Below are 72089 nucleotides of genomic sequence, written 5' to 3'. Positions count from 1 at the left end.
AAGCATTTAGAAGATGCTCTAGTCATTACTCTGAGCCCAGAAGTAATCCCACGGAGCCCAAACAGAATTAAAACAATCCACTCTTGCACTCTTGCAAAAGAGCTGTCATATATTCCATTTTTCTGATGTCATTAATTCTATCTAAGTGCTGTTATGAGGTTGGGGAGATTTGTTTCCAGTTAAGAGCAATCAAGCACCTAGCTGCTGTGAGAATGTGTAATAACATCTTGGCTGAATTTTTTCCCATCCCATTGGGAGTAATATTTAACAGATACACACAGTCAAAATTGTTGGTACCCCTTTAATGACAGAAAACCCCATAATGGTGACAGAAATAACTTGAATCTGACAAAAGTAATAATAGATAAAAAAAATCTATGAAAATTAACAAATGAAAGTCAGACATTGCTTTTCAACCATGCTTCCACAGAATTTAAAAAAAAAATAAAACTCATGAAATAGGCCTGGACAGAAATGATGGTACCCTTAACTTAATATTTTGTTGCACAACTTTTTGAGGCAAACATTGTAATCAAACAATTCCTGTAACTGTCAATGAGACTTCTGCATCTCACGATAGGTATTATGGCCCACTGCTCAAGAGCAAACTGCTCCAGTTGTCTCGTGTTTGAAGGTTGCCTTTTGCAGACTGCATGTTTCAGCTCTATCCAAAGATGCTCAATAGGATTTAGGTCAGGCTCATAGAAAGCCACTTCAGAATAGTCCAATGTTTTCCTCTTAGCCATTCATGGGTGTCTTTAGCTGTGTGTTTTGGATCATTATCCTGTTGCAAGACCCATGACCTGCAACTGAGACCAAGCTTTCTGACACTGGCCAGCACATTTCTCTCTAGAATCCCTTGATAGTCTTGAAATTTCATTGTACTCTGCACAGATTCTAGACACCCTGTTCCAGATGCAGCAAAGCAGCCCCAGAACATAACAGAGCCTCCTACATGTTTCACAGTAGGGACAGTGTTCTTTTCTTGATATACTTCATTTTTCCATCTGTGAACATAGAGCTGATGTGCCTTGCCAAAAAGTTCCATTTTTGCATCATCTGTCCATAGGATATTCTCCCGGAAGCTTTGTGGCTTGTCAACACGTAGTTTGGCAAATTCCAGTCTGTCTTTTTTATGATTTTTTTTCAACAATGGCATACTCCCTGGTCATCTCCCATGAAGTCAACTTTGGCTCATGCAACGACGGTTCGTGCGATCTGACACTGAGGTTCCTTGAGCTTGAAGTTCACCTTTAATCTGTTTAGAAGTTTTTCTGGGCACTTTTGTTACCATTCGTATTATCCATCTCTTTGATTTGTCATCAATTTTCCTCCTGCGGCCACGTCCAGGGAGTTTGGCTACAGTCCCATGGATCTTAAATTTCTGAATAATATGTGCAACTGTAGTCACAAGAACAGCAAGCTGCTTGGTGATGGTCTTATAACTTTTACCTTTAACCTGTTTGTCTATAATTTTCTTTCTATTCTCCTGAGACAACACTTTCCTTCACTTCCACTGGTCCATGTTGAGTATGATACACACCATGTCACCAAACAGCACAGTGAGTATCTGTAGCCCTCTATACAGGACCACTCACTGATTCCAAGATTGTAGATACTTGTTATGCTAATTAGTGGGCACACCTTTATTTAACATGTCCCTTTTGTCACATTATTTTAAGGGGTACCATCATTTTTTTAAAAAATTCTGTGGAAGCATGGTTGAAAAGCAATGTCTGACTTTTATTTGTTCATTTTCATAGATTTTTTTTTATTTATTATTACTTTAGAAATATTCAAGTTATTTCTGTGACCATTGTGGGGTTTTCTGTCATTAAACAAGACTCACCAACAATTTTGACCACGTGTGTATATAGTCGACTACAGTCCCACTTCCACATAAAGAACCCCGGAAATTAATAGTCTTACTTCCGCCCAGAAACCCCTGATCCCAGAACAAGCCCAAAAAATATTATACTGTGTGCCCACATCAGAGCCACAACGCCAACATATATTTGAAATCGAGGGATTCAATCTGTGGAGAAGGTGAGGAGTATGATACCAGAACATTAGAATTTTATACTGATTTTCCTTGTAAAGAGTGCAAATAGAGGACTTGGCTGCTTTATACCAAATAATATTCCAGCTTTGAGGCAATAGTCCCTTTCCACTCAAGATATTTTTGAAGAAATTATAATTTTATTGCAAACTTTTTCCTATTTTTTTTGCTGCATTTTTATGTAGGAGGAAGAGTTAGTAGAGAAATATTAAAATAATTCAAAACTGTTAATGTTTTTGTGACATTTTAACTCATTTTTGTTGCATTTTTCGGGTTAGTGAAGTTTTTTTAAAACACAGCATGTTTTGGGTAGGACATATTTTTTATACTTTTAACAATAGGCTTCTCCAGTCACGTAACTAGAGTCCGGTGGGCCCCAGTGCAAAATTTGGACCTTGACTTTTGTAGCGTTCTAGATCCTATAAAGACATATATGTTCAACGTCCATTAAACAATGTCATCTATCGTAGCTCCATCCTGTAATAATGTCCCTGATCCTGGCCCCTTTTTGTAATAACGCTACCATCCTCGCCCCTTCCAATAATGCCCATCATTCTGCCGCTCTTTTCAAACACATTTGAAAAAAAATAAACTATTCTTCTTACCTTCCCATGGTCACACAATGTGCAGCATCTTCTTCCATTGCAGAGGCCGGCTGCTGACTTTGGCACGCCCGCCATGGGCAGCACATGACGGCACTGCCATAAAGTGCCTGTGGTGGGCACACTGATGTCAGTTGCTTGCCTCTGATTGGCCAGTGGCATGTATTACAGTGCAGGAAATCCGCCCAGCACTGCATCGCAATACATTTCAGCTGATTGTGCCTTGGACACACATTCAACTGAAATACGTGCAGGTGTCGGTGAGCCCCCCCCTCTGACATGGGCCCAGTTGCGGTTGCACCCTCTGTGACTGCGGTTGTTACACCCTTGGGCTTCGCTATAAAACTGGAAAAACTATTGACAGAAAACACATTAAAAATGTATGCATATAGTGATGCCACAACAACACAAAGTGTATTGTGTCGCACAGACACACCAGGTCCACGCGCCACAATACACGCTGCTGGTCAATCAGAGGCCAGCGACTGATGTCGACGTGCATGTGACTAGCACATGGCAGTGAAGTCACAAGCTCCTGTCAGCTGCTGGCTTCACAAAAGGATGAGTGTGGCAGGGGAGCTAAGGAAAGGGGAGTATTTATTTATTTAAAAAAAAAATCAGTGGTTATACTAGTACATGGATGGCTATGGGGGTGCATTATACTTTACGGATGACTATGGGGTGAGTATAATGGCGTATTTTCTTCTATACATTAAAGAATAGCGGCAGACCAGGGGACATTTACCAAGAAGGGGGATATGCACCGGGATGGGACCCAGATTAGGGACATGCAGCAGAATTGGTGATATACAGTGGGGAAAATAACTATTTCATACAATGCCAGTTTTCCCACCTACACTTCAACTGTGAAAGACATAATCTAAAAATAAAGAACAGAAAATTACATTGTATGATTTTTAGATAATTAAATATATTTTATTTCATGCAATAAGTGTTTGATCACCTACCAACCAGCAAGAATTCTGTCCTTCACAGACCTGTTAGTTTTTCTCTAAGAAGTCCTCCTACTCTGCACTCATTACCTGTATTAACTGCACCTGTTTGAACTCATTACCTGTATAAAAGACACCTGTCCACACACAGTCATTCACATTCCAAGCTTTCCAGAATGGCCAAGACCAAAGAGCTGTCTAAGGACACCAGCGACAAAATTGTAGACATGCACAAGGCTGGGATGGGCTACAGGACAATCGATAAGCAGCTTGTTGAGAAGACAACAAATATTGGCACAGTTATTAGAAAATGGAAGAAACACAAGATGACTGTCACACTTCCTCGGTCTGGGGCTCCATGCAGGATTTAGCTTCGTGGGGTAAATGTAATTTTTGGAAAGTTCAGGAATCAGCCCAGAACTACACGGGGGACCTGGTCAATGACCTGAAGAGAGCTGGGTCCACAGTCTCAAACATTACCGTTAGTAACACGCTACGCCATCATGGTTTCCCCTGCTCACGCCATCACATGTCAAGGCAAAGTTTGCCAATGTCCATCTGGATGATCCAGAGGAGGCATGGGAGAAGGTCATGTGGTTAGATGAGCCCAAAATAGAACCAACTCCACTTTCTGTGTTTGGAGGAAGAAGGATGAGTACAACCCAAAGAACACCATCCCAACTGTGAAGCATGGTTGGGGAAACATCATACTTTGGGCGGTGCTTTTCAGCGGACAGGACAACTTCACCGTATTGAAGGGAAGATGGATGGGGTTATGTATTGAGATATTTACCAATTACCAATAGTTTGTAATGGGGTGAATATACCATTGGTGACACTTGTGCTGCTTCACAGGGGCCCAAAAGCAAGGGGTCCTATGTCCACATCTAAAGCAGATAAAATTGTACATTATGATGAGCTATTGAGCTTCAAAGGGCCCATATGTTCTTGCACAGGGACCCTGTTCTATTTGTGTTTGCCTCTAGTTTGTATTGGTGCATTATGATGTGTAAATTTGGAAGGAATGTGAATTAGAAAAGTTTATGCTGCATTTATGCTGTAGTCTACAAAATAATGTCAAGCCATACCAAATTGTAAACATAATTTCTTTATTTAATTTAAAGTACATCACTGCATTTTAGATATTCTACTAGTATAAAATATTAACATATTAACATTCACTAGAATTGTTGATATACATGCAATCAGAACAAATATAGAAATAACTCTAGAGGCATACAAAATTAATAATGATATGTATCTAAAAATTGTTACACTTGAAATTGAAGAAAATAGTGTTATTTACCACTTTTGGGCCTTTTTGTAAGATTTTTCTAATAAAACAGAAAACAAATATTATATAAACCAGCAAAAACCTAATATCCCATTTATAGGGATACATACAATTTTTACAAAGTTCTAAATTGTTAAATAAAGCCATACCAAAATTGCTAAGTCTGCTTTGGTCATTAAAGAGAACCTGTCACCTTGAAAAACACTATTTACCTGCAGATATAATGGTAATCTGCATGTAAATAGCGTTTAAATCATAGGCTGTCTTACTGGAAAAGCGACTACAGGGAGAAAATTAAGTTACAGCTCTGGCAAAAATTAAGAGACCACCACATCAAAACCCTGTCATGGCCAGCCCAATCTCCAGACCTAGTGTACAACTTTGGTCACTAGATGGGGTTTTATAGGTGTGCTTAGTGGAGGACAAGAATTCATACATGTAAAGGGTTAACTATAGGAGGGGTTAGCTGGGTTTAAGGCAGGAATAGTTTCGGTTGGATTCAGTCAGGGCCTAAGTCACCCGAAGCGCTCGGGTGGGCTAAATGCCCGAGCTACTCAGTGCCCCGCAATGTTCAAGGAGGAACCCAACCATCCAGAGTCAGTGTGACAGCATAGCCTCAGTAAGGGCAACAACAGCATCTACAGGATCTTGGAACACAAAAGTAGTCACCGCAGCACCACAGGGCAGATTGCTCGCCATGTGGCAGGTCATTGCTTGGGCTGATGCCCTCAGAACTGGGACAAAATGGCTGAGGGAAAACCCGTATGCAGTGAGGCTGGCCAGGGTTGATGCTGAGGAGCTGTTGGAAACAGTCCGACCCAGGAACGTCCAGTGTGACAGGGAGAAGAATGCATGGAAAGATGAAGTAACATGTAACGTACAAGCTGCTGAAAATGTTGTAATGGATCTGGATGTGCTGCGAAGTCATGAAAGTAAAGTCTTACGTTTTGAGTTGTACCTGGACTGTGCTTCTATTTATTCAGAAGAGGCCGGAGGTGACCATAAAGAATGCAGAACAGCCCCTTACGACCCATGGGACCGAGAGGCAAGTAAGCTGACAGTGAAGCATGATTTTTATGTATTGGAAGGCCAGGGCACACAAGGTCAGATGAACTCAGCCACGACTACAGCCCTGGCTGACCTCTACACCTGAACCCCATTGAAAACCTCTGGAATGTAATCACGATGATGATGGATAGTCACTAGCCTTCAAACAAAGAAGAACTGCTTTAATTTTTGCGCCAGGAGCAGTGTGAAAGACTGGTGGAAAGCATGCCAAGACGCATGAAAGCTGTGATTAAAAATCATGGTTATTCCACAAAATATTGATTTCTGAACTCTTCCTGAGTTAAATCATTAGTATTGTTGTTTCTAAAATGATTATGAACTTGTTTCCTTTGCAATATTTAAGGTCTGAAAGCACTGGTTCTTTTAGATAATTTTGACTATTTCTCATTTTTAGAAAAAAAAAATACAAAATTTAGTGCTTGGAAATTCAGAGACATGTTGTCAGTAGTTTATAGAATAAAGGAACAATTTACATTTTCTTCAAAAATATACCTATAAAGAGAAAAAACAGACAAACTGAAAATTTTGCAGTGGTGTCTTAATTTTTGCCAGAGCTTTATATTGTCCCTGCAGCTGCTCACTTCGGGTCATTGGGGTGGTGCAGGGGTATGTTACTGTCATGTTCTCTGTACAGTGAGTGCGACTGTAATAATTCTCAGCATTTAGTGCTGCACAGGCTGTCAATCAGCACATAAATAGCATTTCCCTTTAAGAACCAAAATGCATACATGATGAAGAAGTTAAAAGCATATATTCCCTATTAACACTGGTTTATTGTTTACAGTACATATAAATATAATGAATATAAAAACTGAGAAACTTTTCAATGCTGTACTTCCAGTTCTCTCGGCATCCCCCGCTGTGCCAACAGAGTTTGCTAGGGTGAATTACATTCAGGGAAATGTAATCTGTACACCAGGCTCTGGGCAGTAATCTGATGTTGGAAGAACTAAAACTGGCCACACAGTACATATTAGATAACTGTCAAGATACCCAATCTGAGTTTAGCTGCTAGAGGTGTGTCTGTCAATGCTCCTTACAACTCCAGCATAAATTTAGACATCCATTTGCTCCAGTCTATGCACACAGAATTTTGTAGATTAACAGTGCCAATTTACAATCAGTATGCAGCTAGCATGCAAATGTTTAATCTCATATCTTTCTTAAGCCTTGTTTGCCTTATAGTAGTGCATAGTATAGCTATTAGCTGCAACGCCTGCCAACTCAAGAAGGACAAGCACACAAGCTCCTTATCTTTATGCTGGACTGGCCTACCTGGGAACAAGTAAATTCCTTGGTAGGACCAAGTGTAGGAGTGGACTACCCCCGCTGAGGTCATCACACTGCTGTCAGCCCAGGAGAGGCATCATAAATATCATAGGATCTCAGAATATTAGAGTTTGAAGGGATCTGCAGGGTCATCGTGTCCAACCCTCTGCTAAATACAAGATTCACTAAACCATCTCAGACAGATGTCTGTCCAGCCTCTGTTTGAAGACTTCCATTGAAGGAGAACTCACTACCTCTCATAGTAACATAGTTAGCAAGGCCAAAAAAAGACATTTGTCGATCCAGTTCAGCCTATATTCTGTCAGAATAAATCCCCAGATCTACGTCCTTCTAAAGAACCTAATCACTGTAAGATACAATATTGTTACGCTCCAGGAAGACATCCAGGCCTCTCTTGAACCCCTCGACTGAGTTCGTCATCACCACCTCTTCAGGCAAGGAATTCCAGATTCTCACTACCCTAACAGTAAAGAATCCTCTTCTATGTTGGTGGAAAAACCTTCTCTCCTCCAGACGCAGAGAATGCCCCCTTGTGATTGTCACATTCCTTGGTATAAACAGATCCTCGGAGAGATATTTGCATTGTCCTCTTATATACTTATACATGGTTACTAGATCGCCCCTCAGTCGTCATTTTTCTAGACTAAATAATTCTAATTTTGCTTATCTCTCTGGGTATTGTAGTTCCCCCATCCCCTTTATTAATTTTGTTGCCCTCCTTTTGTACTCGCTCTAGTTCCATTATATGCTTCCTGAGCACCGGTGCCAAAAACTGTACACAGTACTCCATGTGCGGTCTAACCAGGGATTTGTACAGAAGCAGTATAATGCTCTCATCATGTGTATCCAGACCTCTTTTAATGCACCCCATGATCCTGTTTGCCTTGGCAGCCACTGCCTGGCACTGGCTGCTCCTGGTAAGTTTATCATTAACTAGGATCCCTAAGTCCTTCCCAATGTCTGATTTACCCTGTGGTTTACCGTTCAGTGTGTAATGGTGATATTGATTCCTTCTTCCCGTGTATAACCTTACATTTATCATTGTTAAACCGCATCTGCCACCTTTCGGCCCAAGTTTTCAACTTATCCATCAGTAGAAGAATACTACTATCTTCTCTTGTAGTAACTGCTTTACATAGTTTTGTATCATCTGAAAATATCAACCTTCTACCAGATCATTAATAAATATGTTGAAGAGAATAGGTCCCAACACCGAACCCTGCGGTACCCCACTGGTCACAGCAAACCAGTTAGAGAATATACCATTTATAACGACCCTCTGCTTTTTATCACTAAGCCAGTTACTTACCCATTTACACACATTTTCCCCCAGACCCAGCATTCTCATTTTGCGTACCACTACCAACCTCTTGTGTGGCACGGTATCAAACGCTTTGGAAAAATCAAGATATACCACATCCAATGACTCACCTTGGTCCAGTCTATAGCTTACCTCTTCATAAAAGCTGATTAGATTGGTTTGACAGGAGCGATTCCTCATAAACCCTGCTGATATGGAGTTAAACAGTTCTTCTCATTGAGATAATTCAGAATAACATCCCTCAGAAACCCTTCAAATATTTTACCAACAATAGAGGTTAGACTTACTGGCCTATAATTTCCAGGTTCACTTTTAGAGCCCTTTTTGAATATTGGTATCATACTTGCTATGCGCCAGTCCTGTGGAACAGACCCCGATTCTATAGAGTCCCTAAATATGAGAAATAATGGTTTGTCTACAGTATTACATTAATTAGTTCTCGTAGTACTCGTGGGTGTATGCCATCTGGACCCGGAGATTTATCTATTTTAATCTTATTTAGCCGGTTTCGCACCTCTTCTTGGGTTAGATTGGTTACCCTTAAGATAGGGTTTTCTTTGTCTCTCGGCATTTCACCTAGCATTTCATTTTTCACCGTGAATACCATGGAGAAGAAGGTGTTTAATATATTAGCTTTTTCATCGTCATCTACAACCATACTTTCCTCACAATTTTTTAAGGGGCCTGCACTTTCACTTATGATTGTTTTACTATTGATATATTTGAAGAACAGATTAGTTTTGCTCTCCTTAGCAATGTGCTTCTCTGTTTCCTTTTTGGCAGCTTTAATTAGTTTTTTAGATAAAGTATTTTTTTCCCTATAGTTTTTTAGAGCATCAGCGGTGCCATCCTGCGTTTAGTAGATTAATTGCTTTCTTTTTACTGTTAATTGCCCCTCTTACTTCTTTGTTTAGCCACATTGGGTTTTTCCTATTTCTTGTCCTTTTATTCCCACATGGTATAAACCGCTTACAGTGTCTATTTAGGATGTTCTTAAACATTTCCCATTTATTTTCATTGTCCCAGTCAACCAGATTAAGGGCATTTTTAAGCTGGTCAAACTTTGCCTTCCTAAAGTTCAGTGTTTTTGTGACTCCCTGACAAGTCCCCTTAGCGAAAGACAAGTGAAACTGTACAATATTGTGGTCGCTCTTTCCTAGATGCCCGACGACCTGCAGATTTGTTATTCTGTCAGGTCTATTACATAGTATTAGGCTATGGCCGGAGTCACACTGGCGAGGAATACGGGAGAGTGAGAGGCGCAAAAAGCCCGCATTAGACACGGACCAATGATTCTCTATGGGGTCCCTCGCACCAGCCGTATATTTCTCCTCAGTATCCTACGCTCCGTGCCACTCGCAGCATGCTGCGATTGTCAGCGTACTACGCCCGTAGTACGCCAATGCAAGTCTATGGGTGCGCAAAAAATACGGATTACACACGGACCACACATGTGACTTGCGAGAAATACGCACCAGGTGTCTTTTAGCAAAGCCGGCAATTCAGTGCGCTATACAGTAAACTCACACTGACAGTTTTAATAAAGAAATGAAAGAATAGATATAGACACATAGAATACATATATATATATATAAATATATATATATATATGCATTCTATGTGTCTATATCTATTCTTTCATTTCTTTATTAAAACTGTCATAGGGCTCCATTATATGTCCATTTTGCAAGCCTGCGAGAAAATCTCTCCATACGGATGCCATACGGATTGCATACGGATGCTTACATGTGCAAAATACGCGACCACACCTTGATTACGGATGACATACGGAGCACTATTTAGGGGTCTGTCATCCGTATTACGCATGTAAAATACTGACCGTATTTTGCGCAGGTTAGTGTGACTCCAGCCTATGGCTAAGGCTATGTGCACATGTTGCGGAATTGCCGTGGAAATTTCGATCGATTTGCAAGCGTAATTAGCTTGCAGAACGCTAGCGTTTTCCAAGCGATCTGTAGCATCGCTTGGAAAACTGATTGACAGGTTGGTCACACTCATCAAACATAGTGTTTGACGAGTGTGACCAACTTTTTACTATTGAGGCTGCCCATGCAGCATCAGTAGTAAAAAGATCTAATGTTAAAAATAATAAAAAAATAAAAAATGTTTTGTTCGCCTTCCGGCGTCCCACACAGTGTTCCCGATCATTGCGATGCTCCCGGCAGGTCCCGTTATCAGTGATGCATTGCGACAATGACCTTTGATGACGTCGCGGTCTCATGAGACTGCTACAGTATCGCGAGACCGCGAAGGGGTTGTGTGGTTCTGCCAACATACAATTTAGGACAAGGACAAAGGATGACATAGATGACAAAGGAAGACACACAGGACAGGTGGTTAGTGATAGTGAATTTTTCTGAGGTGAATGGATGTGAAAAGATGAATGTATTATGAGCAATATTACTGCATAGGCTGCACCTGGGTTTCATGCATCTGAAAATGCCTGGTGTCAAGCCAGTGCAGTTATCAGGAGTACACTGGGTCAATCTGCTAGTGGCCAGATGGTTTTTTAGTGATCTGGCCTTCCTAAAAGTGACAGTAGGTCTATCAGGCAGAACTTTAATTGAGAATGACATAACAAAGGGATTGCCCACACCTGTCCATGAAATAGCCTTGGAGTCAATTGTCCAATTACTTTTGGTCCATTTAAAAACAGGGTGGCACATGTTAAGGAGCTGAAACTCCTAAACCCTTCATCCAATTTTAATGTGGATACCCTCAAATGAAAGCTGAAAGTCTGAACTTCAACTGCATCTGAATTGTTTTGTTTAAAATTCATTGTGGTAATGTCTAGAACCAAAATTAGAAAAATGTTGTCTCTGTCCAAATATATATGGACCTAACTGTATCTGCCTTAGTGGTAGACTTTCCATGATTTCTGTTATATTTGGGGATTTGTAACAGACCCCAATGAGAATTTTGTTACTATTTTTCACTCCATGTATTTCGACACATATGGACTCGACATCCTCATTCCCTTCACTAATATCCTCCCTTAAAGTGGACTTTAGACAAGACTTTACATAAAGACAACGCACACCTCCTCTCCAATTTTTACAATCCTTTATAAACCGATTATAACCCTGTAAGTTAACTGCTCAGTCATAGCTTTCATAGCTTTCATCTAACCATGTCTCGGTTATTGCCACAGTGTCATAGTTACCTGTAGATATTTCTGCTTCTAGTTTTTCCATCTTGTTTGTCAGGCTTCTGGCTTTTGCGAGCATGCAGTTTAGAGGATTTTGTTTTGTTCCAATATCCTCCCTGTGGATTGTTTTAGAAATTGTCTTACATCCTTTCTGAGTATGTGGTCTTGGGTCTTCTTTGCCGCACTTCATATCCTTCGTCAGTATATTTTCTGGCTTCATGTTCATGTCTAAGATTTTTCATCCTGTCCCCTCTTCTTCTAGTTTAATGCCCTCCTGATGAGTGTAGCGAGTCTTCTGGTGAATGTTTGTTTATCAGATTTGTTGAGGTGTAGTCCGTCTCTGTGTGGGGAAGGTGACTTGACGGACAGACGTGACTGGAAGTAGGAGGGGACGGTTTGTGCACTATAGACGGAGATTGGCAATGACAGAAGGGTAACAGCTGGGAAAGATAGAAAAGGGAGAGCAGTACCTAGAATTGACCACAAGATGGCAGGGGGAGTGTAGTTCAGGACTTGACATCAGCTTAGGGCTTAAGAAACCGCTTAGTCATGGGGGGGGGAGATAGGAACCCAGGAAGGAAATTTCCAGTGAGAGAGGGGATAAATAGGACAGGTTAGGGTTCCAGGCTAGGCTAGTCCCGGGAGGAGCTCAGAAGGAGAAGACTCAGGACAGAAGACTGAGACCGGTGGAAGAGTTCGACCAGGGGACTGACAGGAAAAGACAGTCAGGGAGGTGGCCCTGACACGACGGACCGCAGGACAGATGAGGCCCCGGGGGTACCGATTGGACGACAACCTCGGGCAGGTGAAGCGCTGGCGGTAGATGGGTCTAGGACAGCCCCAGCGAAAGATCCGCGAGGGACGTCACTTCGACAGAAGGAAAGGTGAAGGTACCCGGGCCTGGAAATGGAGAACTGTAAATGAACTGCGCTGCATGGCTATGGTCGTCAGGAGGACTGCCAATAAACCCGGATCTGTTACAACTGAGATCTGCCTCCGTCTCGTCTTTGCATCGCCTGGTGTCTGTGTCGTCTGGACGTGGTAAGCAGTGGACCCCCCCCAATCTGGGCCCCTACCACATCTGGCTAGGAGTCCGTCATACAGGTAATTCACACCGTGGTCCAGGAATCCGAATCCTTGATGTCTGCACCATCGTCTTAGCCAGTTATTCGCATCAAGGATCCTGTTCCATTTCCTGTTGCCATGCTCGTCTACTGGAAGGATAGAAGAAAAACCTACCTGTGCATCCAGTTCCATTACTTTCTTCCCCAACTCTTCAAAGTCCTTGCAGATTGTCGGTTGGCCCTGCCTTGCCGTGTCATTGGTGCCAACATGTATCAGAAGAAATGGGTGGACGTCCTTGGACCTGATGAGTTTTGGTATCCTATCGGTCACATCCTTGTTCTTTGCACCTGGGAGGCAGCATACTTCTCTTGCGGTTATGTCCGTGGCAGCCTGTTCCACTCATTGATCACATTCACTATCAAAAAGTTTTTTTCTATTATCTCATCTGTATCTTCTCCCTTTCAATTGCTTCTCGTGTTTCCATGTGCAAATGAAAATAAGGATGATCCCTCTACATTGCGACAGACCTTTAGCCCTTCTCCACTTAGCGTTCTTTTTTACAAACTAAACATTCCCAGATCCTTAAACCATTCCTCGTAGGACATACTTTGCAATCCGCTCACCATCCTGGTAGCTCTTCTCTGAACTTGCTTCAGTTTTTCAATGTATTTTTTTTAAAATGTGATGCCCAGAACTGGACACAGTATTCGAGATGAGGTCTGACCAAGGAGGAGTAGAGAGGGATGACTTCACATGATGTAGACCCTATGCTTCTCTAATATCAGGCTCTTGTAGTCCATAGAGGATCCAAAGATTTAATGTGTAATAATTTTAGATGAGGGGGCGGTAGTGGGTAGGATTGGGGTTAATGCTAAGGTACATTATGGGGGAGGATTGTGAAATGGGGCACAATATAGTTGTCACGTTGCAGCCAGACTCAGGGCCTGCTGTTCCGGCGTTGGCCACTAGGAGGCGCCGGACGTCACTGCCAGACTCAGAGCCTGCAGTTCCGGTCTCGGCCACTCGGGGGCGCCGGACCGTCACGTCGCCGTCGGACTCAGGGACGGCTATTCCTGCCTCAGCCACTGGGAGGCGCCGTGGTTCGCTCCAGGGTGAGGGTGGTGGCAGAGAGGGGGCTCCTGCGCAGGCATCTGGTGGGCGCAGGCTCCGCCCCTCTGTCAGTCATGTAGGGCTTACTGCATGTCCATCTGGCCTGGTCCGGGGGCGGTCCTGGTTACATCATCGGGCCGGGAACCTGTGAGGGAGGACCTGATCCCTCAAATACCTGGGGACTGGTCTTGCAAGCCGCCGGATATATTCTTGGTTCCCCTGCGTGTTACTTGTGAATTGCTATAGTGTATACTCTGACCTCAGCCTGGATTATTGACCATTCTATTGCCTGCCGTTTTTGTACCTCCGCCTCTCTTCCGACTTTTTGACGCTGACCTTTGCTTGGATTCCTGACTCTCCTTCTGCCTGCTGATTCTGTACCTCGCTGCCCTCCTGGTTTTACTGACCCTGGCCTGGACTTTTGACTCTCCTTCTGTCTGCTGATTTCGTGCCTCTGCGGCGCCCTGGTCTCAGACTCCTGCATCGTGACCTTGATTACGGGTTTTAGTTTTGATCCCTTGGTGGCCGTCCTGCTCTGGTCCACTGCTAATCTAGACAGCTACCTCCTGGGCCTTGCTACAATTCCAGATCCCTGTATAGGGGTTAAGGGTCTCGGGGTTACTCGGGGTGCTGTCCCTACTGCAGCCCAGATTCGCAGACGGCCGTCACAATAGTGAGGAGCAGTGGAGTGGAGGGATTTTCTGCAGTGGGGCAGTATGGGGAGAATATAATTTTGGAAAGAGGCAGTTTAGGAGGATATTTTAAAGATGAGAAGTGTGTGAAGTACATTATTCAATAGGGTACTTGGGGGGATATTACGGCACTGCATTTGTATACTAACAGTGGTTCTTGGGCTGCATTCAGACACTGATGATGCTTCTGATGCTGGATCCATATACTGTACTACCGGGGTTGTGCATTCATGTACCGATAGTGGTTCTAGTGCTGCTTTTGCCCCCAAACTGTGGTTCTGGACCTGCAATTATATACCAATGAATGTTCTTGCACTGTATTCATGTACTGACAATGGTTCTGGCACTGCATTCATGTACTGATAATGGTTCTTATGCTGCATTCATGTATTGACGATGGGTGCACTGCATTCTCGTACTGACGGTGGTTCTGGACCTGCATTCAGGTACAGATGGTGGTTCTGATTCTGCATCCATGTACTCATGATGGTTCTGGTGTTGTATTCATGTACTGATTAGTGTTGAGCGATAGCTTCCGATATCGGGAAATATCGGATCAGATTGGATCGGACCAATACCCAAAAAGTATCGGATATCGCCGATTCCGATACCGAAAACCAATGCAAGTCAATGGGACAGAAATATCGAAATTAAAATAAACCCTTTCTTTCCTTGTAGGTTAATACTACATGAAGGAAAACAACTAAGAATAATGTAGAATGTATTGGGGGAGGTGGAGGAGACATTAAAGGCATAGAGGTTTAGCCCAATCAAATGGAATAGCAGGAATTCATTTTTTTTTTTAAGACGTTCGGAGTTACAAAGATATTGACTATGTTAAAGGGGTTGTGTAGCAATAGAGGGAGACGTTCAGAAAAGGCACATGTTGGCGGAGTGTTGAAACGGAGTGCTTCATCTAGCTTGGAGGTTGACTGAGCCCCTGACCCGGAGGACACGACATGGATGCGGGCACCTATATGCACAACAGACTGTGAGTAAAGCTTTGGAACTACACACTCAGCACTGCTACATCTCTGTGCTTGGCACTGCACCATCTACGTCTCTTCACTACCTCTCCATCTACACTGCCCTGGGACTACAGCCCTACCTGTGGAGGGCCACAACATCATTGCTGCACCACACCATCTGTCCCAGAGGATCTGTCTGCAGCGTTGGCTTAACATCTTCATTGCCGAACACCACAGGTGGCGTCACGAATAGTGTTGAGCATTCCGATACCGCAAGTATCGGGTATCGGCCGATATTAGCGGTATCGGAATTCCGATACTTAATTCCGATACTTTTTTCATATCGGATTCCGGGATCGGAATCGGAATAGGAAGTTCCCATCATGCTATGAGCCTGCTTGCTTTGATTAAGCCAATGGGAATCCTCCGAAGTGTGGGCACATCCTGTTAGGCATGTAGGCATGTTAACTATTGGCATGGCTGTGATTGGCTGCCGAAATGATGTCATGATGCACTATAAAAGCCACCGCAGCCGCCATTTCTGGTCACTCTGCTGTGAATTCAGTTAGGGACAGGCTGCTGTAGAAGACTGTGAGGGACAGTTAGAAATAGCGATTCCACCAAACATCTAGTGCTTTACCCAGGCTACATAAACCACCACTGTAGCCTTCTTTGCCCTAGCAGCAGTGTTCACAGCTGTCTGCAAGGGCTGTGTGAGTGCAGCTCACGCTGTGGAGTGGGTCCTGCAGCCACGTCAGGCTGTAGGCCACCCAGTGTGATCACTGCTGCCTCATACATCTTTTATTTTTTGAGCTGCATTTTTTAAATAATTTCAATCTAGTGTGCTTCCATCCGTATCCATATACGTTGGTTGCAAACACTAGTAGTAGACAGCGGAGCCTTTCTGCAGCCTTTCAGTGCTAGTGTCCACTTTGCTGCACTGTTCACGGCTGTCTGAGAGGTCTCTGACTGTGTGTGAGTGCAGCTCACGCTGAGTAGTGTGTCCTGCAGCTACGTCTGGCTGTAGGACGCTCAGCGTGCGTCACTGCCTCACACATATTTTTATTTGAGTGCAGCTCATTTTTTCTTCTATTAGTGTGCATCCATCCGTCTCCATCTACGGTGGTTGCAAACACTATATAGGAGTACACAGCGGAGCCTTTCTGCAGCCTGTCAGTGCCAGTGCCCACTTAGCTGCACTGTTGACGGCTGTCTGAGAGGTCTCTGACTGTGTGTGAGTGCAGCTCACGCTGAGTAGAGTGTCCTGCAGCTACGTCTGGTTGTAGGACGCTCAACGTGCGTCACTGCCTCACACATATTTGTCTCTGAGTGCAGCTCATTTTTTCTTCTCCTATTAGTGTGCATCCATCCGTATCCATCAACATTGGTTGGTTGCAAACACTATATAGGAGTAGATAGAGGAGCCTTTTTTTCTGGCTTGTGCCCTGCCGGCGCAGCCAGATTAGTATTACCCAATTTTTTTGGAGCCTCATCTTTTGCATTGTAGGTTACCTGCCTGCATTGTAATAGCTCCAAAAAGTTGGTGATACTATCAGTTTCAATTCTTTGTTCTCATACTTTGAGTTTGTTTCAAACAAAGAAACCACATAAAAAGTTCACCAAACACTACATTTTGAACTTGTGTAGGCCACATCAGCTCCTATTAAAGTCTAGTCCACACACACACACTTCATAAAATTAGTGTTTCTTGTACCTGTAACCAGCTGTTCAGGAATACGCACACTAAGGCCCCCCTTTGTACTTTTTTGCCTATCTTAAGCAGTCTTGCAAGATGAAGAAGGCAGGGAGTAAGGCGCGGGGGCGTGGGCGTGGGCGTGGAGTTTCAGCAGGGAGAGGACGTGGGGATTCTGCAGGGAGAGGACGTGGGGATTCTACAGGTAGAGGACGTGGGGATTCTGGGCCTGCTGCGGGCACCAGTGGATCAGCATCCCCCAGTTTTAGCAGGCAACAGTCCTTTATGCGCAGCTTTGTAGGACCTCAACGTACCCCACTGCTGCGGGAGGAACAAATTGAAGCCGTTGTCGGATGGATGGCAGCTAACGCATCGACTTCAATTACTTCCGCATCCTCTCAGGGTCAGAGCACCGAAGAGCAACCATCTGTCTCTTCACCACCTGCCAAAGTGCCCAGGCAGTCAGAGAGACATGGACAGGAGCCATCACAGTCTCTACTTCTGTTCTCGGAATCTGTTGGCTTGGAAAGAGGGGGCCAGCCAAGCAGCATTCCTGAATGTGAAGAAGAGGGAGTATGCAGTGATGCGCAACTTCTTTGTCCCTCTGAATCTGAAGAGGCGAGTGGGCCAGTGCCTATGGTCAGCACACCTCAGTACGCATCAGATGATGACGAGACTCAGTTGCCACTTTCTGGTGCGTACGGTGCTGGCGAGACAACCCCGGAGAAGCAGCTGTTTGAAGAGGGGAGGGAAGATGATGAGGTCCTTGACCCATCATGGCGTGAGCAACAGGAAGGTGGTGGGAGCAGCTCGGAGGAAGAGATTCCCCTACCGGCCAAAACAGGAGGCAGAGGGAGGGGGAAGACTTGGTTGCCTGTACCCTCCACTTCGGCACCCGTTAGGAGCATTCCTCCTTCCAAAGGCAAACCGGGCGCTCACAAGAGTTGCAGTGCGTGGTCCTTTTTTGACACAGTTGCAGATGACATTTGCTTTGTCAAATGCAAGCTGTGTCATCAGAGAGTCAAAAGAGGGAGAAATGTCAGCAACCTCAATACCACAAATATGTGGAAACATGTGCGCACCAAGCACGAGTTGGAGTTGCAGAGACACCCTGAAGACGTAGGCCAACGTACAGCACCACCTACCACCTCTTCAGTTCGTGTTGGGCCCTCTTCCTCCAGCTCACACACTGCTGGTTCGGCTTCCTCACAGGATCGCCAAGGAAGAACCTCTGCCACTGTTGTCCGGAGACCCTGTCAGATTCCACCCATAACAGCACGTTCCCATCCATCACAGCCATCGGTAGCACAGGCATGGGATAAAAGGCGCCCTTACTCGGCAAACCATCCCCGAGCACAGTCTCTGAATGCTGGCATTGCCAAACTTCTGGCAGTTGAAATGCTGTCATTCAGGCTGGTGGACACTGACACCTTCCGGGACTTAATGGCATTGGCAGTCCCCCAATACAACGTGCCCAGCCGCTTTTATTTCAGCAGGCGAGCCGTCCCTGCCCTGCAGAAACATGTTGAGGGCAAAATAAAACATGCGCTACTAAACGCCGTTAGTAGCAAGGTCCACCTGACCACCGATGCGTGGACCAGTAACCATGGACAGGGACGATACCTTTCCCTCACTGCCCACTGGGTCAATGTTGTGGAGCCGGGTACGGATCTGGAGAGTGGCGCTGTACGTGTTCTTCCAACGCCACGGATTGCAGGACTCCAGTCTGTACACATAGACTCCTCCTCCTACTCAAGTTCCTCAGAAACAGCAGAGCAGGAGCCTGTTACGACCGATATGAGCACAGCCGTGGCCAAACGTCAACAGGCTGTACTCAAATTAATTTCTTTGGGGAATCGAAGCCACACAGCGCAGGAGCTCTGGAATGCTATCAAGCTGGAGAGCGATGTGTGGTTTGGGCCAGCGAATCTCCAGCCGGGCTTGGTAGTGTGTGACAATGGCCGAAATCTGGTGGCAGCTCTTGGCCTAGGCAACCTCACACACATCCCATGTCTGGCACATGTTCTTAACTTGGTCGTGCAGAGCTTTCTGAGGGACTATCCGGATCTTGCTGCACTGTTGCACAAGGTCCGCATAGAGTGCGCTCACTTGCGACGTTCCAGCACGGCAAGATCGCGCCTCGCTGCTCTGCAGCGACGATTTGGCCTTCCGGAACATCGCATCATATGTGACCTACCCACCCGGTGGAATTCAACGTTACATATGTTGGAGCGGTTGTGTGAGCAGCAGGCAGCAGTCATGGAGTACCAGCTGCATCAGGCGCAAACAAGTCGCACTGTGCGCCGTTCACACTTCAGCACCATTGAGTGGGCCTCTATGAAGGACATCTGCCTCGTTTTGCGTGCCTTCGATGAATCCACGCGGATGGCGAGTGCAGACGATGCACTAGTCAGCATGACTGTCCCCCTTATCTGCCTGCTTCAACAAACACTGCAAGCACTAAGGGATGAGGTTTCAGAAGAGGTGGAGGATGAGGAGTCCCAAATGCCATCTGCTTCTGGACAGTCTGCGCTACGTGTTTCCTCACAAAGGCCTAGGCAGGGGACACTTTGTGAGGAGGATGAGGAGGAGTCGATGGAGGAGGAAGACATCTCTCCAGAGGAGGGAGGTACACAAACCTCTACTCAGTATGTACAGCGAGGGTGGGGTGATGCAGAGCAGGTCGAGGTCACGCCTCAAACAGGGGACAGCGGTTCTTTGGCAGTTGGGAGTCTGCAGCACATGGTTGATTTCATGCTGCAGTGCCTGAGAAACGACCGCCGCATCGCCCACATTCTCGTCTCGGCTGATTATTGGGTGTACACCCTCCTAGATCCTCGCTACCGGGACAGCGTACAAAGGCTCATACCAACGTTGAACCGGGAGCGTAAAATGCGGGAGTACGAAGAGTCACTGGTGCAGTCCATAATGTTTTCCATTCCACCCGACAGCATTGTTGCTAGTGCTTTACAAAGCAGCTCTGTGCGTCGAGGCAGTGGAGGAAACTCTGCACAAAGAGGGAGCAGAGGCAGTGCCGCAGCACAAGGCAAGACCACTATGGCCCAAATGTGGCAAAGTTTTGTGTGTCAACCACAATTGTCTACACCATCAGCGACGCCTCGAGTCAGCAGGAGGCAACGCTTCCGTCAGATGGTGTCAGACTACATGTCTTGCCCTGTCGCTGTACTCCCAGATGGCTCTTCCCCCTTCAAGTTTTGGGTCTCTAAGCTGGATACATGGCCAGAGCTTAGCCAGTATGCATTGGAGGTGCTGGCTTGCCCTGCTGCCAGTGTATTATCGGAACGTGTCTTTAGTGCCGCAGGTGGTGTACTAACAGACCGTCGCACGCGACTATCTTCCGATAATGTTGACCGGCTGACTTTTCTGAAAATGAACAAGGCCTGGATCTCCAAAGACTTTGCCATTCCTCTTACAGACTAAATTAGTGGTTGGCAACTGTATCCAGGTCTGCTGGTGTGTTCATTTTTCTACCACCTGAACTATAATCCCTGTGCTTCAACACAGCCAGTTGTCGCTCAGATGTGTCGTCTGCACAGAGAAACACACTAGCTCCTGTGTTACTGGGGTTCAGTAATGCCAGCTGATCCCCTGCTGTGTGGACGGCAGAGTCACCAGCTCCATCAACATTCAAACCACTACTGATTTTTAAACGTGCCCAACTTAGGTCTCTGGCTCCACTGTCTCTACTATTTCCCCTGACCTCCAACCCCGCCATCTACATCTCTGAAGTGGCGTCAGCACAATCTACACTTGTTCCTGTGTTCCTGTGGCTCAGTCCCATCAGTTTATCCCCTGATGTGTGTCCGGCAAGGTCTCCTGCTCTGTCCACATTCCCATAACCAGTAGTGGGAATGAGGACAGAGCTGGCGAACTTGCCGGACAAACATCAGGGGATCAACTGATGGGACTGAGCACCAGTAACACAGGAACAAGTGTAGATTGTGCTGACGCCACTTCAGAGATGTAGCTGGCGGGGTTGGAGGCCAGGGTAAATAGTAGAGACAGTGGAGCCAGAGGCCTAAGTGGAGCATGGTTAGAATCAGTAGTAGTCCACAACCTCCATAAAAACCGATGCCCATTGGCCTCTGCATGCGGCATGCGTAATCCTGGGCTCCAACAGCGTCAGTTGGTGTTCAGAAGTGTCGTCTCCACAGAGCCAAACACATTCGTTCAAGTGTTAGTGGGGTTCAGCACTGCCAGCTGTTCCCCTGCTGTGGAGATGGCAAGTCTCCTGCTGCATTCACCTGCCAAAATCCAGTAGGCCCCAGCCTGCTCCTCGCCTAATCCTGGGCTCCAACAGCGTCAGTTGGTGTTCAGAAGTGTCGTCTCCACAGAGCCAAACACATTCGTTCAAGTGTTAGTGGGGTTCAGCACTGCCAGCTGTTCCCCTGCTGTGGAGATGGCAAGTCTCCTGCTGCATTCACCTGCCAAAATCCAGTAGGCCCCAGCCTGCTCCTCGCCTAATCCTGGGCTCCAACAGCGTCAGTTGGTGTTCAGAAGTGTCGTCTCCACAGAGCCAAACACATTCGTTCAAGTGTTAGTGGGGTTCAGCACTGCCAGCTGTTCCCCTGCTGTGGAGATGGCAAGTCTCCTGCTGCATTCACCTGCCAAAATCCAGTAGGCCCCAGCCTGCTCCTCGCCTAATCCTGGGCTCCAACAGCGTCAGTTGGTGTTCAGAAGTGTCGTCTCCACAGAGCCAAACACATTCGTTCAAGTGTTAGTGGGGTTCAGCACTGCCAGCTGTTCCCCTGCTGTGGAGATGGCAAGTCTCCTGCTGCATTCACCTGCCAAAATCCAGTAGGCCCCAGCCTGCTCCTCGCCTAATCCTGGGCTCCAACAGTGTCAGTTGGTGTTCAGTAGTGTCGTCTCCACAGAGCCAAACACATTCGTTCAAGTGTTAGTGGGGTTCAGCACTGCCAGCTGTTCCCCTGCTGTGGAGATGGCAAGTCTCCTGCTGCATTCACCTGCCAAAATCCAGTAGGCCCCAGCCTGCTCCTCGCCTAATCCTGGGCTCCAACAGCGTCAGTTGGTGTTCAGAAGTGTCGTCTCCACAGAGCCAAACACATTCGTTCAAGTGTTAGTGGGGTTCAGCACTGCCAGCTGTTCCCCTGCTGTGGAGATGGCAAGTCTCCTGCTGCATTCACCTGCCAAAATCCAGTAGGCCCCAGCCTGCTCCTCGCCTAATCCTGGGCTCCAACAGCGTCAGTTGGTGTTCAGAAGTGTCGTCTCCACAGAGCCAAACACATTCGTTCAAGTGTTAGTGGGGTTCAGCACTGCCAGCTGTTCCCCTGCTGTGGAGATGGCAAGTCTCCTGCTGCATTCACCTGCCAAAATCCAGTAGGCCCCAGCCTGCTCCTCGCCTAATCCTGGGCTCCAACAGTGTCAGTTGGTGTTCAGAAGTGTCGTCTCCACAGAGCCAAACACATTCGTTCAAGTGTTAGTGGGGTTCAGCACTGCCAGCTGTTCCCCTGCTGTGGAGATGGCAAGTCTCCTGCTGCATTCACCTGCCAAAATCCAGTAGGCCCCAGCCTGCTCCTCGCCTAATCCTGGGCTCCAACAGCGTCAGTTGGTGTTCAGAAGTGTCGTCTCCACAGAGCCAAACACATTCGTTCAAGTGTTAGTGGGGTTCAGCACTGCCAGCTGTTCCCCTGCTGTGGAGATGGCAAGTCTCCTGCTGCATTCACCTGCCAAAATCCAGTAGGCCCCAGCCTGCTCCTCGCCTAATCCTGGGCTCCAACAGCGTCAGTTGGTGTTCAGAAGTGTCGTCTCCACAGAGCCAAACACATTCGTTCAAGTGTTAGTGGGGTTCAGCACTGCCAGCTGTTCCCCTGCTGTGGAGATGGCAAGTCTCCTGCTGCATTCACCTGCCAAAATCCAGTAGGCCCCAGCCTGCTCCTCGCCTAATCCTGGGCTCCAACAGCGTCAGTTGGTGTTCAGAAGTGTCGTCTCCACAGAGCCAAACACATTCGTTCAAGTGTTAGTGGGGTTCAGCACTGCCAGCTGTTCCCCTGCTGTGGAGATGGCAAGTCTCCTGCTGCATTCACCTGCCAAAATCCAGTAGGCCCCAGCCTGCTCCTCGCCTAATCCTGGGCTCCAACAACGTCAGTTGGTGTTCAGAAGTGTCGTCTCCACAGAGCCAAACACATTCGTTCAAGTGTTAGTGGGGTTCAGCACTGCCAGCTGTTCCCCTGCTGTGGAGATGGCAAGTCTCCTGCTGCATTCACCTGCCAAAATCCAGTAGGCCCCAGCCTGCTCCTCGCCTAATCCTGGGCTCCAACAACGTCAGTTGGTGTTCAGAAGTGTCGTCTCCACAGAGCCAAACACATTCGTTCAAGTGTTAGTGGGGTTCAGCACTGCCAGCTGTTCCCCTGCTGTGGAGATGGCAAGTCTCCTGCTGCATTCACCTGCCAAAATCCAGTAGGCCCCAGCCTGCTCCTCGCCTAATCCTGGGCTCCAACAACGTCAGTTGGTGTTCAGAAGTGTCGTCTCCACAGAGCCAAACACATTCGTTCAAGTGTTAGTGGGGTTCAGCACTGCCAGCTGTTCCCCTGCTGTGGAGATGGCAAGTCTCCTGCTGCATTCACCTGCCAAAATCCAGTAGGCCCCAGCCTGCTCCTCGCCTAATCCTGGGCTCCAACAACGTCAGTTGGTGTTCAGAAGTGTCGTCTCCACAGAGCCAAACACATTCGTTCAAGTGTTAGTGGGGTTCAGCACTGCCAGCTGTTCCCCTGCTGTGGAGATGGCAAGTCTCCTGCTGCATTCACCTGCCAAAATCCAGTAGGCCCCAGCCTGCTCCTCGCCTAATCCTGGGCTCCAACAACGTCAGTTGGTGTTCAGAAGTATCGTCTCCACAGAGCCAAACACATTCGTTCAAGTGTTAGTGGGGTTCAGCACTGCCAGCTGTTCCCCTGCTGTGGAGATGGCAGTCTCTCCTGCTGTCTCCGCATTACAAAGACAGTAGGCCTCTGCCTACACCCTCCTATTTCCTGGGCTTCAACACAGCCAGTTGTAGTTCGGAAGTGCCGTCCACACGGAAAGAGATACTTGCTCCCGTGTCTCAGTGGGGTTCAGTAACGTCAGCTGATCCCCTGCTGTGTGGATGGCAGTCTCTCCTGCTGTAAACTCATTCAAAATACAGTAGGCCTCTGCCTACACCCTCCTATTTCCTGGGCTTCAACACAGCCAGTTGTAGTTCGGAAGTGCCGTCCACACGGAAAGAGACACTTGCTCCCGTGTCTCAGTGGGGTTCAGTAACGTCAGCTGATCCCCTGCTGTGTGGATGGCAGTCTCTCCTGCTGTAAACTCATTCAAAATACAGTAGGCCTCTGCCTACACCCTCCTATTTCCTGGGCTTCAACACAGCCAGTTGTAGTTCGGAAGTGCCGTCCACACGGAAAGAGACACTTGCTCCCGTGTCTCAGTGGGGTTCAGTAACGTCAGCTGATCCCCTGCTGTGTGGATGGCAGTCTCTCCTGCTGTCACCTCATTCAAAATACAGTAGGCCTCTGCCTACACCCTCCTATTTCCTGGGCTTCAACACAGCCAGTTGTAGTTCGGAAGTGCCGTCCACACGGAAAGAGACACTTGCTCCCGTGTCTCAGTGGGGTTCAGTAACGTCAGCTGATCCCCTGCTGTGTGGATGGCAGTCTCTCCTGCTGTAAACTCATTCAAAATACAGTAGGCCTCTGCCTACACCCTCCTATTTCCTGGGCTTCAACACAGCCAGTTGTAGTTCGGAAGTGCCGTCCACACGGAAAGAGATACTTGCTCCCGTGTCTCAGTGGGGTTCAGTAACGTCAGCTGATCCCCTGCTGTGTGGATGGCAGTCTCTCCTGCTGTCACCTCATTCAAAATACAGTAGGCCTCTGCCTACACCCTCCTATTTCCTGGGCTTCAACACAGCCAGTTGTAGTTCGGAAGTGCCGTCCACACGGAAAGAGACACTTGCTCCCGTGTCTCAGTGGGGTTCAGTAACGTCAGCTGATCCCCTGCTGTGTGGATGGCAGTCTCTCCTGCTGTAAACTCATTCAAAATACAGTAGGCCTCTGCCTACACCCTCCTATTTCCTGGGCTTCAACACAGCCAGTTGTAGTTCGGAAGTGCCGTCCACACGGAAAGAGATACTTGCTCCCGTGTCTCAGTGGGGTTCAGTAACGTCAGCTGATCCCCTGCTGTGTGGATGGCAGTCTCTCCTGCTGTCACCTCATTCAAAATTCAGTAGGCCTCTGCCTACACCCTCCTATTTCCTGGGCTTCAACACAGCCAGTTGTAGTTCGGAAGTGCCGTCCACACGGAAAGAGATACTTGCTCCCGTGTCTCAGTGGGGTTCAGTAACGTCAGCTGATCCCCTGCTGTGTGGATGGCAGTCTCTCCTGCTGTCACCTCATTCAAAATTCAGTAGGCCTCTGCCTACACCCTCCTATTTCCTGGGCTTCAACACAGCCAGTTGTAGTTCGGAAGTGCCGTCCACACGGAAAGAGACACTTGCTCCCGTGTCTCAGTGGGGTTCAGTAACGTCAGCTGATCCCCTGCTGTGTGGATGGCAGTCTCTCCTGCTGTAAACTCATTCAAAATTCAGTAGGCCTCTGCCTACACCCTCCTATTTCCTGGGCTTCAACACAGCCAGTTGTAGTTCGGAAGTGCCGTCCACACGGAAAGAGATACTTGCTCCCGTGTCTCAGTGGGGTTCAGTAACGTCAGCTGATCCCCTGCTGTGTGGATGGCAGTCTCTCCTGCTGTCACCTCATTCAAAATACAGTAGGCCTCTGCCTACACCCTCCTATTTCCTGGGCTTCAACACAGCCAGTTGTAGTTCGGAAGTGCCGTCCACACGGAAAGAGACACTTGCTCCCGTGTCTCAGTGGGGTTCAGTAACGTCAGCTGATCCCCTGCTGTGTGGATGGCAGTCTCTCCTGCTGTAAACTCATTCAAAATACAGTAGGCCTCTGCCTACACCCTCCTATTTCCTGGGCTTCAACACAGCCAGTTGTAGTTCGGAAGTGCCGTCCACACGGAAAGAGATACTTGCTCCCGTGTCTCAGTGGGGTTCAGTAACGTCAGCTGATCCCCTGCTGTGTGGATGGCAGTCTCTCCTGCTGTAAACTCATTCAAAATACAGTAGGCCTCTGCCTACACCCTCCTATTTCCTGGGCTTCAACACAGCCAGTTGTAGTTCGGAAGTGCCGTCCACACGGAAAGAGACACTTGCTCCCGTGTCTCAGTGGGGTTCAGTAACGTCAGCTGATCCCCTGCTGTGTGGATGGCAGTCTCTCCTGCTGTAAACTCATTCAAAATACAGTAGGCCTCTGCCTACACCCTCCTATTTCCTGGGCTTCAACACAGCCAGTTGTAGTTCGGAAGTGCCGTCCACACGGAAAGAGACACTTGCTCCCGTGTCTCAGTGGGGTTCAGTAATGTCAGCTGATCCCCTGCTGTGTGGATGGCAAAGTCTCCTGCTGCCTACACAGTCGTACCACTACTGATTTTTAACCGTGCTCCAATTAGGCCTGTGGCTACACTGTCTCTCGTATTTCCCCTGTCCTCCAACCCCGCCAGTTACAGCTCCGAAGTGGCGTCTGCACAATCCACACTTGTTCCTGTGTTACAGGTGTTCAGTCCGGTCAGTTAATCCCCTGATGTGTGTCCGGCAATGTCGCCTGCTCTGTCCACATTCCCATTATCGGAATGTGGACAGAGCAGGCGACATTGCCGGACACACATCAGGGGATTAACTGACCGGACTGAACACCTGTAACACAGGAACAAGTGTGGATTGTGCAGACGCCACTTCGGAGCTGTAACTGGCGGGGTTGGAGGACAGGGGAAATACGAAAATCAGTGAAGCCACAGGCCTAAGTGGAGCTTGGTTCAAATTAGTAGTCTACAACCGATCTTAAAATTTCTTCAATGCAGCCTAAGCCTGCTCCGTGCTTGTCCCTGGGCTTCAACACAGCCAGTTGTTGCTCGGAAGTGCCGTCTTCACAGAGTAAAACACTAGCTCCTGTGTTTGTGGGGTTCAGTAACGTCAGCTGTTCCCCTGCTGTTTTGATGGCAATCTGTCCTGCTGCCTCCCAATTGACAGCACATCAGGCCTCAGCCTGCTAAGTGCTTGTCCTGGGCTCCAACATCGCCAGTTGCTGCTCATAACTGACTTTGGCACGGGTACTCCCTCCTGCCCAGCTTGGTTCCAGCCCTGCCTGCTGTTTCCGGGAAGTGTCAATGTCAGTTTGCCACCCCAAGTTGCCATGTCGTGTTGCGGTTGGGTTAGCCGAGGCTAGGGTGCCAGCAGTTTAGGTGCTTCCTATGTGGACTGCGGGTTCTGGTAAGAAAGGTTTGTTCCATAGTGCCAGTAGGACAAGCACCCCCTGTAGGACTGTGTGATTCGGTAACTGCGGCCAGCTTGCGGCATGCCAACTTTGCTTTTCAGGGGTAACTTCTGATACCCCTCCGGGTTCCAGCACCGTCAGCTGGTTCTCATCAGAGCCTTTGGCCTAGGTGCCTCCATCTCGGTATCCGAGTTCCGGCAACGTCTGCTGGTCCTTGGTAGTGCTTTGTAGCACAGGTACCTCCTGCTTAGTAACCGGGTTCCAGCACCGTCAGCTGGTCCTCGGTTGTGCCATTGGCTCTTATTCCTTCTGCTGCCCCTCCGGGTGCCAGCACTGTCAGCTGGTCCTCGCTATTTCCATTTGCTCTTGCAGCTTATGCTACCCCTCCGGGTTCCAGCACCGTCAGCTGGTTCTCGTCAGAGCCTTTGGCCTAGGTGCCTCCATCTCGGTATCCGAGTTCCGGCAACGTCTGCTGGTCCTTGGTAGTGCTTTGTAGCACAGGTACCTCCTGCTTAGTAACCGGGTTCCAGCACCGTCAGCTGGTCCTCGGTTGTGCCATTGGCTCTTATTCCTTCTGCTGCCCCTCCGGGTGCCAGCACTGTCAGCTGGTCCTCGCTATTTCCATTTGCTCTTGCAGCTTATGCTACCCCTCCGGGTTCCAGCACCGTCAGCTGGTTCTCGTCAGAGCCTTTGGCCTAGGTGCCTCCATCTCGGTATCCGAGTTCCGGCAACGTCTGCTGGTCCTTGGTAGTGCTTTGTAGCACAGGTACCTCCTGCTTAGTAACCGGGTTCCAGCACCGTCAGCTGGTCCTCGGTTGTGCCATTGGCTCTTATTCCTTCTGCTGCCCCTCCGGGTGCCAGCACTGTCAGCTGGTCCTCGCTATTTCCATTTGCTCTTGCAGCTTATGCTACCCCTCCGGGTTCCAGCACCGTCAGCTGGTTCTCGTCAGAGCCTTTGGCCTAGGTGCCTCCATCTCGGTATCCGAGTTCCGGCAACGTCTGCTGGTCCTTGGTAGTGCTTTGTAGCACAGGTACCTCCTGCTTAGTAACCGGGTTCCAGCACCGTCAGCTGGTCCTCGGTAGTGCCATTGGCTCTTGTTCCTTCTGCTGCCCCTCCGGGTGCCAGTACCGTCAGCTGGTTCAAGAGGACAAAGAACAGGAAGACAACCACCAAGATGCAGAACAACAAGAGAGAGAAGACAAAGAAGCATAAAAAAAACAAAGCAGAAGAACATTAAGCATAAGACTAATACTCTGAGCAAATGATATTATCTTATTTATAAGCAGAAGAAGACTAAGCAGTGTATGGGGGTGAGTCCGTTCCTCCTCGTGGTGCCCCTGGAAAAGGCCTGCTTCTGCAGGCCAAACTGAACGCGGACAAATCCTGTTGTAAATCTTTTGTGACAGGCAGAACGGAAGGTGTAAACTTCTAACTTTTCTAGATAACAACTACAGGAATGCCTGACACAAACAAGAATATGATGAAGAAGAATAGGAAGAAGATGAAGAAGCTGAATATGTAGAATAATAATTGTTGAATAAGAAGAATATGAAGAATGTAAGAAAAGGAAGAAGAAGAAGAAGAAGAAGAAGAATGTAAAAAAAGGAAGTAGAAGAAGAAGAAGAAGAATGTAAAAAAAGGAAGTAGAAGAAGAAGAAGAAGAATGTAAAAAAAGGAAGTAGAAGAAGAAGAAGAAGAATGTAAAAAAAGGAAGTAGAAGAAGAAGAAGAAGAATGTAAAAAAAGGAAGTAGAAGAAGAAGAAGAAGAATGTAAAAAAAGGAATAAGAAGAAGAATGTAAAAAAAGGAAGTAGAAGAAGAAGAAGAAGAATGTAAAAAAAGGAAGTAGAAGAAGAAGAAGAAGAATGTAAAAAAAGGAAGTAGAAGAAGAAGAAGAAGAAGAATGTAAAAAAAGGAAGTAGAAGAAGAAGACATACATGTCTGGCAAAATATAAATGAGGCTAACATAGTCAATATCTTTGTAACTCCTAACATCTTTAAAAAAAAAAGTTTAATTCCTGCTATTCCATTTGATTGGGCTAAACCTCTATGGCTTTAATGTCTCCTCCACCTCCCACAATACATTCTACATTATTCTTAGTTGTTTTTCTTCATGTAGAATTAACCTACAAGGAAAGAAAGGGTTTTTTTTAATTCCGATATTTTGGCCCCATTGACTTGCATTGGTTCCCGGTATCGGAATCGGCGATACCGATACTTTTTTTAAAGATCGGCCGATCCATTCCGATCCGATATTTTCAAGTATCGGCTGGTATCGCTCAACTCTAGTCACGAATCATTCACTCATAAACTTTAATCATCATCCACACGATCAACATTTCCCTTTTACAATGGACGCCCAGGGCCACGGACCGGGTCACTGCTACCGTGACATCTCCCATTGAAACCAATGGGCCTGGTACCGAGTACCCCACCAGCCCTGGCGGGTGATCCAACTTGGCGGAAATACATAACAGAACAGGTTGTCCAGGCTTTTCACATAATCTCAGTGCATATCTAGGCGGCAGAATGCTGACAATAAGTAATTTACCTTCTGTGGCTAGTCTGCATGGTTTCCAAGATATCATCTCTAGATTCTAAGATAAACGTCCAGGGGGGGTGTTCTGGCATTGAAATGAGAACTTGTCATTTCCTCCTCCCTCACTAGCTTCACTTTCCATAGATCATTGTTCAACATGTGTCTGGGGGAGGAGCAGCTGGGTGGTCTGCTCGCAGCCAATCACAACCATGCCATTAGTTAACATGCCTACATGCCTAACAGGATGTCCCACACTTCTTAGGATTCCTCATTGGCTGAATCAAATCAAACTGGCTCATAGCATTATGGGAACTTCCGATTCCGGTATTCGATATGCAAAAAGTATCGGAACTCAGTATTGGAATTCCGATACTGCAAATATCGGGTATCGGCCGATATTCGCAGTATCGGAATGCTCAACACTAATACTGATGTGTTATGAACTCTCTCGATTTGACTTCTGAGTCGGGGCTCTCTCAGGTGGTTACTGTGGGTAGTGGAGCTGGCCGAAGTCTGCCACTTGACGACGATGATTGAAAATCAGAGGTTGCTGACTGGAGTATTTAAGTGAGCAGGCTTCCTTCAGTGGCTGCTAGTGATTAGTTTCTTCCTGTGCATTCTGAGGTTTGCTGTCTCCTGCCTGATCCTGCATTGTTCAGTTAATTTGTTCATTTGCTAATCCTTTGCATCTGATCTGGTTTTGCCTCTTTCTGCTTTGCTGTGAGGGTTCAGCGTGCTCCCTGCTGGGGCAGTGCTGGACTCCGCTCCATATGTTACAGCTTGTGTCAGTTTGTTCAGTCCCCTGTTATATTAGTCTCTTTTGCTTTGCTGCCAGTAAATACCAGAATGCTGATATAGTGGGGGAGAGGTCGTGAGACCTCAGTGTTTTTGTACATCAGACGTGTTGGATTTTTTAGGGTTTTTGCGTGATTGCAGACAGTGTCTTTCCTTTCTTATCTAGTCAGTTTGGGCCCCATCATTTGCTCAGTCTATTTTCTGCCTGCGTTTGTGTCTCATCTTGTCTCACCGACAATATATATTTGGGGGCCATCTATTTCTTTGGGGTTCTACACCGGGGCAGCTTAGATTTCACCTTTCTTGCTTTAGGCTTAGTTAGCTCTCCGGCTGTGCTGAGGCGTCTAGAGCATCGTAAGTACGCCCTACGGCTACTGCTAGTTGTGTTGTTAGGATTAGGGGTCTGCAATCCGCTAAGTTACCAACCTTTCTGGTTTCCTGGTGGCCTAGCCTATTCCTGCCATCCTCCTCGGTGACCAGTTCATAACACTGATGGTAGTTTTGGCACTGTTTTCATGTACTAATGGTGGTTCTGGTACTACATTCATGTTGTGACTGTGGTTCTGGTGCTGCATTTGTGTACTGACAGTGGTTCTGGCACTGCATTCAATTACTGATAATGCTTCTGGCACTACATTCATGCACTGACCGTGGTTCTGGCACTACATTCAGCTACTTCTGGTGGTTCTAATGCTGCATTTGTGTACTGATGGCGGTTTTGGTGCTGTATTCGTGTACTGATGGTGGTTCTAGTGCTGCATTCACGTACTGACGTTGGTTCTGGCACTGTGTTTGTGTACTGAAGATGATTCTGGTGCTGCATTCATGTACTGATGCACTCATGTACTAATGGAAGTTCTGATGCTGAATTCATGTACTGATTGTGGTTCTGGTGCTGCATTCATGCACTGAGGGTGGTTTTGGTGGCGCACTGATGTACTGATGGTGGTTCCATCACTGCATTCATGTACTGACGGTGGTTCTGGTGCTGCATTCATATACTGACGGTAGTTCTGATGCTGCATTCATGTACTACCGGTGGTTCTGGCACTGCATTCATGTATTGGCAATAGTTCTAGTGCTGCATTCAAATAGTCTTGATGGTGCATTCTTGTACTGACAGTTTTTCAGGTGCTGCATTCCAGTGTAACAGGCCAGATTAACCCCCTCGCCCAGAATATACCCAGGGTTAAAGTGGCCTAGGCCAGATTATACTCCGGGTATATTCTGGCCTAGGCCAAACTATACCCTGGGGTATAAATTGGCCTAGGCCAGTTTATACCCCTCTGGGCCAGAATATATCCCCCCGGGTATATTCTGGCCTAGGCCAAACTAAACCCCGGGTATAAATTGGCCTAGGCCAGTTTATACCCCTCTGGGCCAGAATATATCCCCCCGGGTATATTCTGGCCTAGGCCAAACTAAACCCCGGGTATAAATTGGCTTAGGCCAGAGTATACCTCTCCGGGTCAGAATATACCCTAGCTGCTGTAGATCAGATTTTTCACGCTTTTGAGAACCATCAAAAATGGGGCCCCAGGCAGCACACGAGGCCCCAAGGCAGCACACAGGGGCAGAGACAGTGAACGAGTTCCCAGGCTGCACACGGGGGCCCCAGGCTCTGCACAGGGCCCCAGGCAGCACACGGGGCCCCAGGCAGTGCACAGGGCCCCAGGCAGCGCACGGGACCCCAGGCAGCGCACAGGGCCCCAGGTAGCGCACAGGGCGCCAGGCAGCGCACAGGGCCCCAGGCAGCACACGGAGGCCCCAGGCAGCGAATAGGGCCCCAAGCAGCACACGGGGCCCTAGGCAGCACACAGGGCCCCAGGCAGCACATGGGGGCCCCAGGCAGCGCACAGGGCCCCCCCGCAGCACACGGAGCCCCAGGCAGAGCATAGGGGCCACAGGCAGCACACAGGGCCCCAGGCAGAGCACAGAGGACACTGGCAGCAAAGGGGCCCCAGGCAGCACACAAGGGGCAGAGACAGCACACGGGGCCCCAAGCAGCACACGGGGCCCCAGGCAGCACACAGGGGCCCTAGGCAGTGCAGAGGGGCCTCAGGCAGAGTACAGGGGCCCCAGGCAGCACACAGTGGCCCCAGGCAACTCACGGAGCCCCAGGCATTGCATAGGGCCCCTGGCAGCACACAGGGGCCCCAGGCAGAGTACAGGGGCCACAGGCAGCACACAAGGAGCAGAGACAGCACAAGGGGCCCCAGGCAGCACAGAGGGGGCAGAGACAGCACACAGGGCCCCAGGCAGCACACGGGGGCCCCAGGCAGTGCACAGGAGCCCCAGGCTGCACACGGGGCCCCAGACAGCACACACGGCCCCAGGCAGAGGTCAGGAGCCACAGGCAGCACACGGGGCCCCCAGCACCACACAGGGCCCCAGGCAGCACACGGGGCCCCAGGCAGCACATGGGGGCCCCAGGCAGTGCACAGGGCCCCCCCGCAGCACACGGAGCCCCAGACAGAGCATAGGGGCCACAGGCAGCACACAAGGGGCAGAGACAGCACACGGGGCCCCAGGCAGCACACAAAGGGCAGAGACAGCACACAGGGCCCCAAGCAGCACATGGGGCCCCAGGCTGTGCACAGGGGCCCCAGGCAGCACACAGGGGCCCCAGGCAGCACATGGGGGGCCCAGGCAGTGCACAGGTGCCTCAAGCAGAGTATTTCTTCACCTTTCAGTTATAGAGGCACAGCCAGCGCTGCTTCAGTCACAGCTCAGTACATGGTTAACGGCAGCTGTAACCACGCCCCAGCACTCACTGACAGCTAGCTCAGCAGTGACTGATGCCAGAGCTGGCTGTCAGTGTCCCCCAAAACCAGTGTTAGGCCGGGGTCACACTTGCGAGTGCAATGCAAGAAACTCGCGCATCAATACCCAGCACTGCCGCCGGCACTTGGGACTGGAGCGTTCAGCTGCATAGAAATACATGCAGCCGCATACTGTGGTCCTGAGTGCCGGGTATTGATGCGCGAGTTTCTCGCATTGCACTCACAAGTGTGACCCCAGCCTTACTGGCGGGCTCAGTCCAACAATGGATATGTGAATGGCCTAATAGGGAAATGTTTTACTGCTTTATGGGATTTACAGACTGAAAACACACATGTGAATTTGGTGAAAAAGGCACATTTTTTGAAATTATGAACAAAAAAGTGACCTGTACGGAAAAGCCTAGGTTTGAAAGATAAGTAAAGTTTTAGTAATATATTGAGATTAAAATGACTGCTATCTCAACCCTATTGATATATAAGCCAAACGGTAATCAATAACCACACAGACAAGTTACTGATGTATTTGTATTCGATGCTCCCAAAACAACATTAATATTTCACAAGAGAGGCATAAAACAAATGCATTAACTTTTCCTTCTTGCAAGCTCCATTCAGTCTGTTACAGCAAAAAAATAATGTTTGAATCTGCTTAAAGAGTAACCACTATTTTAAATTTTATTTAATAAATTAATAGTTTACGTGAAATTAAAAAACCCTATGTAATATATCTTATCAGAGAAATCTGCTTCTTTCTTCGCCAGGACTGAACTTTCATTTTCACAATGTTCAATTCATAGGTTAAATCTGTACTCAGTGAAGACAGATTCTTACACTACTGAGACAGATGACAGTTACTACTAATAAGATTATATGTAGATAGAGGTGTGCCCGATGCTATCGCATCGGGAGGGAAGTGTGTGTGAGTACATATGTATGTGTGCATGTGTGTGTGAGTACATGTGTGTGTGTGTGTATGTGTCTGTGTGTCCCACAGCTGCCTGCCCACCCACCTCAATGCAGTGACAGCCGGCAGGAAAGAGGGTGGTTTGTGGCCTGTGCTAGAGATGTGAGTACGTGTGTGTGTGTATGTGAGCACGTGTGTGTGTGTATGTGAGCACGTGTACGTGTGTATGTGAGTACGTGTGTGTGAGTACATGTGTGTATGTGAGTACGAGTACGTGTGTGTATGTGAGTACGTGTGTGTATGTGAGTACGTGTGTGTGTGTATGTGAGTACGTGTGTGTGTATGTGAGTACGTGTGTGTGTATGTGAGTACGTGTGTGTGTGTGTATGTGAGTACGTGTGTGTGTGTGAGTGTGTGTGTGTGTGTGTGTGTGTGTACGTGCGTGTGTGTACGTGTGTGTGTGTACGTGTGTGTGTCTGTGTACGTGTGTGTGTGTGTACGTGTGTGTGTACGTGTGTGTACGTGTGTGTGTGTGTACGTGTGTGTGTGTACGTGTGTGTGTACGTGTGTGTGTGTACGTGTGTGTATGAGTACGTGTGTGTATGAGTACGTGTGTGTGTATGAGTACGTGTGTGTATGAGTACGTGTGTGTGTACGTGTGTGTGTATGAGAGTACATGTGTGTGTGTGTGTACGTGAGTATGTGTGTGTACGTATGTAGGAGGAGGGGCCCCCGCCGAGTGTCCGGGTCGGAACCAAGGGGACCGTCATCTAGGTTCCTAGGGGGTTTGTTTCTGGGGAGCAGAGTTAGGGGCCAGACCGCAGGGATTTCCAGGATGGTTGGGGGAGGAGTCTATATAAAAGGGGCGGAGGAAGCCAGTCAGGGTGAGTCAGCAGAACGGGAGAGAAGGAGCAGGAGACCGTGGAAGCGCCAGGGAGCCAGAGCCTCCAGCAGTAACCAGAGAGGAGGACAGCAACAGAAAGGAGACTCTTGGAGGACCACAGGGAGATGGTGCGGAGCCGACCGACTGAAGACCGCCGCTCCACGGCCACCCGCGGCAGTCACCGCTTCGCTCCAGTCCGCGTCTGCGGCCTGCCCGCAGCCACCCGTGGCCGTTGCCGCCTTGCTCCAGCTCGCGGCTGCGGCCTGCCCGCAGTCACCCGCGGCCGTTGCCGCCTCGCTCCAGCTCGCAGCTGTGGCCTGCCCGTGTCTGCGGCCTGCCCGCAGCCACCCACGGCCGTTGCCGCCTTGCTCCAGCTCGCGGCTGCGGCCTGCCCACAGCCACCCATGGCCGTTGCCGCTCCACTCATGTCTGTGGCTGCAGCGTGTCCATTGCCGCCTGCAGCCGCCATCGCCCCACCCCAGTCCGTGGTAGGGGCTGAGCCATTGCCCACCGTGGGTCTCCTATCGCAGCCGCTGGCTGCGTCGGTGGCTTACCAACTGCCACCCAGCACCGCCGTTGTCCGCCCCTGTCCGGGGGCTGCGGCCTCTACTCCCACTCCCAGGCAGTATCCCGCTGCCTCCGCTGGGGGGACATTCCAACAAAGAACTTTTCTAGGGCCTGTTGTGCCCCTACTTCGTCTGGGCGTCGGAACGCCCGAACACTATGCCAGATCCTCGGCAGCTGGGCCCAGCGGCTGCGACGCCGAAGCAGCACCGAACAGCACATCGAGGGACGTCAGGACGGCACACAGTGACACATAATAACTAAGGACCTGTAGTCGGCCATACAGCAGCTCTATAGTGACTGGTCTTTGCCGGAGTAGCCGTGTTCTGATAATTAGTGTTTTCTTGTATTTGGGTTCCTGCGAGGACAATTACTGTTAGCATGTTTGGTTGCTTAGGATAGCCCTACCGGCTTCCATTTATAAAAGTTACTACCCAAAATTTAATCCGTCTCGCGTCTCGTCACCAGGGCTGCCACTTGGAATTTCAGGGCCCCATACTGGCAAAATTTTCGGGCCCCGTGAGACTCCGCCCAGGCTCCACCCAGCCCCGCCTCCACCCTTCAAACTGTCCGCAGTCCCACCGCCCTCTCTTGGAAAAACTCCACTTCTCACCTATCACACATTAACAGTTCCCATCACCAGATCACACATATAGCCGGCAGCTTTTGCTTTGGACAAAAGATTTTTTTGAGCCGCCACCATAACAAGGTGGACACTTTTGGCCAGGCTCTACTATACTGTAACCTATTAAATATTTGTTAAAATATGCAATACACTTTAGGTATATTTTTATTTATTTTTCAATTTTTAAAATGGCCAATAATATCACGTACAAGGAACAAATACCAATACACCATGTCCAGACCACATATTACCACCACATAGTGACCTATAATAGCACATACAAGGAACAAATACCGCCACACCATGACCAGACCACATATTACTACCTGTTATGAATGGGTCACCGAGGAGGAAAACAAGACCAAACCAAGTCACAGAAAACCAGAGAGGTTGGTAACTATGCGGATTGCAGACCCCTGATACTAACCACACAACTAACAGCAGCCGTGGAGCGTACCTACGATGATTCTAGATGCCTCGCACACACGGAGAATTAAATAAGCCTAAAGCAAGAAAAGGGGAAATCTAAAACTACCCCAGAACAGACCCCAAAGGAATAGACAGCCCCCACACATGTATTGACAGTGAGACAAGATGAAAACATGAACACAGGTAGGAAAATAGGCTGAGCAAATGATGGGGCCCACACTAGCTAGAAAGGACAGGAAAGGAAAGATACTGTGTGCAATCACGCCAAAAAACCCTGAAAAAATGTCCAACACTTCTGATAGCAAAAAATACCCTGAAGTCACTAGACTTCTCCCACTATATCAGCACTCTGGCATATTCTGAGAACAGAGCAAAAAGACGCCAATCTAATAAGGGACAAAAAGCAAACTGACATATACAGTGACATAAGAGTGGAAATTCAGCACAGCCTCAGCCGAGGCTGGCTGACCACACAAAAAACTGAACAGACCAAACCAAATCAAATGTGAACATTAGCAAAGACAGCTTAGCTTGAGAAGACAGGAACAGAGCTGGAAACTAAGACCTCAGGAGGCAGGAAAAAATCACCAGCATGGGAATAGGGAGTGGGCTGTCTTAAATCCAGTCTGAGACTCCAGATGTCCACTCCTCTTCCTCATTATCAGGTGGCAGGTCTCTGTTAATTAGATCAGCTTCACTACCTCCTGCCACCACCAGAGGGTGCCCGGAAAGAGAACTCACAACTCCTCTGTCAGCACAACCAGCTCCTTCACCAGAAACCAGAGGCAGACCAGAAAATGAGTTCACAACAACTACCATAGTGACCGAATAATATCACATACAAGGAACAAATACCACCGCACCATGACCAGACCACATATTACCACCACAAAGTGACCAAATAATAGCACATACAAGGGACAAATACTACTGCACCATGCCCAGACCACATATTACCACCACATGGTGACTGAATACTACAATACTGATCATTAATAAAAAAAACATAATACTATCACCATAAGTGGCATTATACACAGGAGATCTGTATTTAGTATGCAGTGTCTGTGTACAGGTAATATAGTGATTAAAGACATTACACACAGGAGCTCTGTATATAATGTACAGGTAACACAGTGATCACTGGTGACATTATACACAGGACCTCTGTATATATAGTATACAGTGTATAGTGTCAGTGTACAGGTAACACACTAACTCACCAGTGATGTCTCTAGGTGAAGTCCTTCATCCTTGCTTTTCATTCATCCAGCACAGATCGCCATTATGTCTTCCAGCCAGAGCTCGTCTCTGCAGGAAATAACACATTTATCTAGAGCTCCGCTTGCAGAATACATTACTTATTTTTTCCAAACTTCTACATTAAACCACATGAAGTAAAAAAGGCGACATAGTGTCGCTCTGCACAGTAACAGGACCGCCCCCTCCCATTTAAAACAGTATCCTCAAAAAATTAAATACATCACTGCAGTAATAATATCCCTTAATTAGCCCCTATGGTAATAATATCCCCCATCCTGACCCCGTGTGTCTCATTCCTGGTTTTAGCCATATGTTCTCCCATCCCGCCCTCATGAGTATCCATTCTTCACCATATGATCTCCATCATATCCATCCTGCCCCATGATCCTGTGCGATCTCTCTCCAATTATGCCCCGTATCTCCATTCTGCCCCAGTCTCCAGCATTCTGCCCCAGTCTCCAGCATTCTGCCCCATGTCCAGCATTCTGTCCCAGTCTCCAGCGTTCTGCCCCAGTCTCCAGCGTTCTGCCCCATGTTCAGCATTCTGCCCCAGTCTCCAGCATTCTGCCCCAGTCTCCAGCATTCTGCCCCAGTCTCCAGTATTCTGCCTCATGTCCAGCATTCTGCCTCATGTCCAGCATTCTGCCCCATGTTCAGCATTCTGCCCCAGTCTCCAACATTCTGCCCCAGTCTCCAGCATTCTGCCTCATGTCCAGCATTCTGCCCCATGTCCAGCATTCTGCACAGTCAAGCATTCTGCCCCGTCTCTAGCATTCTGCCCCATGTCCAGCATTCTGCCCCAGTCTCTAGCATTCTGCCCCATGTCCAGCACTCTGCCCCCAGCCCCCCAGATCGCCGCTGTAAAAAACAAACAAACAAAAAACAACAAGATCTCCTTACCTGGCCACGCTCCAGTGGTTTTAGCCATATGTTCTCCCATCCCGCCCTCATGAGTATCCATTCTTCACTATATGATCTCCATCATATCCATCCTGCCCCATGATCCTGTACGATCTCTCTCCAATTATGCCCATATCTCCATTCTGCCCCAGTCTCCAGCATTCTGCCCCATGTCCAGCATTCTGTCCCAGTCTCCAGCGTTCTGCCCCAGTCTCCAGCGTTCTGCCCCAGTCTCCAGCGTTTTGCCCCCATGTTCAGCATTCTGCCCCAGTCCCCAGCATTCTGCCCCAGTCCCCAGCATTCTGCCCCAGTCTCCAGCATTCTGCCCCAGTCTCCAGTATTCTGCCTCATGTCCAGCATTCTGCCTCATGTCCAGCATTCTGCCCCATGTTCAGCATTCTGCCCCAGTCTCCAACATTCTGCCCCAGTCTCCAGCATTCTGCCTCATGTCCAGCATTCTGCCCCATGTCCAGCATTCTGCACAGTCAAGCATTCTGCCCCTGTCTCTAGCATTCTGCCCCATGTCCAGCATTCTGCCCCAGTCTCTAGCATTCTGCCCCATGTCCAGCATTCTACCGCAGTCCAGCATTCTGCTCCAGTCTCTAGCATTCTGCCCCATGTCCAGCACTCTGCCCCCGGCCCCCCAGATCGCCGCTGTGAAAAAAAAGCAAACAAAAAACAACAAGATCTCCTTACCTGGCCGCGCTCCAGTGGCGGGCGAGGCTCCATCCCTCCACGCTGCAGCGCGCTCTAGCCGGCGGTTGACACTGACGTCAGACGTCAGCGAGGTGTCAGCTGCCAGCCTCCGATTGGCTGGCAGCTGTTAACTATTGACGTGCAGGCCGGTGGGCCCGCATGTCAATAGCATTTAGCTGCCGCCCGCAGTGCCGCGCTAAGGGCCCGGTTTACCTGCCGGTAGGGGCCCGGTGAGCAGAGGAGACCGGGCCCGATGCGGGCCCCCTCTGCACACCGGGCCCCATACTATACGCCAGTCAGGGCAGTAATACCCTGATGGTGGTCCTACTCATCACTGCATCCCGCGTACTTGCCATTACTACACTTATGTGTGTGTGAGTGAGTACATGTATGTACGTACGTGTGTACATGTGTGTGTGTGTACGTACGTGTGTGTGTACATGTGTGTGTGAGTACTGTGAGGTAGCACTGTCATTCAGTTAGGGGATCACTCTCTTGGCAGCGAATAAAACACATCCGGCACCGGGTTTTCATAAACCATAACATAGTCCATCATAAACCCACAGCAGCAATATACAACAGCTTAGGGTCCATTACAGAGCTTCACTCTGGTTATCCTGTACTCACACAGGTTATGCAAATAATTGAAAGACTGACACCTGTTCTATGTTTTGCAGACACTCCTGGTTTTGGCATAGAAATACTGATGCAAAATTACTGACATGTGCATAAGGCCTTAGGATATGTGAACATGATCAGTAAACGGTGCAGGTTGGATGCTGCGCACCTGTACAGCATCCAGATGTTACAGCATAGTGGATGGTTGAAATCTCATGCCCACTGTGCGTCCAGATACACCTGCGGATCACCCGTGGAGACAGACATGCGGCGCATCTCTCCAGACCGCAGCATGTCTATTTATTTTGTGGAGACGCTAGTAGCTGCAAGAGAAATTTCACCAATAGACAGTATTGGACACTTTGAATCCACACGATTCAATGAACACATGTGGATTCACCTGCGTTCAATAGACGGCATCACTTTACACACAGAGAACAAGTGCTGCATCCAAAGTGCTGCTAGTTCCGGATTGTCTGCACATACCCTTAGGATAAAATTTTCATTGTTGAAAACTGCTCCACTCTTCCCTTTATTATACTAACTAATATACTGCAAAATCATGCGGGGAGAATCTTTTTCTAGAATTGCCAGTACGGGCTCATTCACACATCAGATGGCACTGGTGCTGCACCCAGTATAGTCTGTGGGGCTGTTCAGTGATTATTTTGCTGACCGAGTGATTTGTGCAAAATCGCAGAGACATGTCCTAAATTGATCAAACTTAGCCATGAAAGTCTATGAGTCTGTGAAAACAATCGGACAGCAATCGGATGCCATCGTAGATGCCCACAGGAGAAGGTGGAGAAATATTTTTTTTCAATCAGTGAAAAAAGTAATGAAAGTCTGATATCACTTTGATTAAAACCTCTGATGAAACTTGGTCCGTTTTTCTTGGACATAAGAAAAACTGACATCTGAATGAGGTCTAAGGCAGGACAACAGCAATTAGGCATATATATTCAGCTGGTGGGCTACATTCCCTAGGGCCACCATCAGGGCATTACTGCCCTGACTGGTGTATGAGGCCCAGTGGGCAGAGGGGGCCCGCATCGGGCCCGGTCTCCTCTTCTCACCGGGCCCCTACCGGCAGGTTAACAGGGCCCTTAGCGAGGCGCTGCGGGTGGCAGCTAAACATTATTGACATGCGGGCCCGCCAGCCCGCACGTCAATAGTAACAGCCGCCAGCCAATCGGAGGCTGGCAGCTGACGTCAGCCGCAGGCCCGCAGTGCGCACTTCGCCGGCGTCTGACGTCAGTGTCAGTTGCCGGCTAGAGCGCGTTGCAGCATGGAGGGACGGAGCCTCGCCCGCCGCTGGAGTGCGGCCAGGTACGGAGAACTTGTTTCTTTTTTATGCTGGACTGGTGCAGAATGCTGGACTGGGGCAGTATGTTGGACATGTGGCAGAATGCTAGAGACTGGGGCAGAATGCTGGACATGGGGCAGAATGCTAGAGACAGGGGCAGAATGCTGGACATGGGGCAGAATGCTGGACTGGGGCAGAATGCTGAACTTAGGGCAGAATGCTGAACATAGGGCAGAAGGCTGGGGACTGGGGCAGAATGCTGGATATGGGGCAGAATGCTGGAGACTGGGGCAGAATGCTGGAGACTGGGGCAGAATGCTGGACATGGGGCAGAATGCAGGAGACTGGGGCAGAATGGAGATACGGGGCATGATTGGAGAGAGATCGCACAGGATCATGGGGCAGGATGGATATGATGGAGATCATATGGGGAAGAATGGATGCTCATGAGGGCGGGATGGGAGAACATATGGCTAAAACCAGGAATGAGACACACGAGGGTCAGGATGGGGATATTATTACCATAGGGGCTAATTAAGGGATATTATTACTGCAGTGATGTATTTAATTTTTTGAGGATACTGTTTTAAATGGGGAGGGGGCGGTCCTGTTAGTGTGCAGAGTGACACTATGTTGCCTTTTTTTCTTCATGTGGTGTAATGTAGAAGTTTTGAAAAAATAAGTAATGTGTTCTGCAAGCGGAGCTCTAGATAACTGTGCTATTTCCTGCAGAGACGAGCTCTGGCTGGAAGACATGATGGCGATCTGTGCTGGATGAATGAAAAGCAAGGATGAAGGACTTCACCTAGAGACATCACTGGTGAGTTAGTTTGTTACCTGTACACTGACACTATACACTGTATACTATATATACAGAGGTCCTGCGTATAATATCACCAGTGATCACTGTGTTACCTGTACATTATATACAGAGCTCCTGTGTATAATGTCATTGATCACTATATTACCTGTACACACACTGCATACTAAATACAGATCTCCTGTGTATAATGCCACTTATGGTGATAGTATTATTTTTTTTTTAATGATCAGTATTGTAGTATTCAGTCACCATGTGGTGATAATATGTGGTCTGGGCATGGTGTGGTGGTATTTGTCCCTTGTATGTGCTATTATTTGGTCACTTTGTGGTGGTAATATGTGGTCTGGTCATGGTGCGGTGGTATTTGTTCCTTGTATGTGATATTATTCGGTCACTATGGTAGTGTCATGTGTCAATTATAGCGTGGCACTACCACAAGGTGCACAAGTAGGTTACCCAGACCCAAGTGAATAATAATAAAGTAACTAGGCACTCAACTGAATTGTCCTTTTTAAGTGAAGTTTTTATTTATGTGCAGTCCTACAAAAAGACGTTTCGGCCTACACTTGACCTTCGTCAGTCCGACTGCTGTCTATATAGTATGAACAAATGGTAGTGTCATGATCCAGGACGCAGTTTCGCTTTGGACCGTCCTGGTCAGACTGGGGGTTAATTGTTTCTGCCTCTCTCTGGCAGAGGGCGGCTATTTAATGCACACTGAACCTAGGTCCGGTGTCAGTTATACTTCTGCCCTCGGCTGAGTTAGTTGACCTCTGGTGTACGTGTGCCTTGTGCCTGATTACTTGTTGCTTGTTTGGTTTTGATCCGGTTATGTCCCTGTTACGAGTTCTGACTGTCCCTTTGGTACCGCTCTGCCCTCTTGTGTATGACCTTTGGCTTTGTCTGACCTCCCCTCTGTATATCCCTCCTGTACCTCATTTGCCCATACTGTGTATGACTTCCGTTTTGCCTGACTCTGAGTTGTTGTATGGTGTCCTGCCATCTCTGAAAGCAGGACGCTAAGCCCCGCCCCCTTGCAGTCACATGACCGTAGGTCCTGTGCCAGCTTGCTAACTTCAGCATCCACAGGTCCTGTGCATCTTTACTTTCTGGCACTGACAGGATCCTGACACTGATAGTTTGAAGCACGCATTGTCACCGCTGCTGCCCTGCTCCACAGGTATCTTTGAGCACTGTTTTTGAACTCAGGACATGTGCACTGTCTGAGTGAGCGAGTGTAGTGCGGTGTTCCTGACAGATAGTAATATGTGGTCTGGTCATGGTGTGGCAGTATTTGTTCCTTGTATGTGGTATTATAGGTCACTATGTGGTGGTAATATGTGGTCTGGACATGGTGTAGCGGTATTTGTTCCTTGTATGTGATATTATTGGTCATTCTAAAAATTGAAAAATAAATAAAAATATACCCAAAGTGTATTGCATATTTTAACAAATATTTAATTGGTTACAGCAGAGTAGAGCCCGGCCAAAAGTGTCTACCCTGTTATGGTGGCGGCTTAAAAAAATCTTTTGTCCAAAGCAAAAGCTGCCGGCTATATGTGTGATCTGGTGATGGGAACTGTTAATGTGTGATAGGTGAGAAGTGGAGTTTTTCCAAGAGAGAGCGGTGGGACTGTGGGGACTGTGAACAGTTTGAGGGGTGGAGCCGGGGTGGAGTCTCACGGTGGCCCAAAAAATTTTGCCAGTATGGGGCCCCGAAATTCCTAGTGGCATCTCTGATATTCCCTAGTATGCACATGAAAGTTCTCTAAATAAGGAGTCATTACAAGCTTTTCTTTTAGTACTGTGTATTATCACTGAGAGCAGGCCCGGATTTAGGGAGGGGCCCAAGGGGCCCAGGCCCTGGGCCACCCACCAAGCGGGGGCCTCCCACCAATATAGGAATAAATATCTCAAAACATGTAAAATACAGATCTCTCTTTGCCGTGAACCGTTTCTAATGATAAGGAACATTTAACAAAAGAGAAACTATTGAAAGTGTAGGGACCTGGCTTCGGTCCTACATTTCAGTGGCTGCACAGAGCGGCAGAGTCATGGCACCTGCATCAGCATCCACTGACCTGGCTAGCCAGACTTCCTTAGTAGCTGTACCTAATGCTTAGCATATGGCATGCGGCAGCCTCCTCCGATCACAACAGAAGCTTCTAGGCGCGCCGCGCTACCTGTTCAGCTATATCGCTCCCTGACCCTCGGATTAGATCAGATGATAGTTTGTTCAGTTCAGCTACCTTCGAGGAAGGAGGCAGAGCCACGATGTCGGCGCGGGAAGAGGATTCTCCACCGCGGAGCACAGCAGGACTTCACTCTAGATCTTCAGTCACTGAAGATCCAGAGTGAAGTGGTTCAGTCTTCACAGTGTCGCGGTGGGTGAGTATGATCTCTGCCTGTCTGTGTGTGTGTGTCTGTCTGTGTATCTTTCTTGCAGCTCCTGTCCTACACAGTACCATACTATATATACAGGTCCACACTATATCCTGGATTACAGTGTGTCTGTGTATACTGTATGTATATAGTGTGGACCTGTTTACAGTATAGTGCTGTGTATACACTTTATACAGCCCCTCAGCCTCTATTCTATATACAGCCAGCACAGCAGCAGCCTCTGATATATACAGCCAGGTTAACAGCCTCTGATATTTACAGACCGGCAGCAGCCCCTCATATACATATAGCCCAGCAGAAGTCTCTCATACATATACAGCTCAGCAGCAGTCTTTGATATAGACAGCCCAAATTTCTACAATATACATACTTATGTACATATTTTAATCTTTAATTCCCCTTCAGGACTTCAAGGGTTGACAAGGTAATTTTGTTACTTTTAGATTACCATCATGGACAATCATGAAGGAGATGGGCACAGACATCGCACAAGAATTTGGGAGTCTGGGGCTTCTAAAAGACATAAGGCAAAAGAAGCAACAATGAAATCAACAGAAGAGATAGCGAAGACAAGAAAATTGGACGAGTTCTTCACTATTCATTCAAGGCAAGTGGCGGAAAGGAGTGACCTTGTAGAATTTGATCAACCTTACAATGCTTCAGTGGAAATGCTTGTTGATCCTGGCAAAGAAAAGGCTGAAGTAGTAACGTGTACAACTGAAGAACACAAAGAAAAGGAGACTGATAATGGCAAATCTTATGAAGGAGGTGAAGTTGAGGACCCACCAGGGGGCGATGACATTGGACTTTGGCCATCCATTATTTCGGAACAGATGCGAGATTACTGGCTGAAAAGGGGTGTATCAACAATCCAGCACTGTGATGAAAGTTTGTTCATTGCACACTAGGTTCAGGAACCTAGAAAGGACTGCAAAAGGACCGCAATATTCCAAGGATGTGCACACTTGGGCTTTTCCGTAGTCAAAATCATAATAGAGAAGTCATATTGAGGAATTCTTTGTGCTTCTCTCCCTCTAAAGGACACATTTACTGCTTCACGTGCAGATTGATGTGCTTTATTACAGCATCTGAGTCTTCTCAGCTTTCGTCTAATGTATTCTGTGATTGGAAACATTCACAAGAACGTATAAAAAGTCATGAGCAGTAAGCAGAACATCTGAACTCTACAATTACTTTCAATATGAGGTTAAAAGCGATTGGGCGAATTGATACGGAGCTAACACAACAGGTCGAGGCTCAGGAGCATTATTGGAGGTCAGTATTGAATCGAGTAGTAAATGTTATTCAGTTTATTGCCGAGCGTGGCTTAGCATTTAGAGGAGATAACGAATTGGTTGGATCACCTAGAAATGGAAACTTTCTGGGCATTCTTGAACTCATCGCCCAGTACGACGACTTTCTTGCACAGCATATCAAAACTCAAGCCAATCGCGGCAAGGGTCATACAAACTACCTGTCATCTACAATTATGGAAGAAATTATCAATGTAATGGGCGAACAAGTCCTCAGAGAAATTATTTCTCGAGTTAACAAATTAAAATACTACTCCATTTCTTTGGACTCCACACCCGATGCAGCTTACGTTGACCAACTAACCCTTGTATTGAAGTATATGGAGAAAGATGGCCCTGTGGAACGCTTTGTAACATTCATGGCAAACAAAGGCCTTGGCGCTCAAGACATGTTCAGTGCCTTGTTGGAATTTTTGAAGAGACATGACCTGGACCTGCAATGAGCGGCAAATACAATGGCCTGCAAGCCAAAGTGAGAGAGAAGAACAATCTTGCATCCAGGATTCCTTGTACGGCAGACTCTTTAAATCTGGTTGCTAAAAATGCTGTAGAAAGCTGCTCGAGTGCTGTACATTTATTTTACTTCCTTGAAAAGCTGTTCCTCTTCTTCACAGTTTCAATGCATCGGCATCAGCTCCTGACTGAGGCTTTGAAAAATATTGACTCAGCAACAGCATTGACTCTCAAACATGTACAACAACGCGTTGGTCCTGCAGAGCATGACTATCAGCAGATTAAAGATGTAATTAAACAGATTGCTGATGACTTTGAAGAAAAAAAGTTGCGTACGGTGTGAAGCAGAAGGACTGTTAAGACAAATGAATCAGCTTGAAATTGGTATTAACACCACCTTCTGGAATGATATTCTGCAAAGAACAGATGCTACTAGTAAAAATCTACAACACGCAAAATTCAATCTAAACACTGCTGTGGCGTCACTGACCAGCTTAAAAAAACTATGTTGCATCAAAGCATGACTCCTTCAAAATTTATGAGAAGCAAGGTGAAGAGCTGTCTGGGTCATCTGAGTATGTTCAGGCGATAACTCGATACAGGCGCCGAAACGTGTGTCTCAATCCATTTGATTATGGCCATATGCAAGAAGTACAACTCAGCCCTTCTGAAAAATACAGTACAGAAACTTTCTTGCCTATCATTGATCAGTTTATCGCTTCTCTTGACCAACGTCTTCAAGCATATAAAGATATAACATGCAAATTTAGCTTTTTTAGCCATCTGAAAGATCTGTCTTCAAACGAGCTTAAGGCCACAGCAGAGCAACTCATCAGGTCTTATTCAGATGACTTGGACATTACATTTATCAATGAACTGTGTCAATTTGTAACATTTGCCAATTTATTCACAGACGAGGAGCCAAAAGATATCAGCACTGAACTTTTCATGTACAAGCTTATCATGGAAAAGGGTGTGGAGGACAGTTTCCCAAATATTGAGATAGCTCTAAGGATATATCTAATTTTGATGGTAACAAACTACAGTGGTGAGCGTTCCTTCTCAAAACTCAAACTAGTTGATAACCATGAAGCAGGTACGACTTGTAAATTTGGCTATCATGAGCAGCGAGTCAAATATATAGCGTGAATTGGACTTTAGTGACATCATTAGTGATTTTGCAGCACGAAAATCAAGGAAAGTGCCTGGATTGTAAAAAATGAATGATTTTACCTGAATTACTCTGCGTAAATGATTTTTGTAAATAAACTTGCGTTCGTTTCATTTTGTGCTTTTGCATTACATATTGCAACACCTAGAAAAATGGGCCTCCCACCAAAATGGGCCCCGGGCCACCCACCTCTTAAATCCGGCCCTGACTGAGAGCAAAGTGTGCCCTATTACTTTCCATTACGTGAAGGAAAAAAAGAGAAAACTTCAGGGTTTACTGTTACCTGCAGAAAGCAAGGTATGTCCTGACTTCGTCTGGAGAACAATCCTCTCCTGGTTTGCATGGTGTAGGCAGATGTTTTCAGACAAACACCATGAAATGCTGCCCTTTATGGCTCTCACATTTCCTTGCCTGCCTGTGTATTTGCATAGCTTGTGCAGTTTATCAGTCAGCACATGCTGCTTGCAGATACTGCTGCTTGCTTTTCACCGATCAATAATGTGTTTTTGTGGATCGCACTTCTCATCATTCCACAACAATACATAATAGAGCTCATCCTGCTCCACTGCGGAGAGCAAAAATGGGCAGAAAACAAAAGGGATTCATTCAGAAATAGCGTTTATGGAAAGCAAGCCGAGTCCTCAGAGGCCTGTGGAGAGCAAAGATTAAAGCCCAAAGAGGGACAGTGGTATATACCTTTGTGATGCCCACTTTGTGCTCTCCGGGAGACAGAATTATGGTTAATCAGGAAAGACTGCTTATTCTCTGACAGGGAAATCACAGTTTCAAATGTCATGTTACGATTCTACAGCAAATCTCCTTTGTGTCAGATGGGATTAGTTGTCATGCTACACAGCACATCTTGAATGAAAATGTCCTAAACTAATAACAGTGCGTTACGTGTCCTTTAACATAAATTCTCTCATTCTTATATTTAAAGGGAACTTGTCATGAGATTCATCCTGCCCGAACTACGGATTGTATGAATCATACACGGGCTGCATTATTATAAGCATGTATCTTTTAGCGCTCTCTCCCATTTGCTATTAAATCGGACAAATGCAATCGGATTAAAAATTGGATTGCATTCGTACCAATTTAATCCTATGCTTGTGTTCTCAGAATCTCAGTGGTGTTTTTTTTCCTGCTCCAATAGAATTGATGCTGCAATTGCATGCCAAATTCGGATCAAACGCACCCATATTTGTCTGTGGGTGTGTGTGATTCCTGCAGACGCCGCCAAATGACAAGATGGAGACATTAATTTCTCCATCTCCTCTGCAGCTGTTCTACGATCCTCTCATTGTCAGCATACTACACCGGTAGTACGCCAATGCAAGTCTATGGGTGTGCAAAAACAAAGCATTACACATGGACCAGATGTGACTTGCGAGAAATACCGCACCCGGTGTCCTTTAGAAAAGCCGGCAATTCAGTGCGCAATACAGTAAAATCACACTGACAGGTTTAATAAAGAAATGAAAGAATAGCTATATACATATAAAATACATATATATATACACACATGTCATTGAGACACACATATATAGTTATATTTCATTGCGTTCTACATAGTATTGTGAGGAAAGAGGGAGACACAAGCGCAATATAGGGTCTTATCCCACAAATACAGTAAGCAGTTTGACAAAAAACTGCTCACCTGGTAGTAGGTATTCAAAGCATGTATAGATAAGGGCTGCCGCAGATCCACAAGTCGGTCACCGACTATCTGAAACAGAGCTCTGCAAAGAAATATGTGGATTTCGTCCACGCTGCCCAAATGATGAAATTCCAGAAGGTTATTAAAGTTTGACAGTGGTTTATTCTACACGTTTCAAGGTTTCTTGCAACCTCTTCTTCAGGAAATACCACCTGGTATTCTGTACCTTTGCAGAATAGAGTTCTACATAGCAGAATAGCCGCTAATTAAATTGCCGGCTTCTGTAAAATCATTCCCCAACCCGATATGAAATGACACATGGTTTACATACAGTAAACCATTTCATTTCATGTATTTTTTATATGTCCCTGACTAATAATTAAATCGGGGTTTGTGTGTAAAATTTGGGACGTCTAGGTGTTAAATTAAAGGGTTAATTCGTTGGAAAAAAAAGCGTGGGCTCCCGTGGCAAAATCGCAACCAGAGAGGTAAAGCAGGTGAGTGAGGGCAGATTTTAATAGTCTTGAGAGGGACCATTGTTTTTGACCCCCCCGGCTTTGAAACCTCTCTGGTTGACAAATTACCGCGGGAGCCCACGCAATTTTTTACAACGAATTAACCCCTTAAATTAACACCTACACCTCCCAAATTTTACACACAAACCCTCATCTAATTACTAGAGAAAGACATATAAAAAATAACACGAAATGAAATGGTTTACTGTATGTAAACCTTGTGTCATTTCATGTCCGGTTGTGGAATGATTTCACAGAAGCCGGCAATTGATTTTGCGGCTATTCTGCTATGTAGAACTCTATGAAATATAAATATATATATATATTTGTCTCAATGACATGTTTGTGTGTGTATATATATACAGTGGGGCAAAAGAGTATTTAGTCAGTCAGCAATAGTGCAAGTTCCACCACTTAAAAAGATGAGAGGCGTCTGTAATTTACATCATAGGTAGACCTCAACTATGGGAGACAAACTGAGAAAAAAAAATCCAGAAAATCACATTGTCTGTTTTTTTTTTCATTTTATTTGCATATTATGGTGGAAAATAAGTATTTGGTCAGAAACAAGCAATCAAGATTTCTGGCTCTCACAGACCTGTAACTTCTTCTTTAAGAGTCTCCTCTTTCCTCCACTCATTACCTGTAGTAATGGCACCTGTTTAAACTTGTTATCAGTATAAAAAGACACCTGTGCACACCCTCAAACAGTCTGACTCCAAACTCCACTATGGTGAAGACCAAAGAGCTGTCAAAGGACACCAGAAACAAAATTGTAGCCCTGCACCAGGCTGGGAAGACTGAATCTGCAATAGCCAACCAGCTTGGAGTGAAGAAATCAACTGTGGGAGCAATAATTAGAAAATGGAAGACATACAAGACCACTGCTAATCTCCCTCGATCTGGTGCTCCACGCAAAATCCCACACCGTGGGGTCAGAATGATCACAAGAACGGTGAGCAAAAATCCCAGAACCACGCGGGGGGACCTAGTGAATGAACTGCAGAGAGCTGGGACCAATGTAACAAGGCCTACCATAAGTAACACACTACGCCACCATGGACTCAGATCCTGCAGTGCCAGACGTGTCCCACTGCTTAATCCTGTACATGTCCGGGCCCGTCTGAAGTTTGCTAGAGAGCATTTGGATGATCCAGAGGAGTTTTGGGAGAATGTCCTATGGTCTGATGAAACCAAACTGGAACTGTTTGGTAGAAACACAACTTGTCGTGTTTGGAGGAAAAAGAATACTGAGTTGCATCCATCAAACACCATACCTACTGTAAAGCATGGTGGTGGAAACATCATGCTTTTGGGGCTGTTTCTCTGCAAAGGGACCAGGACGACTGATCCGGGTACATGAAAGAATGAATGGGGCCATGTATCGTGAGATTTTGAGTGCAAACCTCCTTCCATCAGCAAGGGCATTGCAGATGAAACGTGGCTGGGTCTTTCAACATGACAATGATCCAAAGCACACCGCCAGGGCAACGAAGGAGTGGCTTCATAAGAAGCATTTCAAGGTCCTTGAGTGGCCTAGCCAGTCTCCAGATCTCAACCCTATAGAAAACCTTTGGAGAGAGTTGAAAGTCCGTGTTGCCAAGCGAAAAGCCAAAAACATCACTGCTCTAGAGGAGATCTGCATGGAGGAATGGGCCAACATACCAACAACAGTGTGTGGCAACCTTGTGAAGACTTACAGAAAACGTTTGACCTCTGTCATTGCCAACAAAGGATATATCACAAAGTATTGAGATGAAATTTTGTTTCTGACCAAATACTTATTTTCCACCATAATATGCAAATAAAATGAAAAAAAAACAGACAATGTGATTTTGTGGATTTTTTTTTCTCAGTTTGTCTCCCATAGTTGAGGTCTACCTATGATGTAAATTACAGACGTCTCTCATCTTTTTAAGTGGTGGAACTTGCACTATTGCTGACTGACTAAATACTTTTTTGCCCCACTGTATATATATATATACGGTGTATATATATGTATTCTATGTGTATATATCTATTCTTTCGTTTGGGTTTTAACCTGTCATAGGACTCCATTATAGGTCCATTTTGCAAGCCTGCAAGAAAATCTCGGCATACGGATGCCATACAGATTACATACAGATGATTACTTGTGCAAAATACGCGACCACACATTGATTACGGATGACATACGGAGCACTATTTAGGGGACATTTCTCCGTATTACGCATGTAACCTACAGACCGTATTTATCGTTGGTTAGTGTGACCCTGGCCTTAGCTTTCCACTTTGGTTTTGATGAGCGGGAAGAAGAAAGCGAGATGCCTTCTTCATTTGGAGACGTATGCCTCTTAATGAATCAGATGAGGCATGAAACAGTGTGCACTTTCTTTTTGTTCCTTGCCGCAAATCTTACTCCAGTGAGGGACTGGAGTAAATTTTGAGGCATAAGGTATGTAACCACTCATCATGAATTTAATGAGCGGTGGTTGACATCACTTGTCCTACCCAAGCTCTGGCCACTTTGTCAGAGTTGTTAAAAAATGGAAATGGCAAAAGTCGCAACATTTTTGCGCAGCACCGCATTGCATAAAAATGTTGGGACTTTTCAAACCTTTCTACCCCAGTTTTCTGACATAAAGTCTTTGATGAATCAGGGTCTATTTTTGTAGGTTAACTAGTCTGAGACCAGCATGTGGCTTCTCTCCACCCTTCCCTAGACTAACAGGTCTCTCCCCTTACATATACAGTCTAGGGGAGGAGCAGGGGGAAAAGACATCTGGTGCCGGCCTTAGATTAGTCAGCCAAGACACGCAGTACCTGGAAAGCATTTCATAGTATGTTTCCTTTGAAACGCTGCGGCTTTTCATTGTAAACATACAAAGCTGCAATATTAGAGTCAATGTTTGAGTCATGCTGCTCTTGTTTCGGACTGCGTGAATCTACTATCACGTTCTCTTTAAGGAGATGTGTATTAGAAATTATAGTTATTATGACAACAGTTGTTTTAGGTGCAGATCAGCTCCTTTTGTCCTTTTTCATTCATCAATATAAAGACAATTTTCCAAACGCCCAACCCTTTTATTTTTGCGAGATAATCCCCAATCAGCGCTGTCTGGCAGTCACTTTCTCTGCACTAAAAACACATTAATATCTGTCTATGCTGCACCCTAATATGTATTAGGGGATCAGCAAAAATGTTAAATGACAGCTATTGTATGAGTATGAATAGTTTTAGTTGCAAACTAGGGTACAATTAAAAGCATCTGTATTACACCTTCCATGTGTTCCAACTGCTGGTATATTTGTCTACCATCTACTGTATATTGTTGTCCATGAGTCACATTGTTATATTACAATACATTCACTTATAGAGCCAAATAGTAACAAAGTAATGATATGGTTGTGGATGCAATTGTGTATCTAATATATAAAGCTCAAGTGTGTGTATGTATGTATGTATGTATGTATGTGTGTGTGTGTGTGTGTGTGTGTGTCCGGGATAGGCATCCGCACCGTCCCAGCTACAGCCACAAATTTTGGCACAGTCACACGTCTGGACCCCGAGAGCGTCCTAAGCTACACTCACTGGCCACTTTATTAGGTACACCATGCTAGTAAGGGGTTGGACCCCCTTTTGCCTTCAGAACTGCCTCAATTCTTCGTGGCAGAGATTCAACAAGGTGCTGGAAGCATTCCTCAGAGATTTTGGACCATATTGACATGATGGCATCACACAGTTGGCGCAGATTTGTCGGCTGCACATCCCTGATGCGAATCTCCCGTTCCACCACATCCCAAAGATGCTCTATTGGATTGAGATCTGGTGACTGAGGAGGCCATTTGAGTACAGTAAACTCATTGTCATGTTCAAGAAACCAATCTGAGATGATTCGAGCTTTATGACATGGCGCATTATCCTGCTGAAAGTAGCCATCAGATGTTGGGTACATTGTGGTCATAAAGGGATGGACATGGTCAGCAACAATACTCAGGTAGGCTGTGGCGTTGCAACGATGCTCAATTGGTACCAAGGGGCCCAAAGAGTGCCCAGAAAAAATTCCCCACACCATGACACCACCACCACCAGCCTGAACCGTTGATACAAGGCAGGATGGATCCATGCTTTCATGTTGTTTACGCCAAATTCTGACCCTACCATCCGAATGTCGCAGCAGAAATCGAGACTCATCAGACCAGGCAACGTTTTTCCAATCTTCTACTGTCCAATTTCGATGAGCTTGTGCAAATTGTAGCCTCAGTTTCCTGTTCTTAGCTGAGAGGAGTGGTACCCAGTGTGGTCTTCTGCTGCTGTAGCCCATCTGCCTCAAAGTTCGACGCACTGTGCGTTCAGAGATGCTCTTCTGCCTACCTTGGTTGTAACGGGTGGCAATTTGAGTCACTGTTGCCTTTCTATCAGCTCGAACCAGTCTGCCCATTCTCCTCTGACCTCTGGCATCAACAAGGCATTTCCGGCCACAGAACTGCCGCTCACTGGATTTTTTTTCTTTTTCGGACCATTCTCTGTAAACCCTAGAGATGGTTGTGCGTGAAAATCCCAGTAGATCAGCAGTTTCTGAAATACTCAGACCAGCCCTTCTGGCACCAACAATCTTGCCATGTTCAAAGGCACTCAAATCACCTTTCTTCCCCATACTGATGCTCGGTTTGAACTGCAGGAGATTGTCTTGACCATGTCTACATGCCTAAATGCACTGAGTTGCCGCCATGTGATTGGCTGATTAGAAATTAAGTCTTAACACACAGTTGGACAGGTGTACCTAATAAAGTGGCCAGTGAGTGTATGTTGTGAGGCGAAATTTTAACCCTGCGCGTTCCAATTCACCAAACAATTTTGCCCCTGTCTATATACTGGGGGAAAAGTGTGTGCGTGTCAAGCCCCGCCCCTCATTATGATGTCACAATGCCTCTATCTACATACTGGGGAAACAGTGTGTGTGTGTATCAACCCCTGCCCCTCATTATGATGTCACAGTGGTTGCCATGGCGACGCTGATGTCATCATAGGTTGCAAGCCCCACCGCTCATTATGATGTCAATGGTTGACTATGGGATGGAGGATGTGTGATGGGTATATGGGCACTGGACTATGGGATGGAGGATATGTATTACAGGTATATGGGCACGGGCCTATGGGATGATGGATATGTATGACGGGTATATGGGCACGGGACTATGGGATGGAGGATTTGTGATGGGTATATGGGCACGGGACTATGGGATGGAGGATGTGTGATGGATATATGGGCACTGGACTATGGGATGGAGGATATGTATGATGGGTATATGGGCACGGGACTATGGGATGACGGATATGTATGATGGGTATACGGGCACGGGACTATGGGATGGAGGATATGTATGACGGGTATATGGGCACGGGACTATGGGATGGTGAATATGTATGATGGGTATATGGGCATGGGACTATCGGATGAAAGTTGCGTGATGGGTATGTGGGCATGGGACTATGGGATGGCGAATATGTATGATGGGTATATGGGTATGGGACTATGGGATGGAGGATGTGTGATGGGTTTAACTAACCACAGTTAGTTACTATGCCCGGGCAGCGCCAGGCTCTTCAGCTAGTGACTACATATTACTGACTTGCAGATGGATCAGATCCTGGAATTCAATTCTAGTCCATCATGATTGAAAGTGTGCAGAGCCACTTTTTAGCTCAGATATCTCTGAAACTCCTGAATAAGGCCCCTTTCACATATCAGTTTTTTGCCATCAGTCACAATCCGTCGAATTTTGAAAAAAATGGATCCGGCTACTTATGCCGCTGAATCTGTTTTTTTCTCATAGACTTGTATTTGCGATGAAATGCAACAGATGGCCGCACGTTCTGTCAGAAATTCTTTTTCCGCCGGCCGGAGACAACGGACATAGGAACATTTTTGGTCTACGTTGAAAAATCGGACAGCGACGGATCTGCCGCTGTGCGATTTTTGCTAAAATGGAAGTCTATGGGCGACGGATCTGTCGCTGTCCGACAAATGACGTAATCCAGCGACGGATTCCATTTTTTTTTAACTGCGCATGCGCCAACACTGTGTGCCTGTATGGTGTGTGCGGACTATGTGTGTGTGCGTGTGTGGCGGGCCTGTGAGGGGGTATGCGGATCAGTAGGTCTATGCGGGGCTGTGTGGGGGTATGCGGGTCTGTGTGGGGGTCTGTGCAAGGGTATGCGGGGCTGTGCGGGGGTCTGTGAGGGGATCTATGTGGGGCTGTGCGTGGGTCTGTGCGGGGCTGTGCTGGGGTTCTGTGGGGGTATGGGGGTCTGTGCGGGGGTATGCGGTGGTATGCAGGTCTGTGCGGGGGGCTGTGCGGGGGGCTGTGCGGAGGTATGCAGGTCTGTGCGGGGGTCTGTGGGGCTGTGCAGAGGTCTGTGTGGGGGTATGCGGGGCTGTTAAGGTGTCTGTGCAAGGGTCTGTACGGGGGTCTGTGCACGGGTATGTGCGCGGGTCTGCGGGACTGTGCAGGGGTATGCCGGGGTCTGTGCAGGGGTATGTGGGAGCCTGCGTGTGTGTGTGTTTGTATGTGTGTGTATGCAGGTATCATCAGATGGGACTACAAGTCCCATCTGGCTATGCCTGCTACAGTGACAGTGATTGACACATTAGCCAATGTTGGGACAGTAGTAGTCCCATCATCCGGCTAATGTGTTGAATGTAAAAAAAACAAAATATACACACACATATAGTTCATACTCACCATATTCTGCTAATCCCCGAAAGCCATTGATCACCTGAAAAAAAATTAAAATAATAAACCAAAAATATACTCCCTGTGTCCGACGTAATCCAATTACTGCGATTGTCCCACAACGATCTCTCGTGGAGAGCTGTCAAATCAGCTGATGCGACCTCTCTCCAGGTGCTCCAGTGATACAATGACAGAGATAATCCTCCGCATTGTATCACATCGCCGCCGCAGGTCACCTGAGTTCACCTGTCACTTTGCGGCACTACAGCGTGAGAATTTTCTGCTTGAGGGTTATCTCCGGTCAGTGTGTCTTCGGAGGCCTACTGTATAGAGAGGTCACTTCTGCTGATGTGAAAGCTCTATAGGGGAGATCGTCGTGGTTCAATCGTTATTAATGGGATTACGTCGGATAGGTAGTATATTGTTGGTTTGTTTTTGTTTTTTGCAGGTGATCGATGGCTTCGATTGGATAGGCGTAAAATAAAAATTTTGAAAAAATGTGTGGTGTTTTATTTCATTAAAATACTTTATTCTTATGTGTGTTTTTTTAACCCTTTATTAATATATAGATAAATAATGGATAGGAGTCTTATTGACGCCTCTCCATTATTAACCAGGCTTAATATCACCTTACAATAGTGAGGTGACATTAACCCCTTATTGCCCCATATGCCACCGCTACACGGCAGTGGGAAGAGAGGGACTAAGTGCCAGAATTGGCGCATCTCAGAGATGCGCCATTTCTGGGGCGGCTGCGGGCTGGTATTTGTAGCGGGGGGGCAATATCCATGGCCCCTTCTAGGCTATGAATATTAGCCCGCAGCTGTCTGCGTAGCCTTTCTGGCTATAAAATATAGGGGGACCCCATGTCATTTTTTGGGGGGTCCCCCTATTTTAATAGCCAGTAAAGGCTATGCAGACAGCTGTGGGCTGATATTCATAGCCTGGGAAGGGGTCATAGGTATTACCCCCTTCCCAAGCTACAAATATTGGCCCCCGGCCATCGGCTTTCCCCCTCTTGCGCAGAAAATTGCGCGGGAGCCAACGCCATTTTTTCCATTTTTTTTAATAAAAAATAATGTTCTGAATAAAAAGAAGAAACGCGGATGGCACCGCTGTTACCATTATACGTCCAAGTTGTGTGCGGTTGTCAAGATGCTGGCTTGCCTGCAGCCGCGGGTGCTCGTCCTGGGAAAACCACTGCAATATCCAAAATCCAGAGAAGAACAGAAGGACCGCACTCATTGAGATTGTGAAGAAATGCTGCTGCTTTATTGGCATATGCGGTACATGTTCCCCCGGCCAAAATGTACTGCATGTGCCAATAAAGCAGCAGCATTTCTTCACAAGCCCGATGAGTGCCGTCCTTCTGTTTTTCTCTGGATTTTAAAAAATATTGTTCATTAATAATCATCGGCCTTGCTATTTAGCTATCTATATCAAAAGATAGATATATCTATAGATATATCTATGGATATATCCATAGATATATCTATAGATATATCTATGGATATATCTAAGTAGCAAAAAACAGGAAAAAAGCACATAAAGTAAAAAAAAGTGAATAATGCCCAATGGCGTGGCAACGTTTCGGATGTGAAATCCTTTTTCAAGCCTTGAAAAAGGATGTCACATCCGAAACGTTGCCACGCCATTGGGCATAAAAGTTCACTTTTTTTTACTTTATGTGCCATTTCCCTGTTTTCTGCTACTTATCCGGCTATGCCAATTGAACACTGGTTAGGGAAGCGTGCACTTCAATAAGGTTTTGCTTTGGTGCTGTTCCATTTTTTTCTTGTTATGGATATATCTATGTATTCTATCTATCCCATACTGTATCTATTTATCTATCTATAGATCTGTCTATCTGTCTGTGGGCAATTTTAAAATCGGATCCATCAAAAAACGGAAGAAACGGATGAAAAAATGGATGCGACGGATTGTGGCTGACGCCAAAAAACTGATAAGTGAAAGCAGCCTTAGACGCAAAGTAAAATGTATTATATTAACTATCAGAATGTTTACCCCTGTGTATGCCTGGTGAATGACCTTCTACAGTGATTGCTCAGCTGTTGGGCCTTATACTGTATGTGTACATTGCCCTTTTTCCCCTCAAGAAAGTTACTTTGAGAACATGTCCTATTCTTCTTTTAAGCTATTTAGAGTACATGGATGCTTATCAAACACTTTATTAGTTCTTCCCTGTCTAGGTGAAGAGTGCTGTTAGTGGTCCCAGCAAATACAAACAGAAGAAACAGAATGCAGCATCCTAAACATCCTGCCATCATACTTTATTGCACAGACCTCTGACAGCGGCTTTGTAGGTTACTCTATTGATCATTTAAAAGGACAATAAATCACCTCCCTAACATAGCATGAAGATATGACTTTATCCTCCAAGACTGATTCATGTACCCTTCACGGTTGATTGAATCATTTAGACTGGAGCATGCAAGTCATTTCAAGGTAAATGCAGCGTAAAAATGTATAAATTGTTTTTAACTGACATCTGCTTATCCCCAAAATTCTGGTTATCCAGTGTTAGTATCCCTGTCTGCAGGATAAGCTTCTGTTTCAAGAATTTTGAATTCAGACACCTCAATTAAGAACTGATTTGGACAACTCACTGTACTTGTTCTTTTTATTTTTCTTTGCACATTGTGCATAATTTTCATCTTTACTCTTCTGATCGTTTTATTTTTGCATTTTATCACAGTTTTCTGTGGTCTATGTATGACTTTCTACTAGACTTATGACATTTCTGACATCCAAATATATATTCACTCCTTACAATAACATCTTGTGTAATACTTGCTTGTATTGTATGAATATGCATGTGGATAATATGCTCATTAATTATTCCATCTATAAAACTTGTACAGTGAGTGTAATACAAGTGCTATTAGTGGCAACACATTATAGGGGTTTCTCTAATGAACGCTCTCCTTTATGAAACTTATACAACATATCTTTTAATTTTTCCAATGGCGTTATGCTAGTTCCGTTTTTGTGCGCCTTGCTGTGTGCATGTGCTGTACATATGTTAATTCTGTACATAAGTACTAGCTATTAAAAACTCTATTTCGGTTCCAGTCCTGAGCGCTATGTAGTGCCCATGATGCCTCATTGACTTCTTCAGAAGAAGAAGTTTCCAAGCTCCTCGCTTCTGCTCGGCCTACAACCTGCAACAGTGACCCTATTCCTTCACAGCTCCTGCAGTCTCTCTCACCAGTGGTCACCACTCACCTGACTAAAATATTTAACCTCTCTCTTTCTTCAGGTATATTTCCCTCCTCATTTAAACATGCCATCATAACCCCTTTACTTAAAAAGCCATCCCTGGACCAGAACTGCACTGCTAACTACAGACCTGTCTCTAACCTTCCCTTCATCTCTAAACTCCTGGAACGCCTGGTCCACTCCCGTCTAATCCGCTATCTCTCGGATAACTCTCTTCTCGACCCCTTACAATCTGGTTTCCGCTCTTTACACTCTACTGAAACTGCCCTCACTAAAGTCTCTAATGATTTAATAACAGCTAAATCGAAAGGTCATTGCTCCCTGCTGATTCTCCTGGATCTCTCTGCCGCATTTGACACTGTGGATCACCAGCTCCTCCTCACTATGCTCCGCTCTATAGGCCTCAAGGACACAGCCCTCTCCTGGTTCTCCTCCTACCTCTCTGACCGCTCCTTCACTGTATCTTTTTCCGGCTCCTCTTCCTCTTCTCGTCCCCTTACTATCGGGGTCCCGCAGGGCTCAGTCCTAGGCCCCCTCCTCTTCTCTTTATACACTGCCCCTATTGGACAAACAATCAGCAGATTTGGGTTCCAGTATCATCTCTATGCTGATGACACCCAATTATACACTTCTTCCCCTGACATCACCCCTACCCTAATTCAAAATACCAAGGATTGTCTGTCTGCTGTCTCTAGCATCATGTCCTCCCTCTATCTGAAACTAAATCTCTCTAAAACTGAACTTCTTGTGTTTCTCCCCTCTACTAACCTCACTCTACCTAACATCGAAATAACCCTGGAGGGTTCAACCATAACTCCCAAGCAGCATGCCCGCTGTCTTGGGGTCATATTCGACACTGAACTTTCCTTTACTCCGTACATCCGATCACTCAGTCGCTCTTGTCACCTGCATCTTAAAAACAACTCCAGAATCCGACCTTTTCTCACCTTTGAAACTGCTAAGACTCTTACTGTCGCTCTTATTCATTCTCGTCTGGACTACTGCAACTCTCTTCTGATCGGTCTCCCTCTTACCAAACTTTCTCCTCTCCAATCCATCTTGAATGCGGCAGCCAGGGTCATATTTCTGTCCAGCCGCTTCACCGATGCCTCCATCTTGTGCCAGTCATTACACTGGCTACCTATTCGCTACAGGGTCCAGTATAAACTCATCTCTCTCACCCACAAAGCTCTCCACTGTTCTGCACCGCCTTATATCTCCTCTCTCATCTCTGTCTATCGCCCTACACGTGCCCTCCGTTCTACAAATGACCTAAGACTAACATCCCCCGTAATCCGAACCTCGCACCTCCGTCTCCAAGACTTCTCTCGTGCTGCTCCAGCTCTCTGGAATGCACTTCCCCAGACGATCAGACTGATACCTAGCCCTGACCTATTCAAGCGCGCTTTGAAAACCCATCTCTTCAAAGAAGCCTATCACATCAACTACTCAGCAAGCTAACTTTGCCCTGTTCCCTCCTTCCAAATATTATTCTGAATCTGCACCCTACTATTCATCTGTCTCCACACCCTTCATGCACATGATAACTGCACTTGATACTTGTCTATTGCACTTAAACACACGGGCTGATGACCGGATCATGCAGCTTTATATGAAAATCCCTATTATAATTGCCAGACCTGAATTAACAAGCATTTCTCACCTACTGTGTCCCCCCATTTCCTTGTAGATTGTAAGCTTGCGAGCAGGGACCTCACTCCTAATGTCATTGTTTGAATTGTCTTAACTTGTATTGAATTTATTGTCTGTACATGTCCCCGCTTAATTGTAAAGTGCTGCGGAATATGTTGGCGCTATATAAATAAAAATTATTATTAAATAAAAATTATTATTCTGTATTCATGGCACCATGTGACCACAGTCCACATGTCGTCGCCTATGACTTCCTCCAGGGGCAGTGTTGTGGGTTTGCATTCCACAAGCTTGAAACTAGAAGTCAGATGGACATCTGTGAGGTGTCGGAGACATGCTATGAGGGGCGTTCATTAAAGATTTCCCCTGACCCACTTCTATTTATCACAGGATGCTGAAACTGCACATGTGTAATGATATAAGTCTCTATTGATTACGTGCCAGTTTGGAACTCTGAACTGATAACGGTCTAGATTTTACAGGTGCTGAAGTGGTGTGAGGTTTGATAATGGACCCAGTGGAATACAGAGCTGTCATCAAGTTCCTTTACTTGAAAGGCCGCACACCAAAGGAGACGTTCGATGAGATAAAAGAGGTTTATGGTGATGATTCCCCACCATATGATGTAGTCAAGAATTTGCATAGTCAATTCAAATGTTGTCGGACTTCGGTGACTCCACTCTGCTATTGATGAACACACCATCCAGCAAGTTGAGGTCGCCATTGTAGAAAATCACCGCGTAGCCATTCACCACCTACACATAGCCCAAAATGTCAAGATTAGTGTGGAGTCCGCGGAAAAAATCATCCAAGACCTGTCAAAAACTGAACTCCTTGGGTTTCCTCCCTCTATTAACCTACCTATGCCCGACATTGCCATTTCCACGTGTGGTTCCACCATTACTCCACAGGACCCTACCCATGCCCTCCGTTCTGCTAATGACCTGAGGTTAACATCCTCAATAATCAGAACCTCCCACTTCCGTCTCCAAGGCTTTTCACGTGCTGCGCCAATTCTTTGGAATGCACTACTCAGGTTGATACGATTAATCCCCAATCCCCACAGTTTTAGGCGTGCTCTTAAAACACATTTGTTCAGACTGGCCTACCACCTCAACGCATTAACCTAACTATCACTTCAAAGTGCCCTGGATGAATTTGCACCCGCTATAAATAGAACACCACAACACAGACGGCGTCAACCCTGGCACACCCTGCAAACACGTTTCCTGCAGCGGTGCTCCAGGTGCGCCGAACGTCTGTGAAGAAAATCCAATCTACACGAAGATTTCATCCATTATAAGTTTATGCTTCGAACATACAACACTGCCCTTCAACTCTCCAAACAAACCTATTTCAACACCCTCATCACCTCACTGTCCAATAACCCGAAACGTCTCTTTGACACTTTTCATTCTCTACTCAACCCAAGAGTACAGGTCCCAACCACGGAGCTCCGAGCTGACGATCTGGCCAATTACTTGAAAGAAAAAATTGACCAGGTCCGACAGGAAATTATCTCCCAATCACCTCATACACTGCACTGTCATGCACTGTCCTCCCTCCCCCACTGCATCTAGCTCACTCTCTGATTTTGAACCAGTCACAGAAGAAGAAGTAAGCAGGCTCCTTGCATCTTCTCGCCCAATCACTTGCATCAGTGACCCATTTCCGTCACATCTCCTCCAGTCCCTTTCCCCTGCTGTCACCACTCACCTAACTAAAATATTTAACCTCTCTCTCTCTTCTGGTATCTTTTCCTCCTCATTTAAGCATGCCATCATACATCCACTACTTAAAAAACCATCCCTTGACCAAAACTGTGCCGCTAACTATAGACCTGTCTTTAATCTTCCCTTCATCTGTAAACTCCTGGAATGCCTGGTCCACTCCCATCTTATCCGCTATCTCTCTGATAACTCTCTTCTCGACCCTCTCCAATCCGGCTTCCGCTCCTTACACTCTACTGAAACTGCACTCACTAAAGTCTCTAATGATCTACTAACAGCTAAATCTAATGGTCATTACTCCATGCTAATTCTCTTGGATCTCTCTGCAGCATTCAACACTGTGGATCATCAGCTCCTCCTCACTATGCTCCGTTCCATTGGCCTCAAGGGCACCGTTCTCTCCTGGTTCTCCTCCTAACTCTCTGACCGCTCCTTTACTGTATCTTTTGCCGGTTCCTCCTCCTCTCACCTTCCCCTTACTGTTGGGGTTCCTCAAGGATCAGTCCTTGGCCCCCTCCTCTTCTCCTTGTACACTGCCCCTATTGGTCAAACAATCAGTAGATTTGGTTTCCAGTACCATCTCTATGCTGATGACACCCAATTATATGCTTCTCCTGACATCACACCAGCCTTTCTAGAAAACACCGGTGATTGTCTAAACGCTGTGTCTAACATTATGTCCTCACTATATCTGAAACTGAACCTGTCAAAGACTGAACTCCTTGTGTTTCCTCCCTCTACTAATGTACCTATACCCGACATTGCCATTTCTGTGTGTGGCTCCACTATTACTCCCCAGCAACATACCCGCTGTCTTGGGGTCATACTTGATTCTGAGCTTTCCTTTGCCCCCCACATTCGATCACTGGCTCGCTCTTGTCATCTGCACCTCAAAAACATTTCTAGAATTCGACCTTTTCTTACTTTTGAGTCTGCAAAAACTCTTACTGTTTCTCTTAATCATTCTCGTCTCGACTATTGTAACTCTCTCCTAATCGGTCTCCCTCTTACCAAACTCTCCCTTCTCCAATCTGTCTTGAATGCTGCAGCCAGGATCATATTCCTCACCAATCGTTACACCGATGCCTCTACCTTGTGCCAGTCATTACACTGGCTACCCATCCACTCCAGAATTCAGTATAAACTTATTACCCTCACCCACAAAGCCCTCCATGGCTTAGCACCACCCTACATCTCCTCCCTTGTTTCAGTATACCACCCTACCCGCGCCCTCTGTTCTGCTGATGACCTGAGGTTAGCATCCTCAATAATCAGAACCTCCCACTCCCGTCTCCAAGACTTTACACGTGCTGTGCCAATTCTTTGGAATGCACTTCCCAGGTCAATATGATTAGTCCCCAATCCCCACAATTTTAAGCGTGCCCTGAAAACACATTTATTCAGACTGGCCTATCGCCTCAACATATTAGCCTAATCTATCCCTGTGTGGCACAGCTAAAAGTTTTACCATAACCAGGTTCCCCGCATCATGTTCCCACATGCTTTATGCATCCATTAGCCCTCTGTGTCTGTACTGATACACACTTAACATTAAGGCTGGTCCATACAATCAGGGCAACTGTTACCACCCACCTTTCGTGTCTACCTCTTTCCTCATAGGCTGTAAGCTTGCGAGCAGGGGCCTCATTCCTCTTGGTATTTGTTATAATCTATGTGATTATTGTTATGCTGTAATGTATATTGTCTGTACAAATCCCCTCCGAAGTGTAAAGTGCTGCGGAATAAGTCGGCGCTATAGAAATAAAATGTATTATTATTTATTATAACTATCCCTATGTAGCCTATTCAAAATTTTTACCATAACCAGGTTAGCCCTCTGTGTCTGTACTGTTACATACTTAGGCTGATACCCGCTTCATGCAGCATTACATGAACAACCAATTCTTACACTATGGCTGGTCCAAACAAGGAAAGCAATTGTTACCATCCACCTTTCGTGTCTCTCCTTTTTTCTCATAGATTGTAAGCTTGCGAGCAGGGCCCTCATTCCTCTTGGCATCTGTTTTTACCTATGTGATTATTGTTATGCTGTAATGTCTATTGTCTGTTCAAGTCCCTTCTAAAATATAAAGTGCTGCGGAATATGTTGGCGCTATAGAAATAAAATTATTATTATTATCTTCACATGCATAAGGTATCCGCTCGCTGGGCTCCCCGACTGCTTACACCTTTCCAAAAGCAGGAAGGAGTTGAATGCTCTCAGGCTCTATTGACAATGTGCCATGGTAACCAGGAGGACTTTCAATAGATTGATCACACAGAATGAAAGCTGGGTCCATCACTACGATCTGAGACTAACGTTCAATCGATGCAATGGAAGCATCTTGACTAATCGCTTCCGAAGAAGGCACATTCCCAATCCTCGGAAGGCAAGGTTATGCTCACAGTATTTTGAGACCAGCACAGAGTAGTATTGATGGATTTCCTAGCAAAGGGTACCATGATCACCAGGGCATACTGTGCTTCACCACTGCAGAAATTGCAGGAGGCCATTAAAGCCAAGAGACGTGGCATGCTTAGAAAAGGTGTCTGCCTTCTACAAGACAATGACAAGTTCACAACTCACATGTTGCCCAAATGGAAGCATGCTCCTGTGGCTTTGAAATGCTACCGCATTCCCCTTATTCACCCAATCTCGAACCATCCGACTTCTACCTCTTTCAAACATTGAAGGTATTTTTGAAGGGCAAGCATTTTCCAAGTGAGACTCTGATCTCCGAAGTCACAACGTGGCTTTTGCAGCAACATGTCAACTTCTACAAGCGAGGTGTTTACGGTTGCTTAAAGAGATGTCAGACGTGTGAGCCCCTAGGTGGCACCTATGTAGAGAAGGACTAATAACTGTGCCAAGTTTCATTGCTCTCAGTCCACAGCAAGTAGGTCAGGGGAAATCTTTAATGAACGCCCCTGGTATGTGCTGATTACACATTATATTCTTGCCTTTTATTAATTGAGCATACCAACTACATCTGTCCTAATAGGATGAGAGTCAGTATTTAGCACACATTCATCAGCCTCCCCAACACTCCCCCCGATAAAGCAGGGTGAAACGTGCGTTGGGGTAAGGGGACACATGGGCAGACTATCATCTATGTCAGCGATTATAAAAATAAGGATTTATTCTTATTTGCAATCAGTATGAAGATACTCTTACTTGTACTTTATACTTTATTATCATTGGTATGCTAATGATTTCTGTGTACTAAAGTTGAGCATTAAAGGGAATCTGTCAGCTGGTTTTTGCTACCTCATCTGCATAATATTGGAAATGAGACCCTGAGTCCAGCTATGTTATCACTCAGTTTACTGAGTGCAGCAATTGTGATACAATCAGAGTTCTTAGATGAAGTATGTAGCAGAGCTGAGAAAGCTAACCCCGCCCACACCAGGCTCACTATCTACATCGTCTATTGACAGTTAGGTGCTTATAAGAGGACGGGGTGGACTAGCAAGCACGTGTCATGTAGTCCGGACAATGATAATCACCCATTGAAAACCTAAAACTTTCACTGTAAGTAAACCGCAGCACATACCCGGACATGTGACACATAGTTGAAATTTGTGTTTTAACCTCTACTTCATACTGTCCTCAGATTACAAATTAAAAACCTGCTGACAGATTCCCTTCAACACCATATGCTACATCCTTCATTATGTTTTGTTTAAATAGGCCAATTTTGTGTCCCAGTTTTAAGATGCACCTCTAACAATCACGGGTGAAGCAGAGCAAAGCCCATGATTGTTAACGGTTAAATGCTGCTTTCAAACTGTGACAGCGACATTTAACACACTCCGACATGGGGGTGCATCATTCCATTTGCCCATCAGGGTGCCTGTGACTGCGGATTTCTGGGTTGTATGACAGCGGGGGGGGGGTCTGGGGGGGTCTGATGAAGACCCCAATGCTTGTCAGTACAAAGCTCCTGTGGTCGGGCTTCAAGTGAGGCAATGATTTTTATTATATGCAGCAAAGGTATGACATTGCTGTATATAGCACAAGCGATTAGATGCCAAAATTAGATGCACAGCCCTCCATGTGCAAGCCAGAGGTACCCTTGCTGCCATTAGATACCGGGATGAGATCCTCAGACCCACTGTGAGACCATATGCAGGTGCATTGAGTCCTGGGTTCCTGCTGATGCATGACAATGCTAGGTCTCATGTTGCTGAAGTGTGCCAGAAGTTCCTGCATGATGAAGCCATTGATGCTATGGATTGCCTGCCCGTTCCCCAGACCTGAATGTAATCGAGCACATCTGGGACATCATGTCTCATTTCATCCACCAATGTTGCACCACAGACTGTCCAGGAATTGGAGGATGCTTTAATCCAGGTCTGGGAAGAGATCCCTCAGGAGAACATCTGCCACCTCTTCAGAAGCATGTCCAGGCATTGTAGGGAGGCTATACAGGCATGTGGAGGCCACACACACTACTGAGCATCATTTCCTTGTGTTGAGGCATTTCCACTAAAGTTGGATCAGCCTGTAAATTGATTTTCTACTTTGATTTTGAGTATCATTCCAAATCCAGACCTGGATGGGATATTAATTTTGATTTTCATTAAATCATTTTTATGTTTTATTGTTCTCAACGCATTCCATTATGTAATGAAGCAATGAATAAAGATTTGCAACTGTAATATTTCATTCAGTGACATCTAGTATGTAGTATTTTTAGTGTTCCTTTTTTTGAGCAGTGGTGGAGACAATTTTTATTTTTCTCTAGCAAAATGGCGCAAGCGGCGTCTGAGCAGTAGCATATATCACTACTCCGATAGATGCTACTTTGCAGGCATGGCTGGTGCCATTTTGAGAGAGAATTTTTTTCTGTATAAATTCATATCACCAAATAAAATAATAAAATGGACATTATAGATGCAATCATGCTGCAGCGCAAGCGCTGCTGCCTGCCTGCTGAATGTGATTTTTCTTTTTCAAAACATTATATTCAATATGTAAAATAGGGGGCAGGTCATTGAGGGATCAGTGATCTGTCATAAGCCCATACACATGAATATGTAAGCAGAGCACCACATGAAGACCTCCCCACAGGCTGCCCCCCGAGCACGAGAATCTCATGAACTGAAAACTGAAACTAAAGATTAAGCAGCAACCACAAAATGGATTTCATCAACCAAGGTATCATATTAATAACAGCTCCAACCTTACACTGTCTGTAGGTTACTGAGCACAATCCTGCTGACAGGTTCCCTTTAACTGTTTATTGTAACATCAATGAGTATGACAGGAGTACCATGAAAGGCAGATATATCTCAAAGGTTGGATTTTTTTGTTGTTGTTAAGTGCCAATATTTGGAAAGTTATTTGTGCCAGATGACAGTTGTGCACCCCATTAATAAAAGTCAAGTCTAGGTCAGCTCAGGTCACTGATCTTGGCAGAGATAAATATGAGTTTGTCATCATAATTCTTTGCTTTGTCATACAAAAAAGGTAACCTTACCAAAGGAACCATGAATGACACAGACATCAGAAAGCATCCATCTAGTATCTTTACATGAACGTGTGTCTAGATGTTTATGAAACATCTGCTAACTGTATATACAGTAGATGATAATTATTGATCAAGATGACATTGAATGTTATAATGAATGTGGATGTCGGGTGAGGCTCCTCTATTAGAAGATTTGTCATGCTCCATCAGCCGTCATTCCATTTTATATCTAACAAGAGAGGACGGTATGTAATAAAGACGGGGCGCTGTAAATAACAAAAATAAGATGAGAATCCGATATGTAAGGAACAGTGCTGTACATAACAAAAGAGGGCTCTATGTAATAGGAGGCGGAAATATACTGTACATAAGGAAAGATTATGTATTATATATATTTCTTGTACAGGGGTCCCAAGCTGTCAATGTCAGCCCCTGAGCTGATACATGCTTTAAAAGCTGCATGGGAGACTAGTCTAGTTGGACAAGCGGATCCCCGGGAACTTCTCTCTCACCTGGAGTGTCAGGTCTCTCCCTGCATACGTGTCAGTCACTGGCAGCGGGCGGGAACCGTGCAATTCGGTTTCTGGTGGTTTTTAAAATATGTCCTTCTCTGAACCCAAATATATCTGTCTGAAATCAGGCAGCCAGTACCGTTGATCCGTCAGTATGTATCAACTGTCAGGTTTCTTTTAAGATTCCATGTGGAGAGCAATCGAAGCGGACATTATTCATAATATCTGCACTTTGCACTTCATTCTTTATATACCTTCCCCACAGTTTTACCTTCCACTCTTTTTTCTTCTTTTCCTCCTCTTCTTTTTTTATCTTTTACCACCCACATTGTCCAATGAATACGGTAACTGACCCACTACTCGCGCTAAAGTAATTCCACTCCTCCTATCACATCCTCCGACGATATGGTTACCTGACCGTGTCATCGACTAATCTGATTGGACAAGTATATTCCCCACAGTGCACGTGTAGATAACAGCAGGTTCGCAGGATGCAGTGACGAGACGCGAGACTGGTTGAACTTTGGAAAGCAAACTTTTATAAATTGAAGCCGCTAGGGCTATACTAAGCAACCAAAAAGAGATAACAACAGTTGTCCTCGCAGGGACTCAGTACAACCAAACACTATTTAAAGAGAACACGACTAACTCGGCCGAGGCCGCTTACTATGGGGCCGCGGTATGGCAGTCTACAGGTCCTTATGCTTTATAATGTCACTTATCTGTCCTGACGTCCCTCGGTGTCTCTGTTGAAGCTGCGTTGCCGATGAAGCTGCTTTGGCATCTCTGATGAAGCTGCTTCGCTGCTTTGGTGTCTTTGATGAGGCTGCCTTGGCGTCGCAGCCGCTGGGCCCAGCTGCTGAAGATCTGGCGCAGTCTTCGGGTGCCCCAGCGCCCAGGAGGAGTTGGGGCACAACAGGCCCTGATGGAGTCCTGAGATGGAGTAACCCCCTGTAGTAACAGCGGGGTTGCGCTTGTTAGCGAGTTCAATGGGACTCCTGTCCCCAAGCAGGGTTGTGTCGCAGTTTCTAAGAGTGGTGGTTTTCTGGCCACGCGCACAGCCTGGGGCTGTGTGCAGAGTCTCTCTTATGACGAGGAACAGGCCCCAACTGCCGACTGCAGCGGGGTGAAGGCGGCTGTGAACAGTGCTGGACAGACCGCAAACACGGGCTGAAGTGAAACGGCGGCGTCCGCGGGTGGCAGCGGGCAGGCCGCAACCGCAGGCTGAAGTGGGATGCCAGTGGCCGGGAGAGGCAGCAGACAGGCCGTGGTAGGCTCAGTGGTAACGGCCGAGGACGACAGGGGGCAGATCGTGACCCAGGATTGGGGTGAAGATGCAGTCCCCTGTCGGGAAGCTCGGCGCCTCTTTCCTGAGGGCCACTGCGTACCGACCCTCTGCTGCTGGTCTCCTCTCTGAACTGTCTATGTCCTTCTCGTTCTCTCACACCCCCTCCGACTCCTGCTCCGTGTCTGACTTATCACCAACTGCCCCTCTTGCGCGCTCCCTGCTCTTTTTATATCCGCCCCTCCCCTTGCTGTCCTGTCACTCACAGCCGTCCCCCTTCCCTCTCTGTTCCCCGGGTACAGTTCCCTTAGGAACTTAGATGGCGGTCCCCTTGGTTCCAGCCCAGACACTCTGTGGGGGTCCTCCCCCCTACACACGCACTATGGGTGTTTGTTCAGTGTGCTGCCATAATATGAAGCCGATCACATGACTGGTTTATGGGCTCTCTATGCATAAGCAACGGCATTCTATACAAGCTTCCAGCTATTTTGGTATGTCTAGATTTTAACTTTATCTGTTCAGGTGTTATGTCTTATTATTTCTTTTTTTTTTTACTATTTGTGTTTTATTTACAAGTCTGTAACTACCGCCATCCACCCCTGATGAAACATTCATGAAACACTCGTCGGATGTGTTTGGTGGGTGAGTCTTCATATCTGGGCTGCCATGATATATATTACTATACCATAATTCTGATTTTTATTGTTTTCTTTATGTAGTTTCTCATTTTGCTCCTACTATGCGCATCTAAATTTTATTGACTATGACATACTTTCCACTAGGATTATGATTTTTTTCGTCACTTACAGGGGTATTTTTCTTCAGGGTTCACCCACCACAGATGTCAATTGAGATCTTTGTGTTGTAAGAACCATTTATTTTGTAATAAAAGTTATCTATTTTATTGGTCTTTTTTTCTGTCCTGCACTTCAATATCATTGGTTTCTGCTTTGTGCTAGTGGTTTTGGGGTTCAGTACTCTCCCTGGGTTATGATTTTCGGTTAGATGTTCACATTCAGTTGACATATGCATGAGGAAAAGGGAGAAAAAGAGAGAAGAAATCCTGGTTTTCTAAAAGGCAAAGATATCTCTTAACATTTGCCAAAACTGATTGTAAGACTTTTCAGATTCCACCTAAAACATTTTAAGATATATCGAGACAGTTTAAGAGATCTAAGCTTTTTGGTGGCATTCTGCTTTTATTT

Source organism: Dendrobates tinctorius, unplaced genomic scaffold (assembly GCF_039654945.1).
Source record: "Dendrobates tinctorius isolate UK_male_01 unplaced genomic scaffold, ASM3965494v1 ptg000060l, whole genome shotgun sequence".
In the NCBI taxonomy this organism is placed as follows: domain Eukaryota; kingdom Metazoa; phylum Chordata; class Amphibia; order Anura; family Dendrobatidae; genus Dendrobates; species Dendrobates tinctorius.
This window is presented reverse-complemented; position numbering follows the sequence as displayed.